General features: G+C 45.4%; 2 protein-coding genes across 2 annotated transcripts in view; one reads left to right on the forward strand and one right to left on the reverse strand.

Annotated features, from left to right (window-relative positions):
- Positions 1 to 13,802: 13,802 nt before the first annotated feature.
- Positions 13,803 to 18,848, reverse strand: LOC115643596 (coxsackievirus and adenovirus receptor-like). The gene is made up of 6 exons (XM_030547609.1): positions 18,720 to 18,848; positions 16,379 to 16,583; positions 15,495 to 15,650; positions 14,933 to 15,055; positions 14,400 to 14,538; positions 13,803 to 13,992 (listed from the first exon to the last, which is right to left on the reverse strand). Exons 1-6 carry the CDS (start codon positions 18,846 to 18,848, stop codon positions 13,803 to 13,805), a joined length of 942 nt encoding a protein of 313 aa, XP_030403469.1.
- A 47,538-nt stretch (positions 18,849 to 66,386) lies between these two features.
- LOC115643594 (serine/threonine-protein kinase pim-1-like) overlaps positions 66,387 to 72,089 on the forward strand; it is a 9,542-nt gene continuing 3,839 nt past the window's right edge. Inside the window, exons 1-3 of the mRNA XM_030547606.1 lie at positions 66,387 to 66,468; positions 67,090 to 67,200; positions 67,448 to 67,494. Coding sequence (XP_030403466.1) covers positions 66,387 to 66,468; positions 67,090 to 67,200; positions 67,448 to 67,494 — 240 coding nt within the window. The remainder of the gene's footprint in view (positions 66,469 to 67,089; positions 67,201 to 67,447; positions 67,495 to 72,089) is intronic.

Here is a 72,089-nt window from a genome sequence, read left to right on the forward strand (position 1 = left end):
GCAGATGTGGGGATCTGGCTCACTGCCCCCCAGAATGGACCTGGCTGAGGGGTCCGGTTCGTTGTATCTACAAGTTCTGTTTTAGATCGTGTTCCTGTCATCGAATAAACCTCTGTTTTACTGGCTGGCTGAGTCACATCTGACTGCAAAGTGGGGGTGCAGGACCCTGTGGCTTCCCCAGGACTTCGCTGGGGTGGGCTCACTGTGGGAAGCACACGGAGGGGCAGAGGATGCTGAATGCTCCAAGGAGAGACCCAGGAGGTGAAGACGTGTGAGCTTCTTGCCCTGAAAGAGTCTGCTCCAAGGGAGAGGAGGCTCCCCAGAGTCCTGCCTGGCTTGGTGCGGAGCAGTTCCAGAGCATCGCCTGGTGACTCCAGCTGCCCAGAGAAGGGAGACCCCGGGTCACTCTGCCAGCAAGGGGGGGGCCTGTGGAAACACTTCTCTTTGATGTGGAGGCTGAGGCTTCCTTTGCCTGTCCAGGCAGGAGCGAGGGGCCTAACCCCAGCCCCGCTGTTTGTGGGTCCACCATAGAATGGGCGTTAGGCCGAGGGACCTCATGGACTGTCTCATGGCAGAGACCACACCGTCCAGCCCAGGCTCTGGGAGCGAGAGGTGGGGGGACGGGGCTAAAGGACACTCGTCTGCCTGCGGACACCCCCTGGCCGCGGTTACCTCTTTCTGGGCTGTCTCCAGACTCTTCCAGCTGTAGCCCCCTTCACAGAGCAGGCGTCTGGTCAGGGTGGATTTCCCATAGGCCTCGGGGCCGAGCACCAGGATCTGGAGCTGAGTCTGGCTCATGGGGCCACGGTGCAGCGGCTGCTGTTGTGGAGGAGGCAGGAAAGCGTCAGGGGGTGTCTGCACCCAGGGAGCTCGCAGGGCAAGCCACCAGCGGAGATGCTGGGACCCAAGGAGGAGCAAGCCCTGGATTACACGGGCAGTGCAGCCATGCGGCGGGGGCTGGCCAGTCCCCACACAGGGGCTGGCTGCTCAGAGGCCTGCAGGTGCTGGTGCTAATGCCCTCAGAAAAGTGCCAGGGGGCCATGCTGCAGAGCTCACTGCGTAACCGGGGTGCCATGCATCTCCCTGTTCCTTCCAGGAGCCCCCCTCCCTGCCTCCTATTATTCCAGGGACTCCCCACTACTCCCCCTGACAGGGGGCTGCATGCTCCCTCCCATACCAGGCTCATGCCAGCAGCTGTCTGCACCCCCTTTCCCAGACCCGGGTGTCTGTGTGCACCCCCATTCTCACCTTTCTGGGTCCCCCAGACTCCTTCCCTCCACACCAACCTCCCCCAGCCAGAGTAGGGTGTGCCCAGGCCATGCCCCCATTCCCCCACCCTGGGGAGATAAGCATTCAGTGTGCGGGAGGATGGGCCGGCTACTGTTATCCTGCGAGGGGCTAATGGGTACAATCAGCCAGTCTGAGCTCTAGGCAGCTGCCCAGGGAGCTGGAGCTCTGGTGGGCTAAAGAGATGGCAGGGGCAGGGCTCCATGTGCCCCCAGAGCAGCTGGGGGTGCCTGGAAAATTCCCTGACATTTCAGCATTGACTGAATTGCAGCCCAGAGGCCAGCTACACCAACAAGCCAGGGCGAGGCCTACACAAGCACAGCCCATGAGCCCCAGGCCCCTAAACTCGCTTGCTCCAACCCCCTGCCCCTCACCAGGGGGTGCTGGGAGAGCAGAAGCCAGCTGGCCCCTCAGGAGAATCACCCCAGCCCATCCAGACTGGGGCCAAAGGCCCAGCTGGGGGCAGGGAATCCAGGCTGATCTCCCCCCAGCACCCAGCCCATCCTGCTGGCATCTTCCACAGCCGCCTGGCTCCAGCCCTGCCAGTGTTACACAGTATACAGCGCTCCCCAAAACAAACTCAGGCCATGTGGGGCTGGAGCCATCATGGCTTCAGCCCCCTGTGTGGAGCCAGAATCAGAGAGCCCTACCAAGGCTGCTTCCTCCAGAGGAGCTTTTAAACCAGCTGGGGAGCGGGCAGCACCAGCCCTGCATTTCAGACCAGGCCCCTCCCAGAGGCCCCCAGCCAGCTGCCCTTACCTCTGTCCCAGAACTGACTCCAGACACAGCTGCCTGCAGCCTGCCCCAAGCTGCCTGCCACATGTCTGGCTCCCAAGGCCTCCGCCCACTGCGTTAGCCACGCCCACAGCAGTGTAGCAGAGCCTGGAGGGCGAAAGCATGGCCCCATCCAGGCCTGGGTGGCAGGCAAGGGGGTGTCAGGATCCTATGGGCTAACATGGAGTAACCCCTTTACACCAGCCCCCCACTCCGGGCCTGTCACTCCTGTGCTCCCCCATGTATCCCTGGCCCACCCCGCTCACCCCATGCTCAGCAGGATTCAGAGCTGTACGTCCCCATGGGCAGAACAGAGGGACATCAGGACTCGTGGGGGTGTGGTTCTCAGGACTCGTGGGGGTGTGGTTCACTGGGCCAGAGGCTCCCCGGGGTTTCAAGCCTTTACTCTCAGGTCTTCTCTGCATGGGAAAGTGGCACCAGTTTGACCAATGGGGCAAACTGAAGCCGGAGCAAAGGCCATGTGGATGCTCTGATTTGGGTTTCAGAGGGGCTCGGGACAGACCAGTTCCAACCTGTTCCTAATCGATTTCAGTTAAACGACTTGGAAAGGCAGGGACAGCTGCACAGGGTTCCTTCTTCCCCCCAGGATGGGTAGCTGAGTCCCTCTCCCGCTGGGAGCAGCAGGGGCCCCCAGTTCTTTCCCTCAGGACCTGGGCTGTCACTGCTGGGGTGGCATAGGTGCCCCCAGAGCAATCGGGCTTGCTATTATCACCCCTTTGAGATTCACTGGACACTCTTCCTTGTTTGGGCTGTCCGCAGAGTTGGGCAGCATCACTGTGTCAGTCATGTGGGGCAGCTCCACCCTCACAGTGATAGGCTCAGGCTCTCTGAAGACTCAGGCAGAAAGGGGCTATGTTGGCCATGCTTGGGCCATTTTTCAAGCTTTTCTTCACAACCACAAGCGCTCATCTGTACAGGGGAGAAGGGCACTGCCCCACCTTACAGGGGCATGGGTTTAAATCCAGGAGAGATGCTTAGCCAGTCAAGGGAGCTGGATAAATACCCTGGGTAGATACTTCTCCATTTCCTCCCATCCCTCCCTGCTTGGTGCCCAGGGACATGTGGAGTTATCCTGCCCTGCGGGCAGCTCAGGGATCAGTAAAAGCTGGTGCCCAAGGAACTGGAGAGGTGAGTGGCCTGGGAGCTCCCTGGCTGAGGGGCTGGAGGCATTTGCTCTCATACTGGGGATCACACAGGAGCCACCCTCGGCAAGGCCAGAGCCGGGCTGTGTCCCAGGGAAGAAAGCTCGCCAAGCAGCTGACATGGATGGAGTCTGGGTCCCAACAGCAGGAGCAGCACATCATCCTAAAGGCGGTGTCAGCCCTTCGCTCCCAGCCCACACTCCCTGCCTTCTGCTTCTTGCTGGGCCCCGACGGCCAGGCCCAGTGACCGTCCTCTCTGTGGTCAGATCACACCTGCAAACCCGCTCCCCCACAGCCCTCCTCGCGGCTGGTGGGAGGTGAAGCCGGGGGCAGAGCTGCATGGCTGGTCTGGGGGACTGGGACAGAGATGGCCCCGTGCAGCGCTGGGCACACTGGCAGTGCTCGGTAAAGAATCCACTGGGAACCCCTCAGCTCCTGGCTCGTGCCCTTCCCTTCAAGGAGGGAGGGGTGTCACTTCACAAACAGCCCATCCCTTGCCCCAGAGTCCCGTGTTAAAGTGCATTTGCCAGCAACAGGAGAAATGTTTGGAGCACAGAGCCTGCTGGAATTGCAGAGCTCCCGGGGCAGTGCCATGCAGGTTTGGCCTGGATGCCCCTCCGCACACACCTGTGTGAACAAAAGGAGAGCCCCTGGTACAAAGCTCAGGCAGCTCCCTCCAGCAAGGAGCCCCTCCCCTTGCTATTTTAGAGCACATGGCACTTACATAACAAGTTACATAACATGAACCTCTGACCAATCAGAGTTAATCTTTCCATATATGATGTTAGGCCTGAATAAGAATGCAGCACAAAGCCAGTTACAGCAGCCTGGACAAAGTTAGGCTAACATGGTTTCTGGGTAATTCAAAGAGGGTTCTGGGTAATTAAAAGTTGTAAAACATCTGGGAGTTGCCTGACTTTCACAGAGTTAGGCAACCATGAGATAAGAAAGAAACGACATTCCCAGTTTAACGCAGGAAGTCCTGTGTCAGGAACAGTTCGGAACTGATGAGAAGCCCCAGACCCCAGACTCCCAGGCTTCCCAGGCAATAAAAACTCCCTGTTTTTGTTCTTTGTTTATTCCTAAGCGTTACATTCCTGATTGTTAAAGTATCATTAATCAAGTAATTCATTGAATCTTGTAAGACATAAGAATGCATGTATAGTAGAAGTTATTAGTTTCTAATTCTTTAGGTTACTTAATTGAATAATCAGTGATGTGCAGTGACGCAACAAAACTGTCTATATATGTTTAGGTTCTGTTGTGAGGGGTAAGCTGGTTCTCTTAAGAGACGAGCTTGCTCTCTATTGTCGTTGTGCACCCTTCAATAAAGAGCATTTTATTGAACCTTGCTGGTGTTACTTGTCTCTCGTGGTCAGACAACGAACTTTGCCGTTTGGGGTACAAGGGTCCCCAACAACTTTGGCAACTCCGCCGGGACTCATCTGACTCTCCAGCAGGGGATCGGACACTGAGACAACACAGCGCACATCCTCTGGCTTAGAGGAGCCTTGCCTGGTGATCTGATCTCTGTGTCGGCGATAAGGCGAGTTCTGTGAACCAGCTGAAGCTCTTAAAAATAATCCAGCAACGTCTACCTACCCCTTGAGCAGGATCCAGGTTGCCTGGGTTTGAGTCCCAATCCGGGTTTGCGCAGGATCCTTCTCTGGGTTTGAGTCCCAGTCCAGGTGTTCGAGTCCCCGGAGAGGTAAGCGAGCGCTCGACATAAGGAGGTGGGGGTTAGAGTCCCTTTACCTCAATGCGGGAAAAAGGGGTCAGAGTCCCTTCATCAAAATGGGACAATTTGGCAGTAAGTGCCCGGAGGACACCCCATTGTCTCTGATACTTAGGGATTGGAAGGAAATTTCTGGGACTACTGGTTTAGCTAAATCTAAAATGAGAAATTTATGTCAAATTCAATGGCCTTCCTTTACTGCTCATTTGTCCCCGACTAAGGACTGGCCGAGCTGCGGAACCTTTTCCGCAGACAGGATGAATTCCCTAAGGGATATTCTGGTTGATCTTAGACCTGGACAAATGGACTATTTATTTGTCTGGTATAATTATAAGCCAAAGGAGGGATGCACAGCCTTTGAAGCAGTTTGCCTGGATGACTCTGTTAAGAAACCCCCACCTTATGCCCCGGTAGCTCAGGCAGAAGAAGAAGTTAGATATATTCCAATCGGAGTTCCTTTACGACGAAGCTCTAGATTAAGGATAAGGATGATGGAGGTAAAACAGAGACAGAAGAAGGGGCTCAGGAAGGAAGGACAGCTTCTAGGGGTGAAACAACACTTCAGGCTCCTTTACGAGTTTATCCTGTACCTTGGACTAGCAGGTCGCCCTTGATGGTGTCCACACACACATGCCATTCCCAACTGTAGATTTGCTAAATTGGCAGAAATCTATGCCACATCTTCGGGATGATCCCGAGGCAGTGGAAAGAATGTTTCGAACTGTATTCTCTATTCACTTACCAACATGGGCAGATGTGAATCAATTATTAGATACCCTGCTAACTGAGGATGAGCGTCAAAAAATCAAGGAAAAAGCTGCTGCAGTTTATGAGATAAACAATAAAGCAATGCCCAGAGATGATCCAGGTTGGGACCCAAATACAGATGGGGGTAAGGAAGAATTGAGTCAATACCGACAGGCTGTTTTGCATGGGTTAAAAGCAGCAGGGGAGGTTACCCCTAATTGGAGTAAGGTTACTGCATGTGTTCAATTTCCAAACGAACATCCCTCTGAGTTTTGCACTCGATTGACAAGTGAAATGAGAAAGCACAGTAATTTGGACTTAGAATCAGACTCTGGGAAAGAAATGATTAAGCTGGTATATATGGCACAATGTGCAGAGGATATTGCAAAAAGGTTCAGGGAACATCCGGATGGGATGCAAGGGAAAAGTTTGTCTGAAGTGGTGAGCATTGCTACCAGAGTGTTTAATGGGAGAGAAGACTTAAAAGAAAAGGAAAGAAAAAAGGAAAAACAGAAGGATCTAAAAGATCAAGCATCCTTGTTGGCAGTGGCTACGATGGGAGGCAGACAAGGGGCCGGGGCTGGAATCATGGTTTCACGGGTGGACGAGGAGGTGGATTCGGTAGGGGATGTGGACGAGGTGGAGGTGTGAGCTTCTGTAATACTGGGTGTTATCAGTGTAGTGAAGAAGGAAGCTGGCAGAGAGAATGCCCCCTCAGACTAAGAGCTGATTGCAAACCTGTAGCGGGTCAGTTCTCTGTGGATCATGAATTAAGGGAGGCGCCGCTCCCCTGGGGCCCTGAGGTTTATGAAGCCGGAATGGTACAATTTAAATGTGCTGCACGATTCCCAGTGTTCCTCCTGAAATTAGGACAAAAGACTTTTGAATTGTTAGTAGATACAGGGGCCACTCATTCGGCTATACCCAAGGGAGAGGCACCAAAAACCAGAACTGAAAAATGCTGAAAAATAGGGGTTACTGGGAAGCCTGAATGGCATTTTATGACAAATGGTTGTATGGCTACCTTATTTCAGTTCAGCATTCCTTTCTGCTAATGAATGGTCCAGTGAATCTGCTGGGAAGGGATTTGTTGTGTAAACTGCATGCTCAAATCTTCTGTACTCCTGAAAGTATTTCTCTCCGATTCCCGGTGGAAAAAGCTTATCTGTTAATGCAGTTAACTGATAGCAATTATGAAATGCTTCCCCTCCGAGTCCAGAATGAAGTTAACCCTATAATGTGAGGGGGAAAGTATGATATGGGATTGGTAAAGTCTGCCTCACCTTTAAATCCGATGATAAAAGCTAATATGCCTCCACCAGCTCAGAGGCAATATCCTCTTAAAATTGAGGCTATACGTGGACTTGAGCCCCTTGTGCAGGATTTCAGGAATAAAGGAATCTTAGTGCCATGTGTTTCCCCATGTAATACTCCCATTCTGGCTGTAAAAACACCACAGCTTGGCCCTGATGGAAAACCTGTACATAGCATGGTGCAGGACCTATGACTTATTAATCAGTATGTGATTGCAGAACATCCTGTGGTACCAAACCCAAGTACTATTTTCGCAATGGTGCCACCTGAAGCAGAATGGTTTACATGTATGGACTTGATAAATGCCTTTTTCTCTGTACCAGTGGCCCCAGAAAAACAGTACCTTTTTGCATTCACTTAGGGAATCCCTGGCACGGCAGGAAAAAATGAAAGGTCTTCCCCGGACAACTCACTTGCACTAGAATGCCTCAGTGTTGTGTGGAAGCCCCGGGTGTCTTTGCCAGAGTTTTAGCAGAGGATTTAAAAGATGTCCAGCTGCTTCTACCCTAGTGACCTGTGTTGATGATATTTTGGTCGCTTCAAGGACTCGAGAGAATAATGAAATTGACTCTTATTTACTCAATCAGTGAAAGGACATCAGGTCAGCCCCTGTCAATAACCTAGTCCCAGATTTGGACCTTAGTGTCCAAAATATGGGGCTTAGCATGAAAACCTCCAAGCTTAGTTACCAGCTTGAACCTGATACTGCTGCCACCACCCAAAAAATTAGAGTGTTTTGGGGCACTCTGGTCCCCCCAAAAACCTTCCCTGGGGACCCCCAGACCCAAATCCCTTGAGTCTCACAACAAAGGGAAATAAACCTTTTCCCTTCTCCCCCTCTAGGTGTTCCTGGAGAGATACACAGAAGCAAACTCCGTGAATCTAAACAGAGGGATTCCACCCTCTCTGTTCCCAGCCTGGAGAACAGAATTACCGAGAGTCAATCTCTCTTCCCCCCTCACCCAGAGGGAATGCAAAGTCAGGTTAGTACATCTAACACACCCAGGTTCCCCCGACTTCTTCCTCCCACCAATTCCCTGGTGAGTACAGACTCAATTCCCTGGAGTTCCCCAGTAAAGAAAAACTCCAACAGGTCTTAAAAAGAAAGCTTTATATAAAAAAGAAAGAAAAATATATAAAAATGGTCTCTCTGTATTAAGGTGACAAAAGCAGGGTCAATTGCTTAAAAGAATATTGAATAAACAGCCTTATTCAAAAAGAATACAATTCAAAGCACTCCAGCAACTATAGACATGTAAATACAAAAGAAAAAAACCCACTTTGTACTCACAACTTGGAAACAGAAGATTAGAAAGCAGGAAATAGAAAAATCCTTCTCTAGCTGAGAGAGATTCAGGCAGACAGAAGACAAAAAACTCAGACACAACTTCCCTCCACCCAGAGTTGAAAAAAAACCTATTTCCTGATTGGTCCTCTGGTCAGGTGCTTCAAGTTACTGTTTTTTTCAGGTGAAAGAGACATTAACCCTTAGCTATCTGTTTATGACAGCCCCACAAAGTTGCAATGGGCCCAACACGAGTAAAGTACCTCGGGGACACCTTGGGTCCCGGGGTGCATAGTTTGGACTCCAAACGAATTGAAGCTATTGTTAATATCCCATTCCCTATCACTCAGCGAGGCATGCGGGGTTTTATTGGCATGATTGAGTTCTGTCACCCTTGGATTATTTCAGCAGGAGACTGGCTGAAGCCATTACATGAACTAATGAAGGAGGAGGCTGAAGAGCCCCTACGTCCAAACTCTGAGCAACTAAAAGCCTTTAAAGCACTGAAAGAATCTCTCATTCGAGTTCCTGCATTAGGGCTACCCAATTATAGTAAGCCTTTTGATTTGTATGTACATGAAGTGAAGGGGTAGCCTCGGGAGTACTGACGCAGTCATTTGGAAATGCTTAGAGACCAGTGGCGTATCTTTCAGGACAGCTGGATCCAGTGGCTAAGGGACACCCTGGCTGCCGTAGGAATGTGGCAGCAGCAGCATTATTAGTGGAGAAAGCTCAGGAGATTGTCTTGGGACATCCTTTAACAGTGCACACTCCCCATGCAGTGGCAAGCTTGTTAAATTCACAGCAGCACAAACATCTAACTAATCAAAGGTTGTCAAAATACAAAGTGACTCTACTAATGACTCATAGGGTTACCTTAAAAAGGTGTGCAAATTTAAACCCGGCTTCCTTGCTACCTCATGAAGGGAGTCAGGAAACAATACATGATTGTTTGCAGGTTTTGGATCAGGTCTCTACTCCGCGACCTGATTTGACTGATGTTGCTCTAATTGATCCTGAGCTAGAGTTGTGTGTAGATGGTTCTGCCTTTGTGCAGAATGGCATTCGACACTCTGGATATGCAGTTACAGATGGTCGCACAGTACTGATAGGAAAACCTTTGTCACCAGGGACAAGCACTCAGTCTGCTGAATTACAGGCTTTAACAGCTGCCTGTTTGTACGCTAGAGGGAAAAGGGTTAACATTTATCCTGACTCTAAATATGCTTTTGGGGTGTGTCATGCTACTGAAGCCATTTGGAAGGAGCGGGGATTCATTACTTCCTCAGGATCACAGATTGCCTATGGAAAAGAAATAGCTAAATTGTTGCAAGCTATTCAAGCCCCTAAAGAGATTGCGGTTATTCACTGCCAAGCTCATACTAAACAAACTGATCCTGTATCAGCAGGAAACCAGCTTGCAGATGAAGCTGCTAAGGCAGCTGCCCTACAAAATACACAATTGACTGCAATTTCTCCTCTTCTAAATTGGCAACAGCAAGCCTTGGAGGGTGAAAAGACAATCTGGGAAAAGTGGGGAGCTAAGCCTAACTCAACAGGGCTTTGGGAATGTGATGATCGCTATGTGTTGCCTAAAAGTTATCAGAGTGAGGTAGTGCAACAGATTCACAATAACACACTTGGGAGCAAATAAAATGGCCCAAATTGTCCTAAAAGTTTGTTTCTCCAGGACGTTATGAGGTAGCCAGGAGAATAGTAGAGAACTGTGCTCTGTGTCAGCAATGCAATCCAAAGGGGGTGAGCAAACAAGCACCGCCTGGGGGACGCAGATGGGCTCACAGACCTATGCAGCACCTACAGATTGATTTAACTGATTTACCTCCCTCTGAAGGGAAGCGGCATTTGCTAGTTATAGTCGACCAGCTTATGGGATGGGTGGAAGCCTATCCTACAGCCCAAGCTACTGCAACTACTATATGCAAAATCTTACTTAATGAAGTAATCCCAAGGTTTGGCCCTCCTGAGGTAATTGACTCTGATCAAGGCACTCATTTCACGGCAAGGATTTGTAAAAAACTTACTGCAGCCGTAGGAACAAAATGGGCTTTTCACACTCCCTGGCACTCCCAGAGTCGGGCCAAGTGGAGCGTATGAATGGAACCTTAAAAAACCTTTTGACAAAACTGTGCCAAGAGCTCAAGCTGAAATGGACTAAGGTTCTACTTCTTGCACGCTATACTATCCGAACAACTCCTAATGCTAGGACTAGGCTGGCCCCCTATGAACTGTTGTTTGGACATGTGCCTCCAACCTTTACTCCTTTGATATCAGTTCCTAGAGACTCCAACATGACAAATGAAACAGAAATCTATGTAAAGGAGTTACAGCGCCATCTAGTGACATTACAACAGTACTCTGCACATTCCCAATCCTTACCACTGTGGGAAGCTCTTCATTCTTTTTTACCAGGTAATTCCATGTGGGTAAAAGCATACAAGAAAACTTCACTTCAACCGCAGTGGTTGGGACCTTTCGAGATCCTCCTGGTAAGCCCTACTGCCATTCGAGTGAAGGAGCTACCCATTTGGATTCATCACACCAGAATCAAGAGGAGCACTGCTTGGGAACTTGACCTGATAAAGGGTTCCCCAGAAGCAGATGACATCAGACTTCAAGGGAGCCACGCATGGTCACCCCACCGCGAACTGGGTGAACCAGAAACAGACGGCATCAGAGCTCCAGACAAATGGCTCGTTACCCCTGTGGGCAACCTGAAGCTTCGAATGCAACTGAACAAACCATAACCTGGTTGTGTCTTTTTCCAAAAGGACGGCCCAACTTATTAGCATGGGTCTTCCTGTTTTTATTTTGTTATCCTTTTTTGTGGTTCTGGCATGTTGAAACTTTAGAATCCCATAGTTCTAACACATTTATACATCTTGCCCATGAAATGAAAGCTTGAATGCCAGCTTTGCTGAATACCTCATGCTGGGTGTGTTCACTAATGCCAGCCGATAGCCAAAAAGGTCTCCCCATGCTCCCTATTCCCCTTAGTGTATGAATATGACATGGACTCCATCTTGGAAGGATACCTCAGGGGATTTGAATATTACCTGGGCTGACGCTGGTATCTCCGAAGATAGGTACCTAATGGTTTGGAAAAGGGTTGGCCAGTGGTGCATTCTAAGTGAAGGGAGAATAGCCCTAGGAAATAGTGCGTGTAAGGCTTATTACAACGGCACTCGCTATGGAGTGAAGCAGGGTCCTAACATATCTCTTTTGGATGGGGCAAAGTCTTGCTCCTCTGCATGGCATAATTTTCCTGGTAATAAGTGTATCACACATGGAGAACGTAATTTCTTGTATGAAGATCACAAGTTGATAGAAGATTATATCTTCACTTGCATGCTCCAGTATAATTTCCCAAATCGTACTTTATGTTTGTGTACTGCTAACTCTTCCACGGGTATTAGCACCTCTTCCCCAGCCGAATTCTCCCTTTTTCCAGCATGGACAGGATGGTATAAGTGGATAAGTCATCGCGAGACAGCCAAGATTCTTCCCACTCTCTTTGGAGTATATTGGGTATGCGGTAACAGGGCATATCTGGCTCTTCCTCCCGCATGGAGTGGATCTTGTTATTTAGCCTGGTTGGAGCCCCCTATAGTTTACCGCTCACATTTGCCCAGAGGGAAAATTAGGAATGTAAGAGGGGCAGAGAAGGACGTGAATAAATCTCGTCCCCTTACTTGGCGGGCTCTGAATGATTGGACAGGTGCCTATGCAGGATTTGTGTTTGCTTGTGGGGGAACCACTTGGCGAATTGGGGAAGGAGTGATGAGACTCCAGGGGTTTTTAGAAATCATGGCCAATGATACTGCCACTGCCCTGGTAGGTTTGGCAACTGAACAGAAAAAACTAAGGCAAATGGTCCTCCAGAATCGCCTGGCGCTAGATATCCTGCTTGCCTCACAAGGGGGAACATGTGCATTAATTGGACAAGAGTGCTGTGTCTATATCCCTGATATGTACAATGCCACATGGGTAAGGGCAAATCACATCATACAGGTGGCAAAGGATCATGGAGGGGAGCGAACTGAGTCTTGGTGGAGAGACTTATATAATTGGTTCCCAAATATGGGTGGATGGCTCCACAACTTGCTCTGTAGCGCAGTTGTAATAATCTGTGGGCTTATAGTTCTCTATGTTATAATCAAAGGTGGCTGTTGGATGGGCAGCTGACTGTGCTCTACACCGTAAATTGGAAGTCCCAAGAGTCCCATTATGATCCTCTAGGGACAAAGGGGGGATTGTTAGGCCTGAATAAGAGTGTAACACAAAGCCAGTTATGGCAGCCTCAACAAAGTTAGGCTAACAAGGTTTCTGGGTAATTCAAAGAGGGTTCTGGGTAATTAAAAGGTGGGAAACACCTCGGAGTTGCCTGTCTTTCACAGAGTTAGGCAACCATGAGATAAGAAAGAAATGACATTTCCAATTTAACACAGGAAGTACTGTGTCAGGACCAGTTTGTGTAAGGAACTGATGAGAAGCCCCGGACCTCAGACTCCCTGGGCAATAAAAACTCTGTTTTTGTTCTTTGTTTATTCCAAATCATTACATTCCTGATTGTTAAAGTATCATTAATCAAGTGACTCACTGAATCTTGTAAAACATAAGAATGCATGTATAGTAGTTATTAGTTTTTAATTGCTTAGGTTACTTAATTGAATAATCAGTGATGCACAGTGACGCAACGAAACTGTCTATATATGCTTAGTTTCTTTTGTGAGGGATAAGCTGGTTCTCATAGGAGACGAGCTTGCTCTCTATTGTCATTGTGCACCCTTCAGTAAAGAGCATTTTATTGAACCTTGCTGGTGTTGCCTGTCTCTCGCGGTCAGACAACAAACTTTGCCGTTTGAGGTACAAGGATCCCCAACACCCCAAAAGCACATTACAAAAGTTAAAGATTTCCACAGACTTTCAGTCAAATATTTAGATCATTCAAGTACTTCAGCCACTGTGGCCATTATCACAGAAAGGCTAAAGGAGTCAAAATATTTAAGTCATTCAAAATTTTGAGGGTGAAGTCTCTGGAAATCTAATTTCATGGAGTACAGTTGCAATGTCTTTTCACTGTCAAAAACATACAATGTTGTGTTTCATATTCAGAATTCCACATCTAGCTGATATGGTGAATTTTAGATGAAAAAACAAATATCTCCATCGTTTCATGTCTCATTCAGAACTTAAATGCTTTTGCTGAAGCAATTAATTAATATATTTTAATAACAGTTCAAAATTAATAAGCAAAAGTGATGGTTGTTCAAACAAACTGTTTATTTTCTTTAAGGACAATTTTGTGCACTTTTTAAATGTAAGATGGAACAAGGTTTTGTTGTGTTTGGTTTTTTTTAATATTTGCATAGAATAAAAAAAAAGCATAAATTAACACCATTCTATACTATGGACCCGTCCTTGCTTTGTGCTGGAATCATCACAGGGACAGCTCCCATTCTACTTCGATTAGGTGCAGCTACCTTTGATGTGGAAAGTTTGGGTTTTGACCAGGAGAACGTTTAAGGTCTTCACTTGGTACTTGATTATATGGAGTTGTGGCATATCCTTCCATTTTGGAGGGAGACATTGAACCCAGAGAGGAACGATTGCTGCCTATATAGCTGCGGGCTGTTGAAGTACGACTCTTTGGAGGAGAAGCATCCACTCTGAAAATAGTTAAAAATAAAAATGGTTTAAACCAAGAATGTATTGGTGCTTTGAGAGATTTATAAAATTTCTACTGTTTTTTTCTATTACAAAAATAAAAGTGTAAAAACAGTAATACTGTTTTACTTTAAAAAAGATTTTCAAATATTTACCACTTTCAGAATCCTTTTTAACTGAACAAAATATTGAAATATCAGAAAATAGGATACAGGCATATTAATGTACACTACATTAAAAGCATAAGGTTTTAGGCTTAGCTGTCACACTGGCTTAATGTACTGGCTTATGTCAATGCAGAATTCTAATCAGCCATAATGAATATATTACCCACAAGAAAACATTAAGAGGAAGTTATTTTCTAGTTTCAGATATTACAGTTCAAAGGGTAAAGACGATGGGCCATTACCTAATATCATGACGCACTTCTTCTTCATATTTTTTCTCTTTACGTTTCTTACAGCAACAGAAGACGAGAAAGGCCAATAAAAAGAGACCCAGAAGAGTTCCAATAACTGCTCCAGCAATTATGCCAGCTGTATTTATAGCTAGAATAGATTAACACAGATTACTGCAATACTGGCCTTTAACTGAATTTGCATAACTAGAGAATTCTCAGTTTACACCTTAAAATAAAAACTAAAAACTAATGTTCCCTATACTGAGATATATTACTGAACTGATACATGCATACTTATGTTTAAATTAAAAAAAAGCGTATAACACAAACACATGGAAAGACAGGTCAAAAGGCTGACTTGTTTATTGGAGCTGAAAGAATGCTCAATACTCAAAAATATGACAAAATTAAAAATGGTGTCAGCTACCTGTTCTACAGCATATTTCTTTTATAGATTACAAAAGGATCAAATGAGTTTATTTTTTTAACTCATTCATCAACATTTCTTATTTTGCAGAAACTACTATACAGCAAGTACTTACGGGGAGTGACATTTAGCACAACGAAACAGTCATCAGCACCAACTCTGTTTGCCGCCACACAATTGTATGTACCAGAGTATTCCTCAGAGACACTTTTCAGAGACAGTTCACCTGTATCTTTATCTAAAAATATTGAAGAAACTAGTTAAAATTTTCCATTAATGATTATTCAATATTTCAAAAGGTGTTAATCCATTACAACAAATTTTATTTAAAAAGTCAGTGTCTTAGTTATTTTGACATCAGTCTGAAAAAAATGAGACATTTGTCAAGCTGCAAAAAGCTGTCATATATAACACTACCATTCTTTTATGAATAACTGGAAGCTTATTCCATAGCATTTAATTTCAGTATTCAGTCTTGGTATTCCATACCACTAGTCTGCTGAGAATACTTCCTTGCCAAGAGTGTAAGGGATGCGTCTAACATAGGTAATCTGTGAGGTACCAGACAGTAAGCCTAGGCATAAAAAAACCTTAGCATTTCAAGGTGAAATAAAAACATGAATAAAAAGCCTATTATCCATCTTAAATATATTGCAACAGCAAAGGATAAACATTACTTAATAACGATGTCGCCGGAAGTTCCTTTGTGCCAGTTAATTTCCTCCAGTTGTAGGACAAGAGTGGGGAACCTTCTTGTGATACACATTTCAGGGTAAGGTCTCTTCCAGTTTCCTGTGATCCTTCAATGTAGCATTTAGTCCTTGCTGGCTTTACTAATAAATAAAGTATTTAAATTAATTAAAAGTCAGTTATGGTGTCCATTAATTAAGCCTTAGCAAATAAATCATTTTTCACTGTACAAAACTTGAAATCAGCCTATATTTTTAACTCTTATGTTTCATACAAAGGGCAAACCAATTTTTGAGCCATTTTCCAGAAATGTTAATTATTTCTACATTTTTGTCCTCCTCCTCCATTCCACTGGGAGAGGAGAGGTATCAATCCTCTAATTTTTGAACACTAAATAATAGGGCTGTCAATTAATCACAGTTAACACCTGCTATTAACTGAAATCAAACTTAATGGTGTTAATTTTTTAAAATACATCAATCATATACATGTGAGAGGGTGGAAGGCATCAGCAGAAGGTGGGGGCTGGAGCCCCATGCACCAAGAGGGGATGGAGCCCCAAGCAAGGCTGAAGCCCTGAAGCCCACTTCTGACTCTCTATTTGAAAATATAGAAAACCCACAAAAATGTAAATAAATGGTATTCTAGTATTGTTTAACAGTGTGATTAAAACTGCGGATATTTTTTTTAATCTCGCGATTGTTTTTAAATCGCTTGACAGCCCAATTTATCCACTTAAAATAAGAGAGATGCTTGTGTAAAATAAATTCATAATCTAATACTAAATTGTAAGTGTCAAATTTAATATGGCATGTAACAATTTGCCCTCAAAAACATATACAGCATATAGCATCTGTACAAATTATCTTACCAAGCACAATCAACCGTATTTTTAGGCTTTCAATTCCTGGAGCTTTCTTCACTCTGCACTGGTATGTGCCTGTGTCTGCTGACTTTAGATTCACAATATTTATGGAGCCATCACCAGATCTGGGATCAGGATTAGTGAACTGTACCCGTCCATTCATAGCTTCATAGTAATCATTATAAATCCTGTCTACAGAGTACATGATAATCTAAAAGGAAAAGAAAAAACAAGTATTTTCTTCAAACAAATCTGTATAGCAATTTGAATATTTTAAATGAACCACCGTTCTATTTCTTTGGAAGACATTTTTCATGTGTAAAAATAATTCTAATCAGAACAATTAAAAAACCCCATCCAACGCAATTTATCTGATGGAAAATGAATAAACTCTATTAATAGCTGTTTAAAATTGCTGAGTGCTAACACTTATACTAAACCTCTGCATGAAGGAGTTCATCTAAATTTACTGGTATTGCTTCTAAAGAATGGAATGGGAAAGGGACTAATATTTTAAGATCTAAGAATTTTTAAAAAATATTTTCTTAGTAAAAGCGGACTTGTTTGGTTCAACATGGCATTGTCTTTATCAGTAACAATAATCTATGATTCTATGAACTGAAAAAAAATTATAATAAAATTATCCTGCAGTTAAACTGCTCTACAGCCAAAATGCTTCTGAAACAAATGTAGTCCAACTTTACTAATTCTGGGTCACTGAAAATGAAAATGACGCTTAAAATTGTTGATTGGCTCTAGTTTTCAAGATATGCTATTGGGTCAGTGTATACGACCCTTGACTTGGGAATGGCGGAGGATAAGTGAGTTATAAAGGGAAGGGATCTCAATTTAAACCAGAAATGACTAAAATACATCTTTGACTGGATCTATGAATAAATCTATGACTGGGTTTGGACAGTACTTGCTTTTTAGGCAAAACAATGAATGATGCAATCTGAAGCTGGTATTGCGTCATACATGATATGAATGCCTCGTACTTGTGTGAACAGTGCAGATAACTTCTGCTATGTTTGTGGTGAAGTGACTTTTGCATCACAAAAGCGCAGTATAACCACTATGGTTAAGAAAGCCTATCACCTTTATTTTGGCTGCAAAATTGGAGATCAGGACAAGAGATGGGCCCCACACATATGCTGCAACACTTGTGCAACAAATCTTCGCCAGTGGTTGAACAGGAAAAGGAAATCTATGCCTTTTGCAGTGCCAATGATTTGGAGAGAGCCAACAGATCACACCAGCAATTGTTAGTTCTGCATGGTGCCTCCAGTTGGGAAAGGTGTGTCAAAGAAGAAAAAGTGGACTGTGGATTATCCAAACATTCCATCAGCTATACGCCCAGTACCCCACAGAGAAGGACTGCCGGTTCCTGATGCACCAGAATCACTCTCACTTGAGAGTCAGACAAGGAAGAGGAAGAGGATGAAACTTCTGGTCCTGAACCATCAATGTCACAGGACCCACATTTTCTCCCATCCTCCTCCTCTGAACCACACCTTATAACACAAGGTGAACTGAATGACCTTGTCAGGGATTTAGAACTACCCAGCAGTAAGGCAGAGCTGTTGGGCTCCAGACTACAGCAGTGGAATCTCCTGGCAGGCTATCAGGGCAAATGGAGCCAATCAATGCTTGCAGACTATTGCTGGACAGTGACAAGAGATGCTCCATTTAATGAAGACAAGAGACAAGCCAAGAAGCGCCGAGTAGACACTGAATAGGACTAAACTATGTACATAATAGTTTTTTGCCTTTTGTTTCATAATAAATTTTATTTATATAACCCTTTTGCTGATTTTTAAAGTGTTACATAAACAGGACAGGTGAAATATTATCATGTAAAGCAACCATAAACACATGAAAAGACCTAGGTTTACAATTTATGATTAAAACTCTACTATCTACACAATATACATAGACATAGAATGTAAAAACTTAAATATCTTAGAAACAGTAGCCAATCAGTTGTTTTAATTGTCATATTTGAATTCAGCACATCAAAATACATAATATCACATCACATTTTTATCTCTGAAGCAGACGACTTCTCAAAAATTGTAGACCAGTGTTATTTTCTCTTTATCATTCACTAACTTATAGTGAGCAATCACTTGTCCTTCTAGATCTTAATGATGTTTATATAATTGGCATTCATTGTTGACTATTCCTGTGCATGGTGCTTCACAGACATGCAAGATCACAAGTTCCGTGACTTGAAAGAGAGAAAATTCAGAAAGCAAGAGGTTCTTTATGGGCAGAAAGCTTCAACATTCAGAGCTCTCACAACAGCTAGGAATTAAAAGGTCTCTAAAAAGCTGTCTCTACTCACTGTTTGTTCCTTCTTTTGATTATCTGTTGGTATTAAGACCCATTCAACATCTAGTGGGCCTTGATCTTCTTGTGAGACAGTGAATGTACATGGCAATGTAACTTTCTCTCCTCGTGCTTTTTCAACCATAGGCTGGTTAGTTGAAGTTATCGTTACGCCTTTCGTTAGGCCTAGAGAAAAAATAGTGGTGGTATAGTAAGTGTTAAACCTCTACTAATTCAACAAACAATAATTCAAATCTACGGATAAACATTCAGCTTTTATGATAAACTTTCCATTAGACATAGGCCAAGATTTTCAAAAGTGGATACTAAATAAGTTGCCCAATTATCCAAAGTGCTGAGCACCCAATAGCTCCCTTCACTGAAATAGGAACTGCTTGGAGCTTAGCATCTTTGAAAGTCAGCCTGCTTATACAGATGCCTAACGTCAGGCACTCACTTTGGAAAATCTTGGCCATAATACACGGTTAAGCGTACAAAACTGAAATTGTCTAGTCAGACATTTTTAGCAGCACTTACCCAACAAATCCTGTGCCATACTCTGTTATTGAACAATGAAGCAAACTGGATATAATGTTAATCAGTTCAACCTGGGAATCCTATAAATAGTCACTTGCATAAGGAAAAGCTACACCCTTCCTCATTTTCCATCTCCTACACAAAACACACCCTAGTTTTATGCAACGTAAGTCCTATAAAAAGCATACATATCATAAAGGGTTTTAGTTAACAGTGACTTTTCACAACAGTAAATGCATACCATAATCCTAATGCTACCTCTCTGGTAAAATAAGGACATATAGCATACTGCTAAGGTCAGTTAAGTCTGACAGGAGAGTTGTGAAATCTTGACGTTAAATTATTTGTTCTTGAAACATAAGGATCATTTTGCTTTAAAAGAATGGGTGGGTTAATCTTTTCCAAAAATCCTACTGAGTCTTCAGATTTAATTTTTGTGTCAGCCTTTTTTGCCTGATCTCCTCCTGGAAAAATCAGCATAATCCTCCTTTGCATGGTATGCTCAAAGAAGAATACGTTTCCAAGTGACAGATTCTGCTCAATCCAATGCTTCAAAAGAAGAAAGAAACTATACAATGACCAAACAGGATTGTCATAAAAAAAAGATTTACGAAAGTGGCCGGAATCTATCTTTCCATAATATATTACAACCTTAAATCTGCAACATGTGTTCATATGTCATGTTTTTTATAGCAGAATCACACAGTATTTGTTTAGCAATCAGGACTGTGTAAACTGTGAGATGAACTAGAAAGATATTTGATGTTTTAAATCTCTTGTTGGATGTGAACATCTTGCTGAAAGTCAACATTTGTGATAGACTAGTAGGTTAAGTGCTTTAAAATGGTAATTTCTTATCCAAAGTAGTAAAACTAAAATTCTGTACAATATTAAGATGCAAAATGCAACCTTGTACCGAAAGCACATGTGCTATGTAATATGAATAGTGTTGTTCACCGTGAAAGAGTACACACTTTGTTCTGTAAAATGTATACCTTTTTAAATACTTCTCTGCCTTTTTTCCCCTTCCACAGCTGCAAATTTTTCAAGCCTCCCTCCTCCATCCCGAAGGCTCTCTCAGATAAGATGGCAAAAAAAAAAAAAAAAAAAAAACGCACGCAAGATGAAATTTTCTCTGAAATCATGCAATCGACCCACAGTGAAAGAGCTTATTTGTTTGAGTGGAAGGACACAGTATCACAGTACAGGAAAGTGTCCAACAAACATGAGGCCAGGAGGGATGAATGTGACAGGAGAGACAAACGCAAGGACAGCAGGGACGCTTGAGATGAGAGGTGGCGGCAGGAAGATCAGAGGAGGCAGGATGCAATGCTGCAGCTACTGCGGGATCAAACAGACATGCCCAGGCATCTGGTGGAGCTTCAGGAACGGAAGCAGGATCACAGAGTGCTGCTGAAGCCTCTGTATAACCACCCTCCCCATCCCCGTGTTCCATAGCCTCCCCACCCAGATGCCCAAGAACGTGGGGCGGGGGCAGAGGCTCTGTGCACCCTGCCACCCTACCCCAGTGGACAGCCCAAGCACAAGGCTATCATGCAACAAGTTCCGAAGTGGCCTTTTCCTTCCTCCCCTCTTCTCCTCCTCCCACACCCCACCCGGGCTACCTTGTCAGTTCTTTGTATTTTTATAATCAATTAATAAAGAATACATGGATTTTAAATGATAGTGGTTTTATTTCCTTTGAAAGCAAGCTGTGATCAAAGGGGAAGGGTGAGTGGCTTACAGGGATGAGTCAATCAAGAGGGCAGGTATTCATCAAGGAGAGAAAAACAGAACTCTCACATCATAGCCTGACCAATCATGAAACTGGTTTTCAAAGCTTCTCCGATGTGCACCGCTTCCTGATGTGCTCTTCTAACTGCCCTGGTGTCTGGCTGTGCGTAATCAGTGGCCAGGTAATTTGCCTCAACCTCCCACCGTGTCATAAATGTCTCTCCCTTACTCTCACGGAGACTGTGCAGCACACAGCAAGCAGCAATAATAATGTGAAAAATGGTTTGGCTGAGGTCTGAACAAGTCAGTAAAGTGTGCCAGCGAGCTTTTAAACATCCAAAATGCACATTCTACTACCATTCTGCACTTGCTCAGCCTATAGTTGAACAGCTCCTGACTACTGTCCCTGCTGCCTGTATATGGCTTCATGAGCCACGGCATTAAGGGCTAGGCTGGGTCCCCCAAGGATAATTACAGGCATTTCAACATCTCCAGTGGTTATTTTCTGGTCCGGGAAGTAAAGTCCTTGCTGCAGCCGTTTAAACAGAGTAGTGTTACTGAAGACACGAGCATCATGAACCCTTTCTGGCCATCCCACGTTGATGTTGGTGAAACGTCCCTTGTGATCCACCAGTGCTTGCAGCAGCATTGAAAAGTACCCCTTGCAGTTTATGTACTGGCTGCCCTGGTGCTCCGGTGCCAAGCTAGGCATATGGGTTCCATCTATCGCCCCACCACCGTTAGGGAACCCCATTGCAGCAAAGCCATCCAATACGGCCCGCACATGTCCCAGAGTCACTACTTTTGGTAGCAGCTGCTCAATGATTGCTTTAGCTATTTGCATCACAGCAGCGCCCACAGTAGATTTGCCCACTCCAAACTGATTCCCGACTGACGGGTAGCTGCCTGGTGTTGCAAGCTTCCACAGGGCTATCGCCACATCTCAACTGTGAGGGCTGCTCTCATCATGGTATTCTGGCATTTCAGGGCAGTGGAAAGCAAGTCACAAAGTTCCATGAAAGTGCCTTTACGCATGCGAAAGTTTCGAAGCCACTGGGAATTGTGCCATACCTGCAACACTATGCGGTCCCACCAGTCTGTGCTTGTTTCCTGGGCCCAAAATTGGCATTCAATGGCTAGAACCTGCCCCATTACCAGCATGATCTCCAACGCGCAGGGGCCCGTGGTTTGAGATAATTCTGTGTCCATGTCCTCATCATTCTTGTCACCACGCTGCCACATCCTCCTCGCCTGGTTTTGCAGGTTCTGGGTCAGCATAAAGTGCACGATAATGTGCGAGTTGTTTACAATGTTTATGGCTGCTGCGTTGAGCTGAGCGGGCTCCATGCTTGCCATGGTATGGCGTCCACACAGGTAACCCAGAAAAAAAGGTGCAAAACAGTTGTCTGCCGTTGCTTTCACAGAGGGAGGGATGGAGGGAGAGGAAGGGGGCCTGACGACATGTACCCAGAACCACCCGCGACAATGTTTTTTGCCCTATCAGGCACTGGGATCTCAACCCAGAATTCCAATGGGTGGGGAAGACTGCGGGAACTATGGGATAGCTACCCACAGTGCAATGCTCCAGAAGTTGACGCTAGCCTCGATACTATGGATGCACACCACCGAATTAATGTGGTTATTGTGGCCGCATGCACTCGACTTCATACAATTGGTTTCCAAAAATCAATTTCTGTAAAATTGGAGTAATCTCACAGTGTAGACATACCCTAAAGCTGTCGTCCTCCTCCCTTCACCCCTCCCCCTTTCTCCTACCATCACCTCAGTGAGAGAGAGTGTAAAAGACATCCCCAGGTCTGCCTTCCAGCTAAATCCAACTCTAACTAACAGAGCCCAGAATGACCATACATGAGAAGCATGAAGAAGAGGTATGTAGGAATCAAAGTTCCCATACTATTTTTTTAAAGTGCATTTTAAAACTACTAGGAGTTTATAGTATAGAAATTCAGTCTGCATCTCTGTTTTAGCCCCATCCTGTTTCTGGATGCTTGTTACCACATTTTCTCCAGTCTCAGCCAATAAATACAGCCAAGAGAAAATAAGCACAAACCCATCCATCAGAGATCACATAGCAGTAAAGGACTTGTTAAAACTACAATTATTCGACATAGCAATACAAGATTCAAAAGATCTTTTAAGAATTATTTCAATTACAGCTTGAATAGCACTTAAGAAAAAAAGCCATTGTGCTCTTTATTGAACATACAAGAATTCTTCCACAATTAACTTTTTAGATATTACTACGAGAGGGAGGGGGTGTCTGTGAGTCCCTCAATGTCAGCTGGCAGAGGGCCCCCATATCCCATCAGGCCTGACACACACAGTGCCCCAACATACATCACAAAGGTGTCATGTAAGATATCATATGTAAACTGTTGATATGCTGGTCCTGAAAATCAGTGTGTTATGTATGTACAGACTGTATACAAAAAGTTATAGGTGTGTGCTTGAAAGATATTCTTAAAATGTGTTTGGGAGGCAGAGCAAGAACCCAGCCTGCCCAAGACAAATGAATGTGTATTTACCTTCTGACCTGATTACAGGCAGAGGACAACAGAAATACATTTGCATATAAAGTAAATAAAGCCATTAAACTAGACAAGCAAGGAAGAAGACTGTTAAACAATCTTGCCAGAGTACAGAGTCTGAACCCCAGGAAGGTTCCTGGCTCTTGAAACAGACACAATAAACTTTAGGTAATATAAGAGGGGCAAAGAGAATCTAGAGATCAGTAATGTAGGGGTCATAAGAGCATAGCATCTTACTGAACCTTACACTCCCATGAGGCAATCCAAGTAATTGGTGTACATTTTAGAGCACTTAGAGGAATTGGGTTCTAAACAGAAAGATGTTCTTAACCTTAACTACAGCAGAGTTACTGCTCTAATATAGACTTCATGCTAAAGTGAATTCAACTGATACAGTGAGTTAATGGCCCACTTCCTAGTAACTGAAAGTGAAGATGTTCTCCTGATGCAATATGCCTAGCCTCTCCATATGACTAGTCAGACAACACAGGTAAAGAGAGAAAGCAGAAAATTAATTGAAATGTCTGAAGATTTTTCTATTACAAATCAAAAAGCTTTTAAACCACCAAGACTAGAAGTAAGGGTTCAGTACTTCTAACACAATTAGGTCTCTAATTTTAAGAAATCTCCCATTGGTGCAATCACTGATTCAGTTGGATCAGTGAAAGCCTGAGTAGGAGCTATAAAGTAGGCAAGGCTCTTGCTACTTCCAGCATTTTTGATCACCAAGCACATTTAGTTGACAGTGGTAAAATTTTTAGAATCTGCTACACACTTCCCTACGCTTGTCCCACCCAAGCTACCACCAGTGCAGCTGCAGCAATCATAGCACTAGTGGCCTTTCCATATAGTCATGTTCTCAGCAAGTGTACCAGACCTAATTTCTCACACTGCCTAGGCTGTCGACATCAACTGTACTAGAGAAACAGAACCTTGTGCTGACAGGTAAATAAAGCAAAAATAGTTTTCTGGTCTTTGATTTTAAAACTGTGTTTTTAAGTTAATGAATACAGTGTCAGTGAAGTTAGAGTCTTTGGCTTTCATTTTAAAGTAAAAATAACCAATAATATAACACCAAACATTTTTCAAGAAACACTACAGGCTGATGATGGAAGGGAAGGCAGAGCAGGAAGAGGCAAGGCTACTTCAAAGGGACTGTCATTCAGATTCATGTCCTGTTCACATTACTAATGTAAATTACTCACTTCTTGGTCATCCTTTCAGAGGTTCATTTCTTAGGCTACTTGTGAATAACACAGCTGGAGTCAATGTACCTTAGTCGAGTTACCATGGGGTCTACACCAAGGACGGTCAATGGGAGAAAATCTCCCATTGACTTACCTTACTCTTCTCATCAGGGTAGAGTACAAGGGTCGACTGGAGAGTGATCTGCAGTCAATTTGGCGGGTCTTCACTAGACCCACTAAATCGACCACCAGTGGATTGATCTAAGAGCGTCGATCCCTGCCATAGTATAGACCTGCCCTTAGGCTATGGTTAAAATACAGCTTATGTTGACCTAAATTATGTTGCTATGGGGTAATTAAGACGACAGAGGAGTTCTCTGCCCGTCGCCTTAAAGCAGCTACACTAGAGAGCTTACTGCGGTGCAACGCCACTGTAAACTCTCTAGTATAGGGCAGTGCTTCTCAAAGTCAGGCCGCCACTTGTTCAGGGAAAGCCTCTGGCAGTCCGGGCTGATTTGTTTACCTGCCGTGTCCGCAGGTTCATCCGACTGCGGCTCCCACTGGCTGCGGTTCGCCATTCCAGGCCACTTGGGGTGGCGGAAAGCGGCAGCCAGCACATCTCTCAGCCCGTGCCACTTCCCACAGCCCTCATTGGCCTGGAGCGGAGAACCGCGGCCGGTGGCAGTTGCGGTCAGCCGAACCTGCGGACGCGGCAGGTAAACAAACTGGCCCAGCCTGCCAGGGGGCTTACCCTGGTGGACTGTATGCCAAAGGTTGCTGATCCCTGTACTAAAGCCTTGTCTAAGCACAAACTTGTACCAATTTAATTGATGTTATTTCTGTTTAGGTTAAACCTGTTCTGAATCAATTTAAACTCAACAGAAATAAATGCAGTTTAAACCTAAATAAGTATCCACATAGCTTTTTACATCAAATGCTTAACAAAATCTATTTAAATTCACACCTAAATTAAACTGGTGCAACTCTGCAAGCAAACACATCATACATAGCTGATTCGATATTGAATCTTTTCCCCTCTCAAGAGTTTGACAGGACTTTGCATTAATTATAATAATACATTTAAGCAGAACAATTACAAAAGTTCCTTCTCTCACCTACACTGGTAATCAGCTATTCTTATGACATTGTAATCCCACTATCTGCATAGTCTTCCACCAAAACCAGGGAAATTAGGACCTGATACTCTTAATAAAAAAATTCAAAGAAATCTGTCCCAGCTCTCTTTATGCATTTTAAAGAAACAGGATAAAGAACACAGGCTATTTTCCCCCTTCTGTAGGTCACCTTTAATTCAAATTATTTGTTTTCTTTTTAAGAGAGAAACTCAATTCCAAAGGACCAATTCACTATCATCTCCGTTTTATTTTAGAGGCTCTAAATATCAAGTGCTGAAGGACAAGGTTTGAAATGTATATTAATTGGGTGCATAAGGCCTAGTAAATTTTTAGAACATCTATTATTGAAAACTACCTTACCAGTGAGACAATCTAATTTATTCTAGAAGGGTCAGAGAAAGCAAAAAGAATACACATAAGGGAAAAAGGAGCAGTAGTAACAAACAAGCAGCAACTAGGGAATTAGTGAAAACAATTGGCAAAGATGCAGTAGAGAAGAAACAGATAGGAAAAGACTGCTTTGGCTAGTAATAAATAAATCCAAACTTAATATTAGTGAGAATTTGAGAGGGCAAGGAAGACGAATCCAATAAAAGAAAAAAAGAGAAAGGTAAACTGAGGGAAAGAATGTGAAAATAAAACAAGTAGAAAAGAAAAAGCTATGGCTTCATTTAAGCATTTTATTTACATAGCTATATTTAATTTAATTTCCCTGGAAAACGTCCAAGAATTCTTAAATTTGGTAGGTTTGGAGTGCTTGGGCAAGAAAGGAAGAGATGAGATAATATTGCTGCTTACACTTCAGGGTATCCGGTTTCAGAATGGTAGCCGGTTTGTCTGTATCGGCAAAAAGAACGAGGAGTACTTGTGGCACCTTAGAGACTAACAAATTTATTTGAGCATAAGCTTTTGCGGGCTAAAACCCACTTCATTGGATTCATGCAGTGAAAAAAAAATACAGTGGAAATATATATATACACGCAGAGAACATGAAAAAATGGATGTTGCCATACTAACGATAATGACAGTAATCAGTTAAGGTGGGCTTTTTTTCATGTCCTCTGTGTATATATATATATTCCTACTGTATTTTCCACTGCATACATCCAATGAAGTGGGTTTCGGCCCATGAAAGCTTATGCTCAAATAAACGTATTAGTCTCTAAGGTGCCACAAGTACTCCTCGTTCTTTTTACTTCATGGTATGCAACTATTGTGGGTAATAAGGTAGATTTTTTTGAACTGAAAACTACAGTAGCAGAAAATATATACATTTTAAAGAATTGTGCAGGATATAAACCAATCCCTTAATTTAAATCTTGGTCGGCAAAAAGAGTTTTTCCAATACATGTTTTACCGAGTTGTGCTACCAAAGAAGATTATCTACATCTATTTGAAAGTCTTGAAGGTCAGCATGAATGCTAAAAACTGAGATTTACAAGTTAACTTCCACAAACTCTTTTTGCTGATTGCTGAGGGATTACAATGCGAGTCAGTATCACACTATAAAACCTCTCCCAGTCAGTGGCACTCCTAAATTCCTGCTCAGCATGAAACAAAACAGATCCACCAGGAGCCTAGTACACATCAGATATGGCTTATGGCAACTTGTAAAAAGCACTACTGCACAGAAGCTGTATGATGTTGGTGAGAGTATTTTGAGGCTGCACAGTAATCCAATAATTGAGTATTCTGGTAAGTGTAAGCACCACTCTGTGTAAACTCAAAAGCTTGTCTTTTTCATGAACAGAAGTCGGCCCAATAAAAAAAAAATACTACTTCACCCACCTTCCTTGTCTCTCTAATATCCAACACTGCTACAACAACCCTGCAAACTAAAGAAAAGTAGCAGCTCTAAATGGCAAAGTATTACTGTGCAGAGATCATCATAAAATTACTAGCACAAATTATTTCTAAAGTACATCTAATGCTGTACAAACTCAGCTATGAGCAAGGCTTTCCAATACACACAATCTGCAAGCTCATTATTTTGTAAAAAGTTGAGGTAAAAAGTTTTTAATTTCATTTGCCACCAGGTCCCTCTGTTAATTTTTGTGGGTTGCGTTACATATTGGATTATTGCAATATCCTCAACCTGGAATTTTAAATAGGTGCAGAATATAATGGCCTGTTTATAATAAGTGGTGATTCTGAATGGCAGCACAAGACACTTTTCTTCTGCAATCTACATTGGATGCCTATTGGTTTTCTGGACTGAACTGAAGTGGTTTTGACCTATGAAGCTCTAGAGTTTGTGACCTTACTTAGGCCATGTCTATACTTACAACTAGATCAGCACTCCTGCAATCGATGCAGCATTATTAATTTAGCAGATCTGCTAAGTCGATGGCAGAGCACTCTCTTGTCGACTTCTGTACTCCAGCTTCCTGAGAAGAATAAGGTAAGTCAGTGGTACAGAGTCTCCCATGAACACAGCACGGGACCTAAGTTATGTCAACTTCAGTTATGCTATTTCAAATATGTAAACTACATAACTTTTAGGTCAACTTACAGCTGTAGTGTAGGCCAGCCCTTAGAGACTACCACTCTCCATGTACTGTACTGTCACACTTGTGAACAGTGGAGATGCTGAAGCTGGATTCCTCTGAATTTAATAGAGGGAGCTAGAGTGTTCTATGTGACTGGACTGCAGTTCTGGAACAAGCTTCCCCTCTCCTCAATATAGGCCGAGTCCATTGACTTTGAGGACACACTGGAAGGTAAATCTATTTGCAAGGGCTTCCAAAGAGCATGAAGTTCGGTCTGTGTGGTTGGAGAGTTCTGCTGGCTGTTAGTTTTACTTTTCTTTTTGCAATTTATGACAGGGGTGCCTAGTACTTTCTTTTTATTTTTATATACAAATCCAAAGTAAATGTAATCATGTTTTCCTATTTTAAAGAAATATTTTCCCTTGTTGCGATATTAAAGGATCACACAAACAGGAGAAATGGATGCATACAGGAGAAACCGTGAAAGTGGCAAAATATGTCTGTGCACAAAGTAAAGAAACTGAAAAAAAATACATGCTCTCCTCTAATTTGTTATATCTTGGGTGCTACTTGTAATAAATAGAAGGTGCAATAGTTTCAGTCAATATCATGATTACTGACAGGAATCTCTTTAAAAAGTTCCATACTCCAGTGGCAAAGACTTGCTAAGCATGACCCATTTTTGTGTCTACATTTAGAACATAAAAACAGCCGTACTGGGTCAGACCAAAGGTCCATCTAGCCCAGTATCTGTCTACTGACAGTGGCCAATGCCAGGTGCCCCAGAGGGAGTGAAGCTAACAGGCAATGATCAAGTGATCTCTCTCCTGCCATCCATCTCCATCCTCTGATGAACAGAGGCTAGGGACACCATTCTTTACCCTTCCTGGCTAATAGCCATTTATGGACTTAGCCACCATGAATTTATTCAGTTCCCTTTTAAACACTGTTATAGTCCCAGCCTTCACAACCTCCTCAGGTAAGGTGTTCCACAAGTTGACTTTGCGCTGTGTGAAGAACTACTTCCTTTTATTTGTTTTAAACCTGCTGCCTATTAATTTCATTTGGTGACCCCTAGTTCTTGTATTATGGGAATAAGTAAATAACTTATCCTTATCCACTTTCTCCACATCACTCATGATTTTATATACCTCTATCATATCCCCCCTTAATCTCCTCTTTTCCAAGATGAAGAGGCCTATCTTTAATCTTTTCTTGTATGGGACCCTCTCCAAACCCTTAATCATTTTAGTTGCCCTTTTCTGAACCTTTTCTAGTGCTAGAATATCTTTTTTGAGGTGAGGACACCACATCTGTACACAGTATTCGAGATGTGGGCATACCATGGATTTATATAAGGGCAATAATATATTCTCAGTCTTATTCTCTATCCCCTTTTTAATGATTCCTAACATCCTGTTTGCTTTTTTTGACCACCTTTACACACTGCGTGGACATCTTCAGAGAACTATCCAGGATGACTCCAAGATCTTTTTCCTGACTCATTGTAGCTAAATTAGCCCCCATCATATTGTATGTATAGTTGAGGTTATTTTTTCCAATGTGCATTACTTTACATTTATCCACATTAAATTTCATTTGCCATTTTGTTGCCCAATCACTTAGTTTTGTGAGATCTTTTTGAAGTTCTTCACAGTCTGCTTTGGTCTTAACTATCTTGAGCAGTTTAGTATCATCTGCAAACTTTGCCACCTCACTGTTTACCCCTTTCTCCAGATCATTTATGAATAAATTGAATAGGATTGGTCCTAGGACTGACCCTTGGGAAACACCACACTAGTTATCCTTGTCCATTCTGAGAATTTACCATTAATTCCTACCCATTGTTCCCTGTCTTTTAACCAGTTCTCAGTCCATGAATGGACCTTAACTTTTATCCCATGACAGCTTAATTTACGTAAGAGCCTTTGGTGAGGGACCTTGTCAAAGGCCTTCTGGAAATCCAAGTACACTACGTCCACTGGATCCCCCTTGTCCACATGTTTGTTGACCCCTTCAAAGAACTCTAATAGATTAGTAAGACATGATTTCCCTTTACAGAAACCATGTTGATTATTGCTCAACGGTTTAAGTTTTTCTATGTCTGTTAATTTTATTTTTAACTATTGTTTCAACTAATTTGCCCGGTACTGACGTTAGACTTACCAGTCTGTAATTGCCTCTAGAGCCCTTTTTAAATATTGGCATTACATTAGCTAACTTCCAGTCATTAGGTATCTGTAACAGGTTGGGACTCATCAGCTGGCGTCTCCTGCTGGTGACTCTGGGAATTAGATCTGTCCAGTGGAGCGCCTCCTCCTGGTGGTATCCCATCTGTCATTCTGCCCTCTGTTGCTCTCTCTGGACCCACGTTGCTCTCTGCTTGGTGGCGTCCTCTTCAAGGCCACTGCCTTCCGGCAGTGTCCCTTAGTCCATCTGGATCCCCTTCCGGGGGTCAGTGATCAGCAGTTCTACACTCCAGCCACCGTGTCCAATCACCCTCTGTGTCCAATCCCTCGTCAGGGATCTGGCGTAGTCTTATGGCCAATAGCTGCGTGTACTGCAAGGAGTGAAGCGGAGGACCCAGGCCTGCCTTCTTCTCTGGCTCCCGGCCCAGGGACCCTCTGGCAGCAGCTTCGCTGTCCTCCTCCTCTCCCTTCGTCTGTCTGCTTTCTTGGGCCGCTTCCCCTATGGCCCCTTGCACCCGCTAGGCCCTTCCTTTCAGGGCCTGCAGCCTGGCAGGTTACAGGCTCCACCTCCCTAGCCTCCCCGAGTCTGCCAGTACTGTGCTGTCCGCGGTGCTAATCTCCTCCCTTTGAGACTGACCTTCTCCTGTTGAAGGCCTGGGACAGACTGACTGCTCCTGCTCTGGGCAGCCTTTACATACATCTGAGCCTGGCCCTGATCGGCTGTCTCCAAACTGGGCCCTGATTGACTCCCCATCTGCCCAGGTGCCCTGGCCTGCCACAGCACACTCTCACAGGGAGTGGGGCAGTCTGCCCCACTATAGTACCGAAGCCAATTTAAAGGACAGGTTACAAACCTTAGTTAATAGTTCCGCAATTTCACAATTGAGCTTTCAGAACTCTTGGGTGAATGCCATCTGGTCCCAGTGACTTGTTAATGTTGAGTTTATCAATTAATTCCAAAACCTCCTCTGGTGACACTTCAATCTGTGACAGTTCCTCAGATTTGTCACCTACAAAAGCCATCTCCCTAACATCCTCAGCCGTGAAGACTGAAGCAAAGAATCCATTTAGTTTCTCCGTAATGACTTTATTGTCTTTAAGCGCTCCTTTTGTATTTCGATCATCAAGGGGCCCTGTCATAACCTAGTCCCAGATTTGGACCTTAGCGTCCAAAATATGGGGGTTAGCATGAAAACCTCCAAGCTTAGTTACCAGCTTGGACCTGGTACGGCTGCCACCACCCAAAAAATTAGAGTGTTTTGGGGCACTCTGGTCCCCACAAAAACCTTCCCTGGGGACCCCAAGACCCAAATCCCTTGAGTCTCACAACAAAGGGAAATAATCCTTTTTCCCTTCCCCCCTCCAGGTGCTCCTGGAGAGATACACAGACACAAGCTCTGTGAATCTGAACAGAGGGACTCCCCCCTCCCCGTTTTCCAGTCCTGGAGAACAGAATTACCGAGAGTTAATCTCTCTTTCCCCCCTCACCCAGAGGGTACGCAAAGTCAGGCGAATAAATCTAACACACACAGATCTCCCTCTGACTTCTTTCTCCCACCAATTCCCTGGTGAGTACAGACTCAATTTCCCTGAAGTTTCCCAGTAAAGAAAAACTCCAACAGGTCTCAAAAAGAAAGCTTTATATAAAAAGAAAGAAAAACACATAAAAATGGTCTCTCTGTATTAAGGTGACAAATACAGGGTCAATTGCTTAAAAGAATATTGAATAAACAGCCTTATTCAAAAAGAATACAAATCAAAGCACTCCAGCAACTATAGACATGTAAATACCAAAGAAAAGAAATCATATAACTCACTATTTGATCTCTTTGTCCTTACAACTTGGAAACAGAAGATTAGAAAACAGAAATCACTTCTCAAAGCTGAGAGAAAAGGAGGCAGGCAGGCAAAGACTCAGACACAAACTTTCCTCCACCCAGAGTTGAAAAAATCCGGTTTCCTGATTGGTCCTCTGGTCAGGTGCTTCAGGTGAAAGAGACATTAACCCTTAGCTATCTGTTTATGACAGATCGTCAAGGGGCCCCACTGGTTGTTTAGCAGGCTTCCTGCTTCTGATGTACTTAAACATTTTGTTATTACCTTTGGAGTTTTTGGCTAGCCGTTCTTCAAACTCCTCTTTGGCTTTACTTATTACACTCTTATTACACTCTTGCACTTAGCAATTGTCAGAAGAGTTATTTCTTCTCAGATTAAAAATTAATAACTTGAAATATTTATAGATAATTTAGGCTCAAAACCTGCAAACAGCTAACCTGTGCTTAGCTTTACTCATGTGAGTAGTCTCCACTGCTCAGGCAAGTAAAGTTAACACGGGTGTTTGCAGAATCTGGGCCTTAGGAAGTAACTCCAAAGTGAACAAGGACCTTTTCTAAATACTTTGCTTGGCTATCATTAAAATAAATTTGAAAGTGAAAGGACAATAAATGAGTTTAATCTTTGCCCAATAGTCCATTCTTTTTGTATCTATCCCTGTATTCACAAACTGTTCTGAACATTTTTGAAGCTCTTGTTCCTGAGCTGCTTTCCTAGCAACATCAGTAGTTGATGACCTTGCTCCACAGGGACATAGTTATCAAGTTCAGAAGCACAGAACGCTTGTATTCTTTTCATTACTGTAGGAAAGCAAAGATTACAATTCCTTTTGTACAACCACTATCCAACAGAGTTATAAAAAGCTTTATTATCAAAACAAGTTTAAGTATAGAGCTTTATCTATTCCAATATCCAGGATCTTCAGATTCTGGAGAACTACTCAAGATGCATGTTTGATAAGTTTAGTTTGATTTGATTTGGACACATTTAAATGATCCAACATGGTGTGGGTCAGTCTGCAATTAAGTAAAAGCCCCCTGAAATTCCAGTAGAGCAATCTATACAAATTTAATGGAGGCAGCCAGTGTGAAGCAGAGTAACAAAACCGGGATCTTGGCAACAGAAGGCGTACTACCTCCCTATCCACTGGCAGGAAAGTCAGTGTCAACAAAAAGAACTGAATAGTGGCACCAGCTATACACTATACTAAAATAATGCCCATCATCCCCCAAATGTCTCTACCTCTAGTTCATTTTAGGGGCTTTTCTTTTTGCTCTCATTCAACCAGATGCATCCTGATTTTCCTCTCATCTCCATGTTTCCCGTGCCACTACGGAGATTGAGACACATTGCAAAATCCTATATTTAAGTCATTGCTGACATTTACAAGGAAAGTGAGCAAGTTACTTTTCATTTTGGGCATGTCAGACATCTAGGATTTTATCAAATCAAAACATCTAGGATTTTAAATGTAAGATAGCAGTTTATCCAGAGGACAGTAGGTTTTTGGCTGTCCAGAGCTACTGGACAATAGAATTTTTCTTAGCATGTGGTGAGCTCTATGTCAATAGTGTAATCAAACTTATTCAGTAATACAACTTATTTTTAGAGGTGACATGAAAAGGGGTTCTTTATGATGTATCAAGGTGAATAGAAAGGAGGAAAGATTAAGCAGCATAAACAGCCATAGAGAGAAATGTCTGTATTTTAAAAGGGTCTGTTTTCCCCACTTATTTCACTAAGTTCAAGAGTAATAGTTTGACTGGTGATCACTCCCACCTTTTACTAAAAGAACAAAATATATGAGAAAGTGATAAAATGTCTTCAGTAGCCTGTCAGAGGAAGTTAAATTATCTGCATAGGCTCACTCTCTAAATGTATGATTTCTGTAGTTTTGAACCAAGAATATCCTCTACATTCTCCTAACAGAGGACTGACTCTTTAGATGGGAAGAGGTCCTCTTGCAACAAGTTTTACAGTAGGGCTGACAAACTAGCAGTCCTCGGGATCCTTCTCTGTAGCTCACAAGCTCATCCCACCCCACCCTACACAGTTCAAATGAATAGGAGGAGGAACTGAAGTGGGAGCTCATGCAGCTGACTGGGCACAGGCACCCAAGCCCTCCCCAGCCCATGCAAAAGCTCTTTCAGGACTCACCACTGCTGCCACAAGATAGTAGCAGGGGCTCAGCTGTGGCTACACCAAGGAAAGTGCCACAAGAAAAGTCTGCAACCCCCCCGCTCTCACTCTGCCACTGAGTTCCACTGCACCAGACAGAGAATGGCTCCTGTACCTCACCCACTGAAAATGCTCAAGCAAGTGGAAAAAAGAAGGGATATTCCCTGGGGGCGGGGGGGGGGAGGAATTTCCAAAAACAGGGTAAAGTTACCATCACTGTTTAGCTGAGACAGTGATTAAAACCTGTCCTAATCCATACGAGTATTTCCACTATTGTTAACATCCATGGGGCTTCACTGATGATAGCTAATGGTAGAATAAATACTGGAATTTCAGTATAAATATAGTTCTGAAGTCACAATTAGGCTTCTTCCCTCTCCGATTAATTATTATTTCTAATACCATCATGCTTAGGAGCCCTGGTCTTGGACCCCACTGTGCTAGGAGCTGAAAACACAGAACAAAAACATGCATCCCCTCCCCACCCCTCACAAGCTTACAATCTACATACAAGACAAGAGACAACAGATGAATACAGATCTGTTACATCTTATGCTGGGGTTACGTTCCGCAGTCAGTGCGTAAAGTGAAAATCGCGTATAGTCAAAATTACATTGAGTGTAATGGCGGGAGGAACCGCAAGCACTACAGGTACAGTATTAAAATTGTTGTTTTTCTCTTTTTTTGTTTTCTGCCAACCGCATAAAGCTGAAATCGTGCATGTTAAATGTGCGTAAGATGCGACAGACTGTACAGACAGTTTGGGGAGTAAAAGGAAATGATGAGACAATATTGGTCAGTATGAGAGACAGCGTCTCAACACACAAGCAGCATAATAATTGTCAATTTTTGTAAGCACCACAGGAGAGATTGGAAAGAGGATAATGAGGCAGTTTTTCGTATGTTTCTGAGGAACTCCTCCCAAGCATGAGGGGAGGGCCTGGAAGAAAACATAAACATGCTCATTTGAAAATTTCACAAGTGAGCAATGGAGTCTGGCAGATAGAAAATCTGCACCTCAAGAGCGTCCCTGGAAACAGCAGTGCCTCAATTATTCACATTCTGGGGGCTTCAAAATCCCTGGGATTCAGCAGCAGGATTCCCTCACAGCAGTCCAATGAGTGGCAAAGAGCAAGCACTTGACTTGATCTGTGACAAGGGATCAAAATCAACAGGCTGAGAGAATTATCTTTGCAGCAGCATTCACAATTAAATTATTGTTTCTCAGATACATAAATAAGATTAGCACGAGAGTCAAATGACAGACATTCAGTCTTACGTCTAACATTACATTATAAAGGATGCCTGTTAGAGCCTGCTACACAGGTAAGTAACAAAATGGTTTACGTAGTAAACTTCTTTAGTCACTTCTTGTGTTGAAATTTTTCATGCTTCTCAAAATATTAAAAACTGAGAAAATTGGGGCAAAATCTATCCATCCATTTCAGAGTTCTATAAAGGCCAGTTCCTATTTAGCCCCTTGCCTCCCCACTGGCTTCCACACACAAAGACACTCCTTGAGTGTATAAGCTTTACAACCATCATTTGGAAAAGGCTTGCTTCGAGGAAGGCAAAAACTGTCATGGCTTTGTTTAGAATTGAGTTTTTAGTTTTGTAGACATGAACATTTAAAACCAACTCCCTCACTTATAGAATATAAATCAATTGTAAAGTTATCTAGGCATTATACATTAAACTACACACAAAAAGAATGATAAAAGTATTTTTTGTACAGAAACAGCTGTACAGCAGCATAAAGGGACTTCTGTCAGCTACTAGCCAGATTCACTTCATGACTCCACAATCAAATTCACACTTTCACTTTGAAAACGTGTACATGAAGCATTTCTAATTTGTGCAGTGTGTCAATTGCCGTCTGCACTAACAGTCTCAGGTGCAACTGCTTGTCTCTCCAGCTATGCATAGGCTCAATACTCAGTGAAAACCTGCTCTCAGCTTTTACATGTTGTGCAAAATGCAGCAGACATATGACAATTGCTATATTAGCCAATAAACAAGCCATTGCAGGTTGGACATCCACCACTTGCTTTCAGTCTCCTGACAGCATACTCTTCCACTGCCATCTTTAACCTACTGAGTATACCAGCGAAGATGCATTTCTTCAGGTTTGTGTAGTCAGGAAAAGGTTACAAGCCATTGCAAAAATGCATACCTGTCTGCAGTTATGATCCAAACGCAAAAGTGATGCTCTACCTGGCCACCTGGAATCAGTGGGGACACAAAAACCATCTATGCCACTTGTTCAGGAAGAGCAGCATACCCTTATAACAGCCCTTGAGAGAGCAACACATTTTGAAAATTCTAGCATTACGTACACCGCCTGGTCACTCAACATACACATCCATGAACCTGCCATAGTGAGCCATTAAGGCTTGCAATACCGCTGAATAGTTTGAACCTCTTTCCAATATTATGCATTTAGATTCATTTGAGGCTGCCATAAAATGTGCACATAAATTCAATAGCTCACACAGTTTGGGAGTCCCAGTTATTTAAATCCTTAACCCATGCACCTCTTCAACACATTATATGCCCTACAAATGACCAAATTTCACTCATCATAGGCTTCCTACTGTCAAAATGGTGCCATATAAGCAGCAACTGACCACAGTAGCCAGCTTCCACAGAGCAACTACCTCTCTTTTCCACACAATGGGGAGCTCTTATCCATAAGGTTTGGAATTGCACAAAGGAAGATACTGTAAAACCCATTTCATTCTGAAGTTATGCAGACACTGCTGCTCATCACAGGCTTCAAGAACTCAGTCTGTAGTTATGATCCAAATGCAAAAGTGATGCTCTACCTACTGACACCACCATCTGCAAGTACAGTGCAATGTTGTCTACTCCAAGCATGATGAATGCATGATTGATGAATTACAAATTCCAAGAACTAATCTTCCTTCTCAAGCTGTCTACAGACAGTGCTAAAACATCCTCCATCCACCACCTCATAGAAGCCTCAATAGTTTCACAGAAGTTCCAGCAGAAAAATATTGTTCTTGTTAAGCAAGGAGAACCAAGTCTTCACCTTTGACTCCATTTTATAGAAAGGACTAGGAAATGGTACCAGAAGTAGGGAACTATGGGATTTTCCCCAGTAAATTGAGGGGAGGGGGAGAAGAGGTCAGACTTCAACATTCCCTTTGGCTCCAAGATTGCCTTTTGGAAACTCTCAGAAACCCACAGCCTGAGACAGCTGTGCCAGGATCTGTGGGATAGGTACTCCAAGGGCAGATAAATTGTCATCAGATGGTACAGCACTAGTGAGAGTTTAGGGCAGAACTGCAGCTGACCTGCACCTGAAAAACCGTAACTAGCATGGACATTGTACTGCTAATATTTACACTGATGCTATACCACCAGTTCAATTACAAAGGGTTACCTGGTCTATTGTAGACAAGGACATTTAATTTAACCACACATACTACCAGTGTAATTTCAAATTGCATAGTTAAGAGATACTAGAAACATGTATTCCTGGGTTGATTTGTATGACACAGACATATCTAAATTCTGTTATACCTGACATGTTGCATTTGTCATATATTATCCCACACAATTCCCTCTCAACAAGAATCAGGACAAAATCTCTCAGATAACCCAATAATTCAGCTGTACAAGACAGTTAACTCTGCCAACCCACAATCCATTCACCCACCTTTACCTTGTTGAATATATAAAAACATTTATATTACTAGTACCGCTCAAGTGGGATTTTACAAGACTACAATAATAGTCAAGAGGATCACCACACAGAGAATCCTTAAACCACTGTTCTTTATCTAGAAATGTATCTCACTGTAGTGATATGGCAGCAGTTCTGATTTACTCCCATGTATGCCAGTCACCTGGAAATCTGCAAACCAACACAATTTTCAACTCAGTTACATTGAATCTTAAACTCAGTCTTCAAGAGCTAGGAGCAAAGCGACTTTAGTCTCCTTTTTACAGTGTAAATGTTGCTAGTTTTTCTACTATTTACATTACAGAATGTTTAACTAATGAATACAGTGAATTTTTTAGAATTAATAGCATTTCAAATGGGTGTTAATGGACATAATAGATTCTGTGGGTCAGTTATTAGCTAGTAGTACATGTGGTTTATGATCACATTTTACCATCTTATGCCTGTATCATATTCTCAAAATAGGTTTAGGGTCAGGCCTATATTAGGAGCAGCTTGCCACTGTATCTGTATACTATACCGACAACCCACTCCTAGCATGGACACAGTTTGTATTGTCAAAAGCATGTTTTTGCCAATACAGCTTATTCCAACTACACACACACACAGCCCTCAACTCCAAGTAAAATAAAACTATACCAGCAAAGTGCAGTTTTGCCAATATAACTGCAGGTACACTAAGGGTTTTGACATGGGTGCCTACTGTTCTCTGGGGCAGAAGAAGAAAAGGCAATAGGCAAACAAAAGCAAATCAGACTAAATTGCCTTTAACATTCACAATTTCAGAAGCAGCTACCCTCTCTACTTTACAAACTGATTTTATTTAGCAAAAGTGAAGCTACTGCAATGTTTTTAAAAACCTACTTTTGATCATTTTAACCTTAAAATGTGCTGATGTACAAAAATAACTAAGTATAGACTCTGTAAAATGTGGTATTCTGACCTCAAGCAGATCTGGTTAGAAAGAATGACAGCACAGAGGTGTTAAAATGTTTCCTTATTCCAGAACTGCTAAGAGAGATAAAGTGAGTCCAAGGGTACTGCCTGTGGTGATGGTAGATGGGGGAGGGGATGAAAAAACAAAAACAAAAACCAGAAAAGTAGTCAGAGAAAGGTCAGTATAGATTACAAACTAAACAGTTTTAAGCTTACTATTTGAAACTAAAATTCTCTATATTTCCCCTAAGTCAAGGGAAGATTTATCTGTAAATACTAAGCCAAGACATTAGTGCAGTGTTTCTCAAACTTCGGATGCCACTTGTGTAGGGAAAGCCCCTGGCAGGCCGAGTCAGTTTGTTTATCTGCCCCGTCCGCAGATCCAGCCAATAGCGGCTCCCACGGGCTGGAGTTCGCTGCTCCAGGCCAATGGGGGCTGCTGGAAGCGGTGGCCAGTTCATCCCTTGACCAGTGAACCGCAGCCTGTGGGAGTCACGACTGGCCGGACCTGCGGATGGGGCACATAAACAAACCGGCCCGGCCCACCAGGGGCTTTCCCTAAACAAGCGGCATCCCAAGTTTGAAAAACACTGTATTAGTGCATATATCGTAACTGAAGATTTGAAGCAGGAACTCCAAATTTTTGCTCAAGTGGGATATATTTTTCCTTCATAAACAAGAAAAGTTAATCTGATGGATTTGTTCCAAATACCTACTTATAATAAAGATTATTTCTTATCTACCTCAAAAACAAGAATTCAACCTGTTAAGTTACTTAAGAAGATTATCGGCATGCCAGTGAAGCTTGCTTTTAAGGGGAAAAAAAAATCACCCAATTGAGAGAAGAGCCAACTCTAGCCCTAGTCTACACTACAAGTTTAGGTCAAATTTAGCAGCGTTAGATCGATTTAACCCTGCACCCATCCACATGATGAAGCCATTTTAAAATGGACTTTTGTACTCCTCCCCAATGAGAGAATTAGCGCTGAAATCAACATGCCGGGTCAAATTTGGGGTAGTTTGGACACAATTTGACGGTATTGGCCTCCAGGAGCTATCCCAGAGTGCTCCATTGTGGCCGCTCTGGACAGCGCTTTCAACTCAGATGCACTAGCCAGGTACATAGCAAAAGCCCCAGGAACTTTTGAATTTCATTTCCTATTTGGCTAGCATGGTAGGCTCATCAGCACAGGTGACCATGCAGTCCCAGAATCACAAAAGAGCTCCTGCATGGACCGAACAGGAGGAACTGGATCTGATCGCTGTTTGGGGAGATGAATCCGTGCTATCAGAATTCCATTCCAAAAAACAAAATGCAAAATATTTGAAAAAAATCTCCAAAGACATGATGGACAGAGGCTACAACAGGGACCTGCAGCAGTGCCGTGTGAAAATTAAGGTGCTCAGGCAAGCCTACCAAAAAACCAAAAAGAGGCAAATGGTCGCTCTGGGTGAGAGACTCAGACATGCCAGTTCTAAGATGAGCTGCATGCAATTCTAAGGGGGTCCCCGCTCACTCCGCCATAAATGTCTCCCCCTTACCCTCACAGAGATTGTGGAGCACACAGCAAGCAGCAATAACAATGGGAATATTGGTTTCGCTGAGGTCTAACCAAGTCAGTAAACTTCACCAGCGAGCTTTTAAATGTCCAAATACACATTCTACCACCATTCTGCACTTGCTCAGCCTATAGTTGAACAGCTCTTGACTACTGTCCAGGATGGCTGTCTATGGCTTCATGAGCAACGGCATTAAGGGGTGGGCTGGGTCCCCAAGAATAAACTATAGGCATTTCAGGATCTCCAACAGTTATTTTCTGGTCCGGGAAGGAAGTCCCTTCCTGCAGCTGTTCAAACAGACCAGAGTTCCTAAAGATGTGAGCATCATGTACCTTTCCTGGACATCCCACACTGATGTCGGTGAAACGTCCCTTGTGATCCACCAGTGCTTGCAGCACCATTGAAAAGTACTCCTTGCGGTTAATGTACTGGCTGCAAGGGTGGTCCATTCCCAAGCTAGAGATATGCATTCCATCTATCGCCCCACCACAGTTAGGGAATCCCACTGCAGCAAAGTCATCCACTATGACCAGCACATTTCCCAGAGTCACTACCCTTGATAGCAGCAGCTCAGTGATTGCGCTGGCTACTTGGATCACAGCAGCCCCCACAGTAGATTTACCCACTCCAAATTGATTCCCGACTGACCGATAGCTGTCTGGCGTTGCAAGCTTCCAGAGGGCTATCGCCACTCACTTCTCAACTGTGAGGGCTGATCTCATCTTGGTATTCTGGTGCTTCAGGGCAGGGGAAAGCAAGTCACAGAGTTCCATGAAAGTGGCCTTACACATGCAAATGTTTTCCAGCCCCTGGGAATCATCCCAGACCTGCAACGCTATGTGGTCCCACCAGTCTGTGCTTGTTTCCTGGGCCCAGAATCGGCATTCCACGGCATGAACCTGCTCCATTACCACCATGATGTCCAAATTGCCAGGGCCTGTGCTTTGAGAGAAGTCTGTGTCCATGTCTTCATCACTGTCACGATCACGCTGTCTTTGACTCCTCGCCTGCTTTTGCAGGTTCTGGTTCTGCACATACTGCAGGATAATGCATGAGGTGTTCACAATGCTCACAACAGCAGCAGCGATCTGACAGGCTCCATTCTTGCCATAGTATTGTCTGCAGGAGAGCAGAGTTGCAGCGGAAGCGGTGGATGATGACGGATGCCATGAGAACAGATTTTTATACCGAATGGCGAGAGGACCTGCGAGGTTGATTCATGGCACCACGAGAGCACAGTTGCAGCGGAAGCGGTGGAGGACAAAAAGTTAGCACTGCGTACATTTCCTGAAGAACACACATTCCCGGGAGCCCATAACGACAACAAAGAGAAATTAGGTATCGAGACACGAGCAGGAGAGCAGAGTTGCAGCAGAAGTGGTGGGCGACGACAGGATGCTATGAGAATAGATTTTTATACCGAATGACGAGAGGACTTGCAAGGTTGATCCATAGCACGAGGAGAGCAGAGTTGCAGCAGAAGCAGTGGTTGGATGATGATGGTTAGCAGTCTTACTGCACCATCTGCTGAAAGCAGTATGGCGTCTGCACAGAAAAAAAGCGAGAAACGATAGTCTGCCTTTGCTTTCATAGAGGGAGGGGTGACTGATGACATGCACCCAAAACCACCAATCAGGCATTGAGAGCTCAACTCAGAATTCCAATGGGCAGCAGAGACTGCAGGAACTGTGGGATAGCTACCCACAGTGCAACACTCTGAAAGTCAACGCTAGTGATGGTGCTGCGGACGCACTCCGACGATTTAATGCACTTAATGGGGACTCTCACAATTGACTGTATAAAATCGTTTAGTAAAAATCGACTTCTATAAATTCAACCTAATTTCATAGTGTAGACATACCCTCAGCAAACAATCCTGAAAATCAGCTAAAAGCAAGGGTTGGAAAAGACAAAACCCTTTACCAGCGAATAAACCAGAGATAACACAGTGACTGAAACAAAGTATTCGCCCACTCACCAGTAGCAGGTAGGAAGCTTTCCCAGGTAGGTTGCATGGAGAAGGAGCTAACCACCAATTTCTGAAGACTGTAGGCTTTCATTTTAATATTTCTAGCTCTTACAATTGCAAAGATATGTTTCCATATGTGAACCAATTCAATACTTGTCTTTGAATCCAGAAAACAGCAGCAAGTGAAATTTAGTAGCTTGGTCAATTTCACTGCTGATTTACAAAACCTGAAAGCAACCCAAAAATAATATGAACCACCTACCAGCTGCTTGGGAAAGTGAAGAAACAGAAGTAGTCACTAAGGCCTTGTCTACACTGGCAAGTTTCCGTGCAGTAAAGCAGCTTTCTGCGGTGTAACTCCCGAGGTGTGTATCTGCCAAGCCATGCAGTGCACAGAAACTGTGCAGTTGCAGTGCTATAAAAAAAAAAACCACCTTGACGAGAAGCATACAGCTTTCTGCACCTGGAGTACAGCGCCTTGGTACCAGAGTAGACACCATGGTCAATTACACCACTGTGACTGCTCTCCAGGGGGTGTCCCACAATGCCTATTCTCACCTCTCTGGTCATCAGTTTGAACTTTAGTGCCCTGCCCTCAAGTGACCAACAGTGAGTCCCACCCCTTAAACTGCTTGGGAATTTTGAAAGTCCCCTTCCTGTTTCCTCAGTGACACATGGAGTGATCTCAGCACATCTTTCCAGATGGCCAGGCCTGCTCCATGCATCAGGCGATCCCCCCTTTGGAGCTATGCTGAGCTGCTGGACCTCATCAGCATTTGGGGAGAGGCTGTCCCGTCCCAGCTGCACTCCAGCTGTAGGAATTATGATAGCTAAGGACAGATTTCACAATGCATGACAAAGGGGCCATGACTAGGCCACACTGCAGTGCAGGGTCAAAGTGAAGGAGCTGCGGAATGCCTACCACAAGTTGCAGGTGGCAAACCGCCACTCCAGGGCTGTGCCCACAAGCTGCCGATTCTACATACTGCTGGATGCGATAATCAGTGGCAAGCCAACATTCACTGAGAAGGCCACTGTGGATACTTTGTTGGCTTGCATGCCAGTCGAGACTGGACCAAGCCACAAGGAGGAAAACTTGGAAAAGGATGTGGAGGGGGTGGGGGACCCAGAGGCAGATGACGTGGAGGTCAGAGATGCATGCAGCCAGGAGCTCCTCTCCACCCCGGAGGAGGCTAGCCAGTCACAGCTGACGGAGCTTGGCAAAGTGCAAACAGGAGAGGAGGCCCCTGGTAAGCAGCTTTGATTTCGGGAATCGCTGAAGTGAGTTGTTGGGGGCAGGAGGGCTGCAGAAAGCAGGCTTGTCTCTGTATGATGCACATACCACCACATGCCTAGTCTGAGAGGCAGAACAGGATGTTGACTGACTTCCTCACTTCATGGGAATCTGCCTCAGATCTCTACGAAACTCTCACGGAGATACGGGGCAATCCATAGCTTACACTAGTGGTCCCAAACCTTTTCCGTGGGGCAGGGACCAGACGACTAGCCGCCAAGGACCGTGGCCACTGGACAAGCAGCTGTGAATCGGCCACTGAAATGCCGCTGTAAAGGAGTGTCATCAAGAGGAGTTGCAGCTGAAATTCGGCGGGATTTCGGCAGTAGCGCTTCTTGACATTGCCACTTCTCGGCAGCATTTCAGGAGTTGCTTGTCTGGCGGACAGTAGGCAGACACACATGGATGTCCCGGCGGGTGCCACAGCGCCCGCAGGCACTGTTTGGGGACCCTGGCTTATACAAACTCAATAAAAGGTTAGTACTTTAGCAGTTAAATTTTCAAAAGACTATCTGTAATTATCCTATGTTCACCATCCATCTTCATACAGTTCCAACCAGACTGCACATGTACCATCCCCACAGAATACATAAGCATGATCTATTCCAAGGCTGCAAGAGTAAGCAGAACTCTCCCTGAAATTGTTCCTCTTGGTGGCTGGGAGTCTGCTGTGCCAGGCACCAGAACTATGAACAGGGAGCTCTGAATCCCCCACTGCTGGTGCTCAGACAACATGGAGAAGGAAGTAACTTGACTGGAATGCAAAAGGATGATGAGATGGAGGGAAAGTGAAGTGAGACTGAGATCGGAGCTGTGAAAGAAGAAAATGATTAAGGGGTCAGGATGTAAGTGTCTGTGACTATTAAAGTACAATCCAGAATTGAACCCAGGATTATACCGTTTCAACAGTCCTCTGCCAATCAGCAAATACAAGGCAAAATGTGTGAGTCACCTCCTTCCAGTCTGGTCCACATAAAAGATTACAACCTTTAGTCCCTTAGCTTAAGTGGCAGAGGTCTGTGCTTTACAGCCAAACTCCAAAGATTCCAAATCCTTAATAATGACCAATTTTGGTGTCATCATCCAATCCCTGCAGGCAAAAGGTGTGAGGGGGGGAGGGGAACAGAGCTGCATTTGTGCTGACTGTTACAGATGGATTTTTTCTCTTTTATTTCAATGTGTCAGCTAAAACTATTCACCAACATTTGTTGATTTAAACCAAATCCAGCCATGCCTAAACACAGGAAAGATGTGGACAAACTGGAGAGAGTCCAGAGGAGAGCAACAAAAATGATAAAAGGTTTAGAAAACCTGACCTATGAGGAAAGGTTAGAAAATGAGCACGTTTAGTCTTGAGAAAAGATGTCAAATTAATAAATATATTAAGGGCTGTTATTAAGAGAACTGCAATCAATTGTTCTCCATGTCCACTGAAGTTATGACAAGAAGTAATGGGCTTAATCTGCAACAAGTGGGATTTAGGTCAGATGAAAGAAAAACTTTAACAGGTAGTCAAGCTCTGGAATAGGATTCTAGGAGAGGTTGTGGAATTCCCATTGCCGGCGGTTGACTTGGTCCTGCCTCAGCCAGTGCTAAAACATCCTCCCCCTTCACCACCTCACAAAAGCCTCAGCAGTTTCACAGACATTCCAGCAGAAACAACTTCTTATTAAACAAGGAGAACCAAGTCTTCACCATTGGCTCCATTTTATGGCAAGGACTAGAAAATGGTATCACCATCAGGGAACCTATGGGATTTTCCCCAGTGAATTGGGGGGCGGGGGGAGAAGGAGAAAAGGTTATACTTCTCGAGATCCTTTCCAGCCCTACTTTTCTGTGATGTTTTTTGCCCCCTGTTTGCTTTAAAAAAAATTAGGAAATTTCTTCCAAAAAAAATTAAAAAGCTACTTTAAGACAATTTAAGTTTCCAAAGTCAACTACTCAAAAGTTAGGAAATGCCAGAATTAAGGTTGCCCATGCAGCCTTAATTCAGACCCCTTGTGGGTATGCCTTTTGATATATAGCCTTTAATTACATGATCACACACTTTTTTCTTCACATGACATCTGCTTAATTCAGTGCACCGGATAGGCAGTGTCCTAGAAATGAACAAGGGTTGCATACAAAACGAGGCTCTTGTCTGCAGGACTTCTGCATCATTTGTTTCAGAGAAGCTGGAATGAGTGAATAAAGCAGAGGACTACAGAAAGACAAGATAGTCTCATGAAAAAATCAGTTAAATGCCACCCTGGAGAACTGACTTCTATCCCCCCCCCAATCTCCTACAGGGTTTCTGTATGATGCTGGACAAATCACTTAAGCCTCAGGTAGTCAATAGGCGGACTGCAGGCCAAACGCAGACTGCCAGATACTTTTGAATGGACCATGAAGTCTTTTTCCATATGTTTCATCATTACTGTTATTGCTGTGTGAAAAATGTTTCTCTAGAGCCTGGACCTTGACTATGCCTTGACAAAAAATAATTGACTACCCCAACTTAAATCAGTTTATTCACAGGTAGCCACTAATTGTTTGTTCCAAATTCTAATTGTTCAATCTGACACATTTGGGGGCCTGATTTGCAGAAGAGATAACCATTCACAACTACAATAGAAGTCAACACAGCTCTGTTCGGACATGTAATATGTCAAATTCTCTGATAAAAATCCGTCCTCTGATGCTTCAAAGTGGGATCCCAAAATTATCAGGTTCTGTCTACCTTAATCCCTTTGTGCACCAGTTCCTCATCTGTAAAGTGACAGTAGAATACCAAATTACCTCACTCAAGTGTTATGAAAATAAATTAATGTTTATGAAGTAGATTGATATTACAATGATGAGCTCTTTAAGAAAAGCCAATGAGGAAATTAATTCTGTATTCAAAGCAGAGCAAGGGTGTACAATAAGTTAGACATGGGAAGACAAATCAAATGGTGAGGATAAAACCAAACATTGAATAGCTGCTACTCATGGAGTTAATTAGAACCCATTACGAGCACAGGATGAGGCAAGGGACCTCTGAAAAGGCAGTCTTTAATTACATGACCACATGATATCCTAACACGAACAACAAATTGGCTGAATTAAAGTTGAAATATGCAGCATTAATTCTGTCATCTTCTAACTTTTTGAGTGGTTGACTTTACAACCTTAACATTCTTTAATATTTTTAATGTAATACTTATATTTTAATTTGAGTTGGAGGTAATAGACATATTTGCAAGTCCACTTAAAGATGATTGGAATTTGAAAACTATACTGTATCCATAACTACAGCATCTCCTCAACTTGATAACTGAATACTTGAAGACTAAATCATTGTTATAAGTGGAAAAAGATTATCTGAAAAAAACTATCAAAATACTGAAAATAATCATTTAAATATTCCTTTCCTTTAAAGGAACATAAAATATTTTGCATAAAACAATATTCTTAATTGGAAGAAGGCAAATACAAAACAAAAAGCTAAAATTTACCTTCTTTATGAAATTCAAATATAAACGGTGTACTGAACATTGATTACTGCCCTTTCCAAAGTCATTTTGAAAGCAACTGTTCTTCAAATCACCTTTAAATAAAGACGGATCTGGACTATAAATTGTATTTCCTGCTACTCAGTTTCAAATTAACACTAGCTCATTGTGTCATTTACTTCCATTTTATGATAAAATATCAACATGATGTGCTAACAATTGTCAAATTATAGGGATTATATACACCAGCACAGTTTAACGATTTGCAAAGAGAAAGTAATGTTGTAACTATTTTTTCCTATCTACAGAGTTTTCACCTGAAGCAAGTGTTTTGTGTTTATATATAAAATTTGTGCTCAAACTTCACTCTGGACAGAACTGACCAAGAGATTCAGTGAAAACAAAAGTTTCTAAATGTACAAAATTAACATCCATCAATCCAGATTATATACAATGCCTATTCTAAGTACGTGGAAAATATTTTTAAATGAATCTTAATTAACAAATGTAATATATTCAGTAAAACAGACAGCAAAAAGCAAACCAGCCATGTATTTTTACTTGAAGTTGACAAGAAAGTTTCCAACTACTCATTCTATTATAACAAATTTTGATCCCATGAGTAATTCCCTAACACAGCTGTGACATCAACAATGGCATTAACATTTCAACAGGAAACAGACAGTGTCATCCTAATGCCCCTGAAAAGCAGTTTTTCTAACTTTTAACATCCCCAGGTGTTTCATAGTTATTTTGTATTACATCAAAATTGATGCAAGATTGTACAAAATATCAGAAAGCTTTGAAAACAGGAAGTGTTTCAAAAGATAACTGTAGCAGTTTCCTAAAATTAGGTGGAATTAACACATCACTTTGATAAACTTTATCACAGGATCGAAAATAAGTGTTTTAGGCAAAGTATAGTGAACACATTTTAATGCCATTACCTAAAATTTCTGTAATTTGTAAAATAACTGCAAATATATTGAAAGAATTAAACTATGCTTATCCACCTTTTAGCAGCCAAAAGGGTGTCAAAACAAGGAGCTGTTTTATAAACACATAGTGCAACATGCCTGCTCCTTTTGCTTAATTAAATCTTGCTTTTGCTTAATATGCTGTGGACAGATCAAAGTATTTTCAACTAATTTATACTCTTTGCTTTGACTTCCACCTCAGGAATTTATTCATAACGTTGTAAAAGTTACTCGTTGAGGCCATGGTGGGTTTACAGCACTGCAACTTAGTAACTGTCCACACCTGCAAGGCACATCCAGCACTGCAACTCCCTGGCTGCAGCGCTGGCTGTACACCTGGTCTGCTTGCAGTGTAACGATTGCAGCACTGGGGATGCAGCACGGCTTGTCAAGTGGGGGCCACCAAAAGCGCTGTTATTGGCCTCCAGGGTATTAGGAGGTTTCCCAGAATGCCTGCTCACAACAAACTGGAAGCGTGGCTGGACTCCGGGCTCCCAGGAGCTGCTTAGCTAAAAAACAAACAGCTTCTGTTTGCTGGAGAAGAGGCAGGCAGGGGAATTGCTTTGGAATGTTCACAACTGTTTGCTAGAGTAGAGAAGCCACACGGGGGAGGGGAGGGGAGGGGAGGGGGGGGGTCCATGTTGGAGCAGCTGTTTATGTGGTCTGAAAGCTATTTAGGAGTGCATAATTTGCATTTAGGGAATAAGAGAGGGGTGGGGGAAGAGCTCGAAACTTTTAAATTGATTACAGGTTGGTGATGTGTATCTTCCAGTCCTTAGAACTTACAAGACAGGGAGCTGACAGCTCCAAAAATCCCCTCTCTCTCTCTCCACCCCCCCCTTTTGAAAAGCAGGTTGCATCCCCTCCAAGACTGGGACAGCGGCCCACAATGCACCGCTCCCAACAGCCTGCAAATGTGGCCACGCTGCGGCGCTTTCCCCGCACAGCCCTAGCGCCCAGCGCTGCCCAGCTGGGAGTGCAGCCAGACCCTGCAGAAAGTGAGCGCTGCCCTGAGCTTCCCGTGTAATCCACAGTTCCTACACCGCAGGTTACGGAGCCACGTTCTTACACGGATCCACCTGGAAGGCCCAGAAAGCCCAAAGCACCGAAAGGCGCTGGACGGCGCCACGCGCTGGCTCTTTAAGGAGCCCCCGGCTGGGTTCCACGCCGGGCGCACCCGGCCCAGCTAACAAAGACACTTTCCCCGGCCGGGGACGCGGCGCACGGACGGGACAGGGCCCGGGGCAGGGGCACGGAGGCGGCTGGCGAGACTCCGGCTCCTCCGGTCCCCGCCCGCAGCGCACACCGACCCGGCGAGCCCGCCTCTGGGGGCACCAGGGGGGCAGAAGCATCGTGCTCCAAACGGCCCCGGGGACAGCAGCGCGCCGAGGCGGCTCCGGAGCCTGGCCCCGAGCGGCGGGGCAGAGACACCCCCACATCACACCCCCCCCCGGGGCTCACCTGCGCAGCACAGCAGGAGGCTCCCCAGCAGCGCGGCGAGCGGCGGCAGCTCCATGGCGGGAAAGCGCCTCGGCGTCCTCCTCACGGCCGCGCCCAGCAGGTGAACGCCGGCCCGTCACTTCCGGCCGCCCACAGCCTCCCGCCCCGCCACACACCGCACAGGGGCTGCCCCCTCCCCCGGGACACACACCCTGCACGGTACACGCACTGCCCCTCTCCAATGCAGCCTGGCAACTACGGCTAATCTGCCCAGCTACTGCTCTAGTTTACCCCCTACAACTCGGTCATGCTAAATTACTCACCTAGCCCCTTCAGAGTCACGTACCCACTCACTCCTCTGGCCCGGGCTGCAGCAGAAGGGTGACTCCAACTGAAATTACTTGGGCTGTGTTAACATCCGTGTTTCCCCGCCCTCTCCGCTCCCCGTTAAAAGTTCCCACCATTATTTTGCAGCATCAGTTCAGATCCATGCTGGGAGCACTAGTGTAGTGCTCTGGTCCCCCTGTGGCATCTAAAAAGTCCTTTGAGCAGGGTTAGGTGACAGGGTCACTGGTTAAAACATGGAGCCCTATATACAGTAATTATCATTGTTACCGTCACTGAAGCAGCAGTGGTAAGAGATTTTTGCCAAAATGCCTTGGCTGAGGGGAGATCTGATAGACTGTGGCTACATGGGTAAAAACAGAAGCCATAACCAACACCTCTGGTAGCAACTGGGGAAGCTGCACTATAGTATAGTGTAGACCAGTCACAGGTAGACTTATCCATGTCACATAACTCTTTTTTACCACTGGTAATGAATTGTTGGTCCCATTTTTACCAGTATAGATGATGCCATATAGGACAATCATTACCCAGTACTGTGAAATGATACTGAACAACAAACATACCTTTACAATCAGCATTTCCCCATTGACTTTCAGACATCACCAATTTCATAAATATATAGTGTATGTATTTTCCATATATAGAATAACCTCATATTTTCACTCTGAATGATTTACTTTTGATTAAAGGAAATGAGAAAATAAGAACAAACAAAAGTAAAGTTTCTGTGAAAGAGTACAACATGTGTTTCTTCTGTAATACACTTCATCTGTGCTGAACACAAAATGGCAGCTGCAATGAGTGGACAGTGACTCCTAGAAAATAAGATTTGTACTCCAGAGGAAACAAGACCATCGCAGTTACATAGCTGTATATAGTACAAGATAGAGTGGGGTGCAGTGTATGGCCCACCCATAGTCCAGTGGTCGAAGCATCTAACATATAATTGTGCTTTAATACATATTAATATTTATTGTTGATTTAACTATATCAGTTTACTTAAAGCAACATAAACACCTAGTACGGACACAGTTATTCTTACATAAAGGTGCTTCTACTGGTGTACTTTATTCACATACAGCCAACAGGAAGGAGAATAAACTATACCAGTAGAAGCACCTTTATACTAGTATAACTGCATCCACACTAGGGGCTGTAGCAGTATAACTATTTCTGAGAGAAAAAAAACCCACACCCCTAAATGAAATAGTTATGCTAGCATAAAACTTGTATGTAAACTAGGCCTTACACATCCAGGAACCACAGATTTGAATTTTGGCAGGAGTTCAGCTAAAGATATTTATTCACCTTCATAAAATATTTCAACATATTATTATACAATTTGTTGTGTGTGAATCTTTCAGATAAGACCTTAAAAACCAAGGTCATTTGTGCCCTGGATATATATTACTAGATCTAATGGGCCACTATTCAAAAGGGTTTTCTCTTACCTGTTAGCTAACAGGGCATGTTATTCAGCCACCAGTGCAGTTGTGCCACTGTAGTTCTAGTGAAGACAGGAGAAGTAATGTCTTTTATTTGACCCATTGGCATTGGTACTCCACCTACGCAAGAAGCAATCACACTCCCATCTACATAGTACTGTCTATACCGAGGGCTAGGTTGGTATATAACTATGTTCCTCAGGAGTGTTGAAAATCCTGAGCAATGTAGTTATGCCATCATAAATTTGTAGTGTAGACCACACCTTTGATCACTGATGTGATCCATGAAGTCTACATTTCTGCTGGGATAATAACTGTAAGAATATGCACTGGCATATTTTGAAATGGTTAGTCACTGTAAATAAAGCTACAGCTTTTACTTGCCAAGGGTGAGTCTCTGTGTTCTTTGTAAGGTTAGAGAGGGTTAAGCGGATGCAAGTCATTTTCTCTGAGTACAGTTAACATTTACACTATAAATATGTGACAATTCACATTGTCTAATACTTGTTTAGATTCCCCTTCAAGATGATCTTGCATAATTAGCATAGCCTTTTAAATCAGGATTTTTTCCCTGCAATTTATTTAATTATACAGATCAGAACTATTATCTATTCCACAAAAAAAAAATCTAGCATTAATGCAATATTAAAGCAGAGAAATCAAGAAATTAAGAGCTTAAAAGAGAAAATTCAGAGTTAAAGTTGAAAGCTCAACCCTCAACTTTATTCCTTTTGTTTATACAAGGGATCGGCAACATTTGGCATGCAGCCCACCAGGGTAAGCCCCCTGATGGGACGGGATGGTTTGTTTACCTGCCGCATCCGCAGGTTCGGCTGATCACGGCTCCCACTAGGTGCAGTTTGCCGTTCCAGACCAATGGGGGCTGCATGCCAAAGGTTGCCGATCCCTGGTTTATACCTTAAATATGGTTTCTCTTTGTAACATACTAAATTATCTATCAATAAAACAGATCATGTAATACAAATCAGAATTTCTAATATTTTTCAGAAATGTAACAGTTTTCAAACTTGGTCTAATTTTTCAGTCTTAGGTATTATCTATACAAAAAGGTTGCATCTCTTGAATTCAAGATTATTTAAAACGTGTCATGGTAAATCTGTATAAACATGTAATGTCAATATATTTAGCCAGTTTAACCCCTGCTTAAATTGCTTTATTTTGCATCTGTAATTTAAGCAATGGTTAAAGTGGTTTAAGTGTATGTACAGTAAGGGTTAAATTGATTTTTGTATCAATTTACCTAAACTGGTATAGATAAAACCTTTAGTGAGATCTCCAAGGCAAAACAAATTGGAAAAGAATATGTTAAGTAGTTTCTCAGAGTTGCAATAAAATCTTTACTTATCTAAAATACTAGAGACAAACTGAAAATTTTTGCATACGGTGGATTTCATATAAAGCATGTTTACAGTGCCTTGAAATATATTTGTTTTGTCTTGTTTCCCTCTGATTTGTTGTTCTGTTTTGTATGCACTGCAGACTACTAGACCCTACTTTAAAGGTTAACTGGACTTTAGTATCATAGACTGGGTGAGTGAAGTCTTTCTTGTATCACCTCTTGTGTCAACATAGACATTATATACCATGAAACATATGATGAAGTAATTAAATGTATTACAGAAAAAGAAAATGATTCATTGTTAGATTGGAGATCCTCACCCTTATGTGGAACAAACTAGCTAGTAATTAAGTGAAATACTGTATAACATTTAGGAAACCTGAAGTCCACACTCTGTCTAGTCTCCATAGGGCCAATCCTAATCCCATTTAAGTTTATATTAACACTGCTAAAAAACTGGGTCTTAAATCAGAAAGTTTTTAAGTGTAAGAGATGATATTTCTTGAAAAATGTAGATTTCTGACACATTCTTGATTAAATGGATCTCAATAAATCACTAAAATCCATGTTGAAAAGTCATAGCTCATAACTACGATTAATTTCAAAAATCTACCAGATTTATCACAAGGTGTGACACCCTGTAAATTCTGAGATTAACGAAACTGGGGAAGCAGTAGGTGTAGGTGACTATACTGAGATAAGATCTGGTGAAACAGGAGGCCAGAAGCACTTTACTGACAAAGAAGGAACAAAGGCCCTTAGTTAGAGCCCTCTGAAGTGAACAGAAACGCTCCCTCTGAAGTCAATGCTTTGAGCTTTGGATCAAAGGAGAGCATCCAGGATGGGAAGAAAAGTCACTATTGGGAAAAGGGAGACATTGGAGCAAGGAGCTGTAATCTAGGAGCTGCATTTCACCAGCTCACAGCAGCTTAGCAAAATGAGGTTTTTTATTTATTTGTTTTTTTGTTGTGGCTGCCAGCTTGTGCTCCAGCACCTAAACTTCTATTTAAAAAGTATTAAGTGTCTAGCCCAGATGATTACAAAGATCATCTTTAAAATGTGAACCAGTGCAGTGATGTCACCCTGAGTTTGCAAACAGCTTGAAACAAAACTCTGTAAGGTATGAAAGGGAAGTTACCTGCCCTGAGGCTGCCTGGCTCTCATAGAATGAGCCCATATCCCATGTGGGAGAGGAAGATGTGCCAGCTGATAAAGTAGGATACAGATAGAGATAAACTTGGAAGTCCTTTCAGAGGAGACAGTTTGACCTAGGGCTTGTTCTGCTGTGGCATCCATAACTTTCTGGTCTGTTTTGTTCTCTGTAGGTAAAATGGCGAAGTTAATCTCATGTCAAGGGAATGAAGTCTCTTTTTTATGCTGGAGGCTTGGTGCTTCAGGAAGAACACAGGTAAGTGAATAATCTTGTTTATATGGAATTCTCAGGGCCATCCAGAGGATTCAGGGGACCCCCACCACTAAATTGCCACCAAAGACCCGGCACTTCAGCAGCAGGTCCCGGGGAGGAAGGACCCCCCGCTGCAGGTCTTCAGGGCACTTCAGTGGCAGGTTCCAAAGTGGAAGGACCCCCTGCCGCCAAATTGCCACCGAAGACCTGGAGCGGAAGAAACTCCAGGAGACCAGGCCCTCACGAGAGTTTTCTGGAGCCCCTGGAGCAAGTGAAAGACCTCGTTCCACAGGCCCTGAAAAACTCTTGTGGGGGCCCCTGGGCAAATTGCCCCACTTGCCCCTCACCCTCTGGGCAGCCCTGGGAATTCTGAAACAAGGGGTTAATTGGTGAGATCTTATCTTTATGAAATATTGTGTAACGTGCATCTGCCATTGGGGCTCCCACTTCACCTACATGTCTGGCCAACGTATGATGGCAAGAAGAAAGACAACCTTCATAGACAGGTAAGACATCAAGTGGCCAGGTATTAAAAAGGAGGCTTGGTAAGTGTTGAAAGTACAAAATTAAAGTCCCATTAAGAGGTTGGTCTTCTAACTGGTGGAAAAGTTCTAATTAAGACTTTTAAGAATTCTGGAGGTGATTGAGTGAGTAAAGACTGTCCATTGGAGGGCTAATTGCCTCTGGATGAACCCATATCAAGCTAAGGGAAAGATCCATTACTCTGAAGGGAAGGAGGTAATCCAAAGTAGCTGGAATATCTATTGTCTCAGGAGACATATGGTGCTGCTGGGCCCAGGTAGAGAAATGCTTCTACATAGGACTGCTGGAGTCCTTCCTGCTATTAGTAAGAACTGCCTGTACAGTTTTGAAACAGGATTGTTCTAGGTCCAACACCCCATCCAAATACTCAGCTGTAAAGTGAAGAACTCTGGGACTGGGATGTCAGACTGTGACAGGATCCCACTGGGGTGCCACTGAGCCCCTGACCCATCAGCTTGGGCTCCCTGTACACAATACTGCTGTGACCAGCCTGACAAGCCCTCTGCCAGGCTCCAGCCTACACTTTTACCATCACACATACAGGTAGGGACACACCCTGCTGCAGTTACATACAGATGTGTGATCAGCTCTGCATGGGGATGCTTCAGCTAAGGAACTTCTCAGCTATTCAGGTACCACCTCAACCCCCTGGGGTTTAAACCCAAAATTATACCATCCTGAGCTGCACAAGAGAATTGTGCAGAGAAATTTACCCCCTGTGGCAAAGTACCTGCTTCTCCTCTGCTGGCTCAGCCCCTTGCCACCTTAGAGCCACAGGCTTGGGCAAGGCAAAAGCCCTTCCCAGTCACACAGGGTCTGGCCAATCCCTTGCTCAGTTTTTCTCTCCTTCTGGGGAGAGTGCAATCTGCCTTGCAGGAAGCATTTCAGAGTCCTGCTGCAGTTACTCTACTTCTCTCATCCCCCTGCTTCCCTGCCAGGGAGGGTTTAAAAAGGTCCCCAGCAATTGGGGCCAGCAGAAGCTAATTAGTTCCCTGGTAACCCCTGTTCCAGCTGAGCCTTGTTCCTCCATAGCTATCTCCCCTCAATGGCTAGGGAGAGGCCTTTTAACCCCTCTGGGACTAATTGCTACCCCTCTCCTGGTAGCTAATTGTCCTGAGCTTGCCACACCCCTTACTCAGTGTGGAGTGGAAATATACAAGAGCTTTTTGCCCCGAGTTCTGGCTCCCACCCACACTGCTTTTAGACAAAGCAAAAACAAATGTATTAACTACAAAGGATAGAATTTCAGTGATTATAAGGGATAGCAAACAAATCAAAGCAGATTACCTACCAAATAAACAAAACACATAAACTAAGCTTAATATACTAAAGAGATTGGATATGAATAGCAGATCCTCACCCTAAGTGATGATCCAAGCAGGCTGCAGATTCTTAAGGGGCAAGCTGCACTAACTTACAGCTTGGAATCCCCAGGTGTTTCATTCCCAGGCTAAAAATCCCTTTAGCCTGGGTCCAGCACTTCCCCCCAGTTCTGTCTTTGTTCCTTGGGTGTTTCCAGCAGTCTTCTTGGGAAGGGAGCCAGCGAAGAACCACAATGATGTCACTCCACTGCCTTATGTAGCTTTGTTTCAAAGCTTTGTTTCCACGCCAGTCAATGGAAAAACACTGGTATCCCAAAACGGAGTTCAGCACCAGGTGACCAGGTCACATGTCCCTGTAGTGTCACAGCAGACATAACTCGGAAGCTGTCTGTAATGTACTCAGGAAGGTTCCCTGGTGGGAGATAAGCTTCTTCCAAGGCCTTTTGTTTTCTCCTAATGGTTCATTAACTAGAATGGCCCTTCCCAGCCAGCCATCTAGACTGAGTCTTTTGTCTAGTGGGCATTCCCATGTGTAAACACATTTGTAACACTGATACATAGTCATCTTCCTAACTTCAGATACAAAAATGATACATGCATACAACTAGGATAATCATATTCAGTAAATCATAATCTTTTCAATGATATCTGATATGACCTATCTTGCACAAAATACATCAGAATTATTCCATAATTATATCAATAATATCTCTATGAAGAATATGGTGTGCAGTGTCACACAGACCTTGCCATTCTCTTGAGTCAATAAGTCTGGAAAGGAATGAGTGATAAAGAGTCCCCAGGCTGACATATGCAGGAGACCTGGGAACAGGAACTACCTGGGCCATTTGCACACTTTGAGATTGACTTGTGTTCTGTCCTGTTGAATAATCTGCAGTACTTGAGGAACAAGTGGGACAGGAAGAAAGGCATAGTTCAAATGGTTTGTGCAAAGGAACAAGAAAGCATCACCTTTGAGGATTTGTGCAGTTCTAAACTGCAGCACCTCCCCACCAGCTTCTAACTCAACCCTCAAGCTGTTCTCACCCTGCCCCCACACCACACAGGGAGAGACACAATGATGTGAAGGAGCTCGAATGGGGCCTGATCTGATAGGTGTGCTCAAAGGCATTGCAATGTCTAAGTCCTTTTGTGAATTCAGACCAAAGCGACTTTCCTTAGATCACACAGGAAAGGCTGTGGCAGAGCCTGGAATAGAATCCAGCTCTGACTCCTAGTCCTATGCTTTCCCACAGAACCATCCTTCTTTATATTCTATAATATGGAATTTTACTTTATTTATTAAGCACATTCTCAGTATTTGATAGATAAGTGATACAAATAATGATAGGATAAAGAAAACTCCCATCTCATTCCATAGTGGTAGCATGATAGGAAAGCTCTGCTCAGAAGAACATTGGGCAAAAAACTTGTCTACACCAGTAGCTCTCAACCCTGTACCCCTGGGGGTATGCAAACGTCTTCCATAGGGTACATCAGTTCATCTAGATATTTGTCTAGTTTTATAATAGGCTACATAAAAAGCACCAGTGACGTCAGTACAAACTAAAATTTCATACGACTTGTTTATACTGCTCTATATACTATAAACTGAAATGTAAGTAGAATATTTATATTCCAATTGATTTACTTTATAATTATATGGTATAAATGAGAAGGTCAGCGATTTTTCAGTAATAGTGTGATGTGACAATTTTGTATTTTTATGTCTGATTTTGTAAGTAAGTAGTTTTTAAGCGAGGTGAAACTTGGGGGTACACAAGACAAATCAGACTCCTGAAAGGGGTTCAGTAGCCTGGAAAGGTTCAGAGGCATTGTTCTACACTACAGAATTCTTGCAAAACATTCTCACTGTTACTAATTGTGATTCAACTGTACTAGTGTTAGCAACACTGGGAGCTCTAGTGTACATGGCTCTCTGGATCTGGCAGCTATTTCTAGCATTATATCAATTAAACCTACTAAGAGCAAATCTAGCCAGCACATCATTGAAAATGGCTGCTGGAACCAGAGGACTGTCTCCATCAAGAGCTTGTCTACCTGTGAAACACTATAGTAGCACCGATGTAGCACATCAGCATAAACATTACCTGTGCTGACAGGAGGGATTCTCCTGAGGTAATCCAACTTCCTGAAAGGGGATAGACATATCAACAGATGAATTCTTCCATTGACTTAGCATTGTCTACACAGCGGGCTAGATCAGTTAACTACATCACTCAGGGATTGGATTTTTCACACCCCGGAACGATGTAGCTGGGTTGACCTAACTTTTTAGTGTAGACTGAGCCTGAGCTTCCCAACTTTGCTACCACTCATTTGGTTGAATCAGTGTTAGCAACGGTGGGATTCTTTGGTAAATATTTACTAGTAAAAAAAGGAAAAGAAAAGAAAAAATCCCCAAAACCAAAAGTCTACATTGCATTCACAGTTCTTCCTCTAGGGAGAGAATGAGAGAAAAAACTAACTATATGCAACAGATGTTAGACACGTAGTTTTATGCACTGAGGGTAGTACAAGAACATGTGTAGAATAGAACAGAATGGACAAGGCTAAAGGGTCTGTTCTCTCCCATATCCTCTTACCGCCCCCCCTCACACACCGCCAAAATGCATAGGCCCTAACTTCTTTTTTAAAACAGTGTTTTGTTAGATGGCCATTCTTCTAGAATGGCATCATTTACATTGTTCTATTTAAATCAATGCCTCATTGAGGAGAATGGAAGGTTAAAAGGAATAATTTAAAGGATAAATTGGCCAAAATCAACTGTTTTTTTTTAAAAGTGTAGTAATTCCAGCTGAGTGTTTTTCTTATATTGCCATTGATTGAAGTTAGTATATAAATAGTATGACCAGCTTTCAAAATTAACAGCTCACTCTGGTGATAATTGTTTGGGAGTCACAGGTCATACTTGGCTACTACTGTCCTTTGTCTGGAGACAGCTTTCAGCAAAACGCTTTAACAGGATAACGTTTTACCCTCCGATGCCTTTGCAATAGTAAAATATGGAAACAATTTGCTTAAAATAATAATTTTGTATGTAATGTTTATTTAAAATCAGTGGCTCACATAAAGCAGAACATAAAACCCACTGAAACTGGTAAAAGCAAGTAACATGAAGGCCCATACTCTCTGCTGGTGTTTATTAAAATGTGACTCAAAATTAAGAAAATTGTATCACACCATATTCCCTAAAGAGGAACAGAAAAAGTTTTATAAAAAATTCTGGAAAGCTTGTCTAGAAAAGGAAAAAAAATGTAGTTCTTCCTTGTAAAAATATTAACACTATATTTTTCACTTTGTTTATTGGTTTGTATTTTTCAAATGTAATTCATGTTAGACATTCCTTTGCATATTTGCATGGTAAACAATGACTGGGTTCATTAACATGCAATAAGCATTAATAACATTTATAAAATGAATAAAATTAATAATAGTATTGTATTTTAACAAACTCTAAGAATGTACATCTCATTAAGGTGCTGATGTGGGAAAACATCCTTACTCATGTTAAGTACTTTTATGTATCTTCACTAACCGACAGTATAGGTGAAATCACCAGTGGTAGCAACCGTGACTGTTGTACTGCAGCCAACAATTAGGCATTTTTACAGCCAATATGCTTCTATCCAGGGCTGGTGCAACCATTTAGGCCACCTAGGTGGTTGCCTAGGGCACTAGGATTTGGGGGGTGCCATTTTCTTCGGCAGCGACCACAGCGGCCAGATCTTTGGCCACCCCAGTCGCCGCCGGCATTTAGGCAGAAGGAGCTGGCGAAGGGGAGCGTGGGGAGGGAGGGCCGCCTGCAGCAAGTAAGGGGGGGTGCGGCACGCAGGGGAACTCCCCGCCCCAGCTCACCGCTGCTCTACCTCCTCCCCAAGCACGCCATGTCTGCATCACTTCTCCTGCCTCCCAGGCTTGCGGTGCCTAAGCTGATTGGGAGGGGGGAGAAGTGAAGCAGCGACGGCATGCTCGAGGTGGAGGCGGAGCAGGGGGGAGCTGGGATGTGTGTGTGGGTGCCTCAGGGTGGGGGGTGGGGAGCTGCCACAAGGGGGGCACCTCAGGGCGGAGTTGAGGAGGTGCCATGGGGGGGACCTCAGGGAGGGGGTGTGAGGTGAGGGCGCAAGGTGGAAGTTTTGCCTAGGGTGCGAAATATCCTTGCACTGGCCCTGCTTCTACCAGTGACAATTTACTAGTGGTGGTAATGTTGGTTAGTCCTAAGAATCTGATCCAGCAAACACTTACAATTGTGTGTAGTCCCACTGAAGCAAATATGTCAATGCCCAATAATAAAAAATTGATCCTTGCACATGAATGAATTCAGTTACAGTCTCGGGTCCTATGTCTGGCAATAAGTCTTTCCAGGATCAGCCTTCCTTCATAGGTCATGTTCTCAAGACCTTTAATCATTCTCGTTGCTCTTCTCTGGACCCTCTCCAATTTCTCCACATCTTGCTTGAAATGCGGTGCCCAGAACTGGACACAATACTCCAGCTGAGGCTTAACCAGCGCAGAGTAAAGCGGAAGAATGACTTCTCATGTCTTGCTCACAACACACCTGTTAATGCATCCCAGAATACGTTTGCTTTTTTTGCAACAGTATCACACTGTTGACTCATATTAAGCTTGTGGTCCACTATGACCCCTAGATCTCTTTCTGCCATACTCCTTCCTAGAGAGTCTCTTCCCATTCTGTATGTGTGAAACTGATTGTTCCTTCCTAAGTGGAGCACTTTGCATTTGTCTTTATTGAACTTCATCCCGTTTACCTCAGACCATTTCTCCAATTTGTCCAGATCATTTTGAATTTTGACCCTGTCCTCCAAAGCAGTTGCAATCCCTCCCAGTTTGGTATCGTCTGCAAACTTAATGAGCGTACTTTCTATGCCAACATCTAAATCGTTGATGAAGATATTGAACAGAGCCGGTCCCAAAACATACCCCTGCAGAACCCCACTTGTTATACCTTTCCAGCAGGATTGGGAGCCATTAATAACTACTCTCTGAGTACGGTTATCCAGCCAGTTATGCACCCACCTTATAGTAGCCCCATCTAAATTGTATTTTCCTAGTTTATCTATAAGAATATCATGCGAGACCGTATCAAATGCCTTACTAAAGTCTAGGTATATTACATCCACCGCTTCTCTCTTATCCACAAAGCTCATTATCCTATCAAAGAATGCTATCAGATTACTTTGACATGATTTGTTCTTTACAAATCCATGCTGGCTATTCCCTATCACCTTACCACCTTCCAAACTAACTGGTTTGTAGTTTCCTGGGTTGTTTTTATTTCCCTTTTTATAGATGGGCACTATACTTGCCCTTTTCCAGTCTTCTGGAATCTCCCCCATCTCCCATGATATCCCAAAGATAATAGCTAGAGGCTCAGATACCTCCTCTATGAACTCCTTGAGTATTCTAGGATGCATTTCATCAGACCCTGGTGACTTGCAGGCATCTAACTTTTCTAAGTGATTTTTTACTTGCTCTTCTTTTATTTTATCTTCTAAACCTACCCTCTTCCCGAAAGGATTCACTATATTAGACATTCCTTCAGACTTCTCAGTGAAGACCGAAACAAAGAAGTCATTAAGCATGTCTGCCATTTCCAAGTCTCCCGTTACTGTTTCCCCCTCCTCACTGAGCAATGGGCCTACCCTGTCCTTGGTCTTCCTCTTGCTTCTAATGTATTGATGTTCTTGTCATCTAATAAACCTGTTTTACTGGCTGGCTGAGAGTCTCAGAGAATCACAGGAAGGGGGGTACAGGGCCGTGACTCCCCCACACTCCAAGTCACCTGCTGTCACGGAGTTCCTGGGCGGTGCTCTGGAACTGCTCCCCACTAAGCCACTCAGGACTTTGGGGAGCCTCCTCTCCCTTGGAGCAGACTTGTTCAGGGCAAGAAGCTCACATGTCTTCACCTCCTGGGTCTCTCCTTGAAGCATTCAGCATCCTCTGCCCCTCCGTGTGCTTCCCACAGCGAGCCCGCCCCAGTGGGGTCCTGGGGAAGCCACAGGGTCCTGCGCCCCCACTTTGCAGCCAGACATTGACTCTCAGCCAGCCAGTAAAACAGAGGTTTATTCGATGACAGGAACATGCACCTAAATGCCTGGCACTCTGTCTCCTAGCAACTGATGGCCTGGACCCCTCCCGGTTTAGACCAGGAACATGGTCTAAACCGTGAACCGGACCCCTCGGCCGGGTCCATTCTGAGGGGCAGTGAGCCAGACCCCCACATCTGCCCTCACTCTTCGTCCACAGCCAGCTCCAGACTAACAACCCCCTCCAGCCCCTCCTCTCTGCTCAGCCCCTTTCCCGGACCAGGAAGTCACCTGATCTATTTGTCTCCAACACCTTCAGCTGGCACCTTTGCAGGGGAGGGGCCCAGGCCATCAGTTGCTAGGAGACAGAGTGCCAGGCATTTAGGTGCACCGGCCCCTTCCTCTGCAACAATCACACACTCTTATTCTACCACATAGATATTAAGAACTGCATAGGGGACACTGAGGCACCAACACAGTATTCAGAGCAAACATTAAGAACATTCCCAGTTCGTCACATCTCTCCCCCCTTCGAGACCGAACTGAGCCAGGTCACTTCAGCCGGTGACCTGGGGAAGTTTGAACCCACCAACGTTCCCATGGATTACCCAGCATCTCTCCCATTCCTTGGTGCGAGTTACACCAGGCCCTTCCAGTTTTGCGCCTTCCCTTTGCTTGAGTGTGCTTGATGGCACTTGCAGGCTGCATGTGGGAAGGTTTATGCGGCCCGTACCCTTTTGCCACCCCAATACCCCTGGGGTTTAAACTGGGACAGGGTCTTCTCCCAGCACCCTGGTTTATGATTTGGGCTCTCTTGGTTAAGAGCCCCCATGTTGGCCTTGGCCAGCTCTGGACTTGGGCAGCCGCTCCCCACCTTGTGGCCCAAATACAACACCTCTGCCATCTCCACCTTACACTTTCCAGCTTTTACCATCAGTCCCACCTCTTTGAGCAGCACACTAGCCCCCTCTTCACCTGGGACACCTGTTCCTCCCAGGTCTGGCTAAAGATGCACGTTATCAGTGTTTGCCAGAGCCAAATTCTCCATCGCCCTCTGCTTGTCTAGAATTGCCCCAGGCCTAGGCATGAGGTCGGTATCAGACACTGTGATGGCTTTAAGCATCTGATACCCCCACAAAACCAGATCATCCTGTCTCCCTTGGGGATCAGCCCCACGGGTGAGGCCCATGGGCTGTAAAACAGCTGGATCACATCTAAAGCCAGCATGTCCTTGACCTCTCTCTCCAGGTTCTGGGCTGCTTTCCCAGTGACTCTGAACGGGGAACACCTGATGGGGAGATTGGCTCCCACCTCAGGGAAGAGATCCCCCAGAGGGTCTTCCCCCTTCTCCTCCCAATCCTCCCCTTTCAGGTCCAGGGGTCCCCTCACTCTCCTCCCATCCAGCAGCTCGAAAGGGAAGAACCCTGTGGATTCCTGGGACATCACCAGCTGCCTCCCGATTCCCCCAAGTTCTACTTCCCCTTGGGGAGCCCATTCCCGGTACAGGAATCCCTTCTCCTGCAGGACTCTGTCCCTGCAGCCTTCCCCAAGGGGGTTTGCAGTGCTGTGGCCAGTAAGTTCTCTCAGCTTCTCCAAGGAGGGATCCCTCTGCAGCTCGGTCTGGAATTCAGCTGCTGGGGAAGGGAGTGGGACCTGCTCCCTCTTGCTGGCTGGACCTGGGGTCACAGCCCCCCTGAGCCCTGTCCCTGGTAGCTCCCTCTCTGCTGTGTAATCACTTCCCAGCAGCACGTCTGGACCAGGCAAACCTGGTTGGCAGCCGACCTGCCCTGCCTGGGTGTCCCCCAACTCAGCTGGGGTCTCAGCTCCTCTCGTGCTCAGCGCTGCCCTTGCTGTCCCAGTGGGGGCAGACAGCGAGCTCCTTGCTTTGGTCACAGCATCAGAGCCAGCGTGAGCCCCCTCTCCGGTGTGCAGGGAGGCAGGGAGCATCTCTCCCTCCCACTCAGCCCCAGGGGGCTGGTTACAGGTAGGCAGGTATCCTGAGCCCAGCAGCCCCTCGCCCCTGCCAGCCAGGTCATTCGCATTTTCACTGACCATTTCCATCCTAGCCAATTAGTTCCCTGGATTTGAATTAAAACCCTCAGCCATTACAGGAGCAGGGCCTGGATCCTGTCCCAAGGGGAGACAGTCACCCCCCAACAGGGCCTCCCAGCCGATATCCTGGAGAACCCGAATGACCAGCCAGTCCGACCCCTCCTGCACCTGCACAGGTATCCGGGCCATATGCAGGACGAGGGGCTTCACCCCAGGGACCTTCACCCAGGTCCCACAGTCCCTCAGCATCTGGGGAGGCACCACCACAATTCTCTCTGTCCCAGGGTCTCACCACCCCAGGCGTGTTTCCCCACTGACCCCTGGGCAGCCCCCTATGTCTCTCTGCTCCACCATCACCAGTCCATGCTGCTGCTGCTTCTCCTGCAGCTTTTCCTCGGACTCTTGCTCTCTTTCACGGTCCTGTCGCTCTCTTGGGGTCTGCTCCAATCCCATCCATCTCCGATCCCCTGATGGGGAACCCAATCGTGAAGACCCTCGTCTGGTTGGGGACCAGACTCTCAGGGTGCCTGGCTCCTGCTCCAGCTGCTCCAAGATCCTCTTGTAGCCCCATCTGGGTCAGGAATCTGCTCCTCAGAGCAGTCCTCCTCCTCCAACTGCACAATTAACTGTGCCTTGGTGAATTTTCCCATACGTAACCCTCTCTTTGTGCACAGGATCACAATGTCCTTCTTAAGGAGATGGTGATAGGCCATCACTTCACCGTTCCCAAGTGGCTCTGGACTCACAGGCCTGCGTGCTCTTGGCTTCCTCATGGTTTCCAGGAAGAACCCCTGGTGTGCCAGCCCTTCTCGTGGTCACCACCTCTTTGCCAGGGTTGAGCTGCAGACTCCTCCGCCCCTGGGACTGCTTCTACAATCCCAAGGGGAACCCTGCTACTGCAAAAATCCTTCTCTCTCCCAGGCTCGAACGGCAAGCTCCTCCGCCCCTGAGACTGCTCGCTACAGTCCTCAAGGGGACCCCGTTACTCCAACAGTCCTTCTCGCTGGTCACACACTCCCAGAGGTTAACCGCTCCCTGAAACCGTCCTCCTCTGAGCCTTCAGCACACCTGGTCCTCATTGTCCCCCTTTTGTTTTAATGTTCCCCAGTCACTTACTGCAAGCAGCGCCATTCATGGGGTGCAGTACATCCCACCTCTGCCGCCAATTGTCATGGAGTCACTCGGCGATGCTCTGGAACTGCTCCCCACCAAGCCAGTCAAGACTCTGGGAAGCCTCCTCTCCCTTGGAGCAGACTTGTTCAGAGCAAGAAGCTCACACGTCTTCACCTCCTGGGTCTCTCCTTGGAGCATTCAGCATCCTCTGCTCCTCCGTGCACTTCCCACAGCGAGCCCACCCCAGTGGGGTCCTGGGGAAGCCACAGGATCCTGCGCCCCCATCTTGCAGTTAGACGTTGACTCTCAGCCAGCCAGTAAATCAGAGGTTTATTTGATGACAGGAACATGGTCTAAAACAGAGTTTGTAGGTACCACGAACCGGACCCCTTGGCCAGGTCCATTCTGGGGGGCAGTGAGCCAGACCCCCACATCTGCCCTCACTCCTCGTCCACAGCCAGCTCCAGACTAATAACCCCCTCCAGCCCCTCCTCTCTGCTCAGCCCCTTTCTCGGGCCAGGAGGTCACCTGATCTCTTTGTCTCCAACACCTTCAGCTGGCACCTTTGCAGAGGAGGGGCCCAGGCCATTAGTTGCTAGGAGACAGAGTGTCAGGCATTTAGGTGCACTGGCCCCTTCCTCTGCAGCAATCACACACCCTTATTCCACCACCTAGATACCTAAGAACTGCATAGGGGACACTGAGGCACCAACACAGTATTCAAAGCAAACATTAAGAACATTCTCAGTTCGTCACACCTGGTACTGGATGGCATGACAGAATTACCAGTGTTTCTCTATTGAAAGGAAAGTCCTGGAGTAAGGAGACAGAGTGAGGATGCTGCTCTCCAAGGTCAACTCGCTGGCCAACTTGTGCTCCGGGTCCGGTGGGGAGCTGCACCCGGCCAAGCTACAGCCAGGTGAGGCTTAGCTGGGTTCAGTTCGGTTTGGATGGACCATGGGGGGGGCGGGCTTTGCAGTGGGGGCCCCCGGAATGGGCCGGGATCAGTTTGGGAGGCATCATGTCCTGCTAGGCATTGGAGAGGCTCATACAGGAGTCTAATCCAGTTTGGGTTGCAAGGAAGTCTGATCCGGTTTGTGGGAGGGATGTGGGTCTACTCTGGTTTTGGGGGGTGGGGGCGTCATTCTGAGGAGTGATGTAGGTCTGCTCCAGTTTGGCTTGGGGAGGGATGTGGGTCTGGTCTGGTTTTGGGGTGTGAGAGGTCGTTCTGAGGAGGGATGGGGGTCTGCTCTGGTTTGGCTTGGGGAGGGATGTGGGTCTAGTCTGGTTTTGGGGGGTGGGGGGTCATTCTGAGGAGTGACGTGGGTCTGATCTGGTTTGGGGTGTGTGGGGTCGTTCTGAGGAGGGATGGGGGTCTGCTCCAGTTTGGCTTGGGGAGAGATGTGGATCCGGTCTGGTTTCAGAGGGTTAGGAGTCGTTCTGAGGAAGAATGAGGGTCTGGCCTGGTTTGAAGAGTTGGCCTGGTCTTTTGAGGACACAGCTGGGTCTGATCCTGGTGTCTGTGCCTCTGTGCCTGCAGGGAAGGACAAGGAGCCGCTGGAGAAGCTGTACCAGGTGGGCCCGCTGCTGGGCAGTGGTAGCTTTGGTTCTGTCTACTCGGGCACCCGCCTGTCGGACAGCGCCCCGACGAGTAGAACCTGGACAGGGAACTCCCCACCCCACTCCACTCCTGCAGCCCGCTCCCCATGCATGCTGCTCTATAGAGCTCCAGCTTTGGTGAGAGACCCGTCCCTTACCCCATTACATCTCCTTTGCTTTGCCCTGGCATAGCCACCATCTTGCCTCCCCTTCACTGGTCCCTTGTTTGCCCCCCCTCTTTCTGGGGTTACCTGACCCAATTTTGATTGTCTGGCTGGCTCTGGTTGTGTCCTAGGTAGCCAACAAGCATGTGGACTGGGACTGGGTTTCTAACTGGGGAGAGCTGGTAAGTGTCTTGGGCAGGGATATCTGCTGTAGCTCAGCATTGCGTGGTCTTGGCTCTGTAGTGAAGGTGTCATAGGTAGCTGTCACGGAGTCCCCGGGTGATGCTCTGGAACTGCTCCCCACAAAGCCAGTCAGGACTTTGGGGAGCCTCCTCTCCCTTGGAGCATTCAGCAAGTGCCCCTCCGTGTGCTTCCCACAGCGACTCTGCCCCAGCAGGGTCCTGAGGAAGCCACAGGGTCCTGCACCCCCACTTTGCAGTCAGATGTGACTCTCAGACAGCCCGTAAAACAGGTTTATTTAGATGACAGGAACACAGTCCAAACCAGGTCTTGCCAGTACAGACAAGGCCCCCCCTTAGTTAGGTCCATCTGAGGCTCCAGGGAGGCCACAGCCCCGCTGGGAGGCTCGAGCCTCCTCAGGGCTCCCCTCCATTTTCCAATCAGCTTCCAAAAACTCCCAAACCCCCTCCAGCCCCTCCTCTCTGAGCTGTGTCTCTTTCCCGGGCCAGGAGGTCACCTGATCTCTCTGCCTCCAACACCTTTAGCATCTCCTGGCAGGGGGGAAGGGCCTGGCCATTAGTTGCCAGGCGACAGAAGGTCGGCCAGAGCTGAGGCCCCCCCACAGTAATCAGAGGGAACCTTAAAACCAGTCCCACTTCATCACACCTCTCTCCCCTTCGAGACCAAACTGAGCGGGGTCACTTCAGCCAGTGACCTGGGGAAGTTCAAACCTACCTACATTCCCATGGATGCCCCAGCATCCCCCCCCCTCGTGGGAGAAGAGTTACACCAGGCCCTTCCAGTTTCCCGCCCCCCTTTAGGTTGCGGGTGCTCGGTGGCACTCGTAGTCTGCAGGTGGGAAGGCTTATGCGGCTCATGTCCTTTCCCCACCCTAATATCTCTGAGGTTCATGCTGGGCTGGGGTCCTCTCCCAGCGTTCCAGTCTAGGGGCTGTGATTCGGACTCTCTTGGTTCAGAGCCCCCCTTTTCACCCTGGCCCCCCTCTGGAAAGGCTCCTCTGTGATAGGCAAGGGTCCTACAGCCATTTTTCCCTTGTCTCGGGCCTTCCTCACCCTCTGGGAGGGGTCACAGGAGCGGCAGTGCTGCCGGACATAAGTAAAGACCCAAGGCCAGTAAAAGTTGCGTAGCAGCCTCTGCTGGGTACGCCAGGTTCCCTGGTGCCCTGAGAGGGGGATGTCATGGGCCTGGCACAGCAGCTGGTGGAGGTACTTCCGGGGTACCACCAGCGGCCTCCTGATCCCCCCACACTCCATTTTCCCTGGGGGAGCCCATTCTCGGTACAGGAACCCCTTCTCCCACAGGAACCTTTTCCGGCCACCTCCCCCCATGGTCTGTACCGCACTGAGGTTGGCCAGGTCCCTTGGATCTTTCTGCAACTCAGCCTGGAACTCAGCAGCTGGGGCAGCGATGGGGACCTGCTCTCTCTCACCAGCTGGGTCTGAAGCTGCAGCCTCCTTGAGCTGTGTCTCTGGGCATTCCCTCCCCATCAGGGCAGGGTTCTGCTCCTTGGGCAAGGTACCCTTCCCGAGGTCAGGGCACAGTGTCACATGCAGGCTTGGGCTGCGGGTCATGACCAGGGCACCCTGGGGGTTGCTTGGCCAGTTCTCCATGTCCCCCCCCCCCATTAACACCTCAGTGGGTAAATGGAGGTGCACTCGCACTTTCTTGGGCCCTCCTTGTCCCCCCATTTCAAGTGTACCCTTGCCACAGGCACCTTCAATGGGGTCCCACCCACCCCATCAGGGTCAGATAGGTGTTGGGCATCACCTGATCTGGAGCTACCACCTCGGGCTGGGCCAGCGTTACCTCGGCGCCCATGTCCCAGTATCCATAGACTTTCCTCCCATTCACCTCCAGGGGAACAAGCCATTCGCTCCGCAGGGACAGCTCTGTGCCCACCCTGTAAATGGAAAACCTGATGTCCGGAGCATCCAGCTCTGTGGAGGAGGTGGCATGGGGCCCTCCTCCCTCCTGAACAGTTGATAAGCTGCCAGCCCCCCTTTCCAGGGAAGCCTGCCCCTCGTCCAGCTGGGCTGCTACCCAGTTAACCCTCTGTGGGTTCAGTTTGCTTGGTCTGTACCTGAGCCTGGGGCACTGGGTCTGTTTGTGGCCTCTTTGGCCATAGTGATAGCAGCTCATGTCCCAGTGGTCCCCTCGAGCTGGTCGGTTGGCCCTGATGTCGGATGTCCCCCTTGAGAGGGGGTTCTCTATGTTTTCCTTATGGAATGTCCCAGGATCACTCTCCTTCTGCATTGCGGTGGGCCTGTTTCTTTGGGACTCCTCCCTGCCACCCCCCGACCGGCTCTTCACAAACTCATCAGCCAGCCGTCCTGCATGTCACGGGTTCTCTGGCTTTTGGTCCCTCAACCACAGCCTCAGGTTGGATGGGCACCGCTCATACAGTTGCTCCAGTACCAGCAGTTTAACCATGTCCCCCTTCATCTGCGCCCATCTGCCCACTTGCTGGCATATCCCTCCATGCAGACGGCTAGTTGCAGATATGAGACCTCAGGGGTTTTATCCTGACTCCGGAACCTCTCCTGGTACATCTCAGGAGTCAGCCCAAACTCGCACAGCAGGGCCTGCTTGAATAGTTCGTAGGCCCCTTTCTCTACCTCTTCCAGTTGGCGGTACAATGCCACGGCTCTAGGGTCCAGTAAGGGGGTGAGAACCCGGAGCCTGTCCGCAGGATCTACCTGGTGCAGCTCGCAGGCCGTCGCAAAGGCATCCAGGAAATCATCCATGTCCTCCCCCTCCTTACGCTGGGCCAGGATGCACTTATCAAAGCTCTGCGCAGTCCTGGCCACCCCCTCGCTCACCGCAGTCGGGGGCCCGCTGCCCCTCAGCCTCGCCAGTTCCAGCTCATGCTGACGCTGTCGTTCTTCATGTTCCCTTTGTCTCTCTTTCTCCTCCAGCTCCCATTGTCTTTGTCTCTCCTCATGCTGCCTCCGTTTCTCATGATCCTCCAGCTCTCTCATTTTTAGCTCTCTCTCTCACTTCAGCCACTTCTGCTCCACGGATGCTGAGCTTCGCCGGGAGGATTCCCTGCTGGCCAGGGGTGTCACGGTGCCCTCGGTATTCGCTGGGCTCCTCCCCGCCCTTCTCCTAGGCATAGGGAGAAGGGGTCTCGGGAAGCCCTCAACCGCTGGCTGACCATTCCCAGCGGGGACAGACACTGGTGCCTGTGCTGCATTTGCCAGGCTGCTTCTCTCAGAGACAGGGATCAGTTCATTCAAGTGATCTCCCTCCTCCAGCTGGGCAATCAGCTGGTCTTTGGTGAGCCTCCCATTGCGCAGCCCCTTCTGCTCGCACAGCTCCACCAGGTCACACTTAAGCCGCTTGGCATACATCTTCCTGCTGGGCGCTCACAGGCCGGGGTGCTCGCCGCTCCCCATGGTTTCCAGGGAGACTCCTAGTGTGCCAGCCCTTCTCCAGGTCATCACCTCTCTGCCAGAGTCGAGTGGCAGACTCCTCTGCCCCTGGGGTCACTCGCTGCGATCCCCCAGGGGACCCTGTTCCTGCGAGAGCCTTCTCTCTGGTCACACATTCCCAAGGGTTAATCACCCCCTGAAACCATCTCTCGCTGAATCTTCGGCATGCCTGGCCCCGTCAATCCCCTTCATTTTACTGCTCCCCAGTCAATTTACTGCAAGAAGCATTGTCCACAGGGTGAAGTAGATCCCAGTGCTACCACCAGTTGTCATGAAGTCCCTGGGCGATGCTCTGGAACTGCTCCCCACAAAGCCAGTCAGGACTTTTGGGAGCCTCCTCTCCCTTGGAGCAGACTGTCTTTAGGGCAGGAAGCTCACACGTAGCATTTAGCAGGTGCCCCTCCGTGTGCTTCCCACAGCGAGTCTACCCAGGCGGGGTCCTGGGGAAGCCAGAGGGTCCTGCACCCCCACTTTGCAGTCAGACGTGACTCTCAGCCAGCCAGTAAAACAGAGGTTTATTTGATGACAGGAACACAGTCCAAAACAGGTCTTGCCGGTATAGACCACAAGACCCCCCCTTAGTTAGGTCCATCAGGGCCCCCAGAGAGGCTACCGCCCCACCGGGAGGCCCAAGCCTCCTCGGGGCTCCCCTCCATTCCCCAGCCAACTTCCAAAAACTCCCAACCCCCCTCCAGCTTCTCCGCTCTGAGCTGTGTCTCTTTCCCGGGCCAGGAGGTCACCTGATCTCTTTGGCTCCAACACCTTTAGCATCCCCTTGCAGGGGGGGAAGGGCCTGGCTTTAGTTGCCAGGCAACAGAGGGTCGGCCAGAGCTGAGGCCTCCCCACAGTATTCAGAGGGAACCTTAAAACCAGTCCCACTTCATCAAACCTCTCCCCACTTCGAGACCGAACTGAGCGGGGTCACTTCAGCCAGTGCCCTGGGGAAGTTCGAAACTACCCACGTTCCCAGGGATGCCCCAGCATCCCCCTCTTCATGTGGGAAGAGTTGCACCAGGCCCTTCCAATTTCCTGCCCCCCTTTAGGTCGTGGGTGCTCGATGGCACCTGTAGTCTGTGGGGAGGAAGGGCCTGGCCATTAGTTGCCAGGCCACAGAGGGTCGGCCAGAGCTGAGCCCCCCCCCCAAC

This window comes from Gopherus evgoodei, unplaced genomic scaffold (assembly GCF_007399415.2).
Source record: "Gopherus evgoodei ecotype Sinaloan lineage unplaced genomic scaffold, rGopEvg1_v1.p scaffold_63_arrow_ctg1, whole genome shotgun sequence".
Lineage (NCBI taxonomy): Eukaryota > Metazoa > Chordata > Testudines > Testudinidae > Gopherus > Gopherus evgoodei.

Bases quoted from the DNA above. Each gene is read 5' to 3' on its own strand.
- LOC115643596 (XM_030547609.1), bottom strand. From the start codon at position 18,848: ATGGTTGAAAAAGCACGAGGAGAGAAAGTTACATTGCCATGTACATTC. The intron at 15,651-16,378 runs GTAAGATAATTT...TTTATTTATTAG, and splicing joins AATACGGTTGATTGTGCTTG to TAAAGCCAGCAAGGACTAAA. The intron at 15,056-15,494 runs GTAATGTTTATC...CAATATTTTTAG, and splicing joins TCCGGCGACATCGTTATTAA to ATAAAGATACAGGTGAACTG.